At 37.6% G+C, this 58,036-nt stretch overlaps 2 protein-coding genes across 5 annotated transcripts; both read right to left on the bottom strand.

Moving 5' to 3' along the window:
* Positions 1 to 10,445: 10,445 nt before the first annotated feature.
* LOC148848112 (uncharacterized) lies at positions 10,446 to 36,938 on the bottom strand. 4 transcript variants are annotated; one of them, XR_016100392.1, is made up of 4 exons: positions 36,692 to 36,938; positions 12,287 to 12,551; positions 11,318 to 11,493; positions 10,446 to 11,135 (listed from the first exon to the last, which is right to left on the bottom strand). XR_016100392.1 is itself a non-coding variant. In XM_088948549.1 (4 exons), the coding sequence occupies exons 1-4, from the start codon at positions 36,771 to 36,773 to the stop codon at positions 10,889 to 10,891; spliced, it is 492 nt and encodes a 163-aa protein (XP_088804675.1). In that variant the 5' UTR covers positions 36,774 to 36,912; the 3' UTR covers positions 10,769 to 10,888. The 4 variants fall into 4 exon arrangements, 1 of the variants encoding a protein (XP_088804675.1); XR_016100394.1 differs by having other exon boundaries at positions 10,446 to 10,895; positions 11,318 to 11,463; positions 36,692 to 36,892; XM_088948549.1 differs by having other exon boundaries at positions 10,769 to 10,895; positions 11,318 to 11,455; positions 36,692 to 36,912.
* A 4,371-nt stretch (positions 36,939 to 41,309) lies between these two features.
* LOC148848111 (FCS-Like Zinc finger 8-like) lies at positions 41,310 to 44,323 on the bottom strand. Its single transcript, XM_088950904.1, has 3 exons — positions 43,248 to 44,323; positions 42,245 to 43,145; positions 41,310 to 41,838 (listed from the first exon to the last, which is right to left on the bottom strand). The coding sequence occupies exons 2-3, from the start codon at positions 43,102 to 43,104 to the stop codon at positions 41,733 to 41,735; spliced, it is 966 nt and encodes a 321-aa protein (XP_088807030.1). The 5' UTR covers positions 43,105 to 43,145; positions 43,248 to 44,323; the 3' UTR covers positions 41,310 to 41,732.
* Positions 44,324 to 58,036: the final 13,713 nt, after the last annotated feature.

Here is a 58,036-nt window from a genome sequence, read left to right as displayed (position 1 = left end):
AAGGAGTACAAATACAAATTTATAGAGTGCAAAACCTTGTACTTTATATTATTTTGTATGTATTTTACACAGTACATATTTGTATTTATAGTTTTAGTCATGCAAGTTTCTACCTGAAAGCTTTTAATTAGCTAGGTTGATCAATACAAATTGTCATACAACTGTTATTTGAGGCTGTTTATAGTTAAAGTAGGAATAAGACTGATCAATATTGATGTCTATAATTCTTCAAATGCATGTCTCTGTTGCTAAAGGGGTGGTGCAATTTAATCATTCTAGCTAGAGTGATTCTTATATGTTATGTGACAATAATACATTTCTCTCACCAAGTTTTATCCGTCAACCTAAAAGAATTGTACATACCAAACACAACTTAGGCTTTAGTTTGGAAGGAGTACAAATACAAGTATGTAGAGTGCAAAACCTTATATTTTTTATTATTTTGTATGTATTTACATTGTACATATTTGCATTTCTACTCTTTTCAAACTAAGCCTTAATGTCCCAATTATTTTTGAAATTCTAGTAGTAGCTATTCAGGAAATTCTGGGTAATAGTAGGTTCCTTTATTTTACAAATGGTAATTCCTATAATCTAATACAAATTTGGAGAACTAACTTGGTTCCACAGTTATAACTAATATCCTCCGATTAATGCTTACTAGAAAATAATTTTTAAGAAATTTGTTTTATATAATATTAGATTTTTTTGTCAAAATAATATTGGATTTTAGAATGCATTAACATGCAAATATGTATTATATGCATAATGCATGCATATAGATATATTACATTAAACTACTTTAGTGTTTTTTTTTTCTCTTGAAAATTGGAATGATAAAAAAAGTATAGAGAAAAACTCTGCTACACACAATTTTGTTTTCCTGTTCAAGAGGAGAAAGAAAGAACAAGATCCTTTTCTACATTGCATTCCCATTAAGGTCACCATCAAGTTTTCTATCATTGCTTAACAAAGAAAAACCTAACTTCAAGTATATTCATGTTTCATCTGGTTCATGAACACAACCAGTGCTCTATATGATTCCAAAACCAGAAAAATGAGTTTTTTTTTCTCTTTTTCTTTGGAAGGAATACAAATACAAATATGTACATTATAAATCCATACAAAATATTAGGTTTTGTGCTCTACATATTTGTATTTGAATTCGTTCCAAATGGAGCCTTAACAATCTTACTTTCTCAATCAAGAAACATGGTTTGCTCATATAAGCATAACATAACAGTTTATGTGATGTATTTCATACCAATTTGTAGGCTACAGTCATAAATATTGTTTAGAGTGGGATCATTTAAAGCCATTGAGTTACTTGATTTCAGTCTATTCAAATAAATGGTGATATCTCAACATCAATTAATGACCTTAAAATTCTGGTGTCAAAGATCAGATCATTGTTTTATTTCGAAGAACAGCATACTTGGCTGATTTGATTTTTATGTGCTGCTGCATTATTGCAAATTAATATAATTCTGAAATGCATAAGACACGAGTATTTAAGTCTCCATGGAAGGTCACTATTGCTCTCAGAAAGTAGGTCTAACATGGAAATCCACATTGCTCCCCATCCTCAATGTTGTTATCATCCTCATTATATGTATTGTTTAGAGTATTTCATTATGCATCCAAAATTTCAGCCATGCATCAATACTTCTGTTTTCTAATTTGCTTTTTCACTTTGATATAATTCAAACATGGACATATAATCTATAGATATATTTGTCTTGGGTTTTGTGCAGGTTATAAAAATTAAATTCAAATATACATGGTTAATACTTGCGCACATGCATAACATGTATCAATACTTATCTATGTGCATGTGAGCATATATAATTAATAAAATGAATATTAATGTTTAAACCTATTAAAAGGACCTAAATTCCACAATATTTGGCATACCGATGTGTACATATAATATGTATCAATGTTTCAAACATTGATTATATATATATATATATATATATATATATGTGTGTGTGTGTATGTATGTATATATGCATATATGTATACGTTCTTTGTTAATTATATATAAGTGAATAAAGAACTTCAAGCCTTTGAGTCAGAAATACAGACAACCAGAAATCAGAAAGACAGAAAAAGAAATGTGAGCACAAGAAAAAACATGCAAGCACAAAACGTCCCTTTTACTTTCACTTTTTGTTATTTTCTTGACATAAGGAAATATGAAACTGACCTTGCTGCCTTCTCTTCTGTCTTTTGGTAGTTTGCTTTTACATTTCCCCACTACCTATGATCATCAGGGTAGATTGATATCGACAAATGTTGCATTCTGATCAGTCATTCCAAATATAAAATTATAAATGCAAATATTATTTTATAATCAAAAGAAAATTTCATCAACAGCTCTTTCCTCGTTAAGAAAATAATTATATCGTTATTATATCTGTAGAAGGTTGTATTAATAGATAATATTCTTGGTACAGTAGCATTTGCATATATATAATCTGGAAAGATGTATTTTGTAGTAAATTTTGTTTATAAACACCCAAATGTACGTCATATGTACCTGAGATTTGATTTGTTTTCAGAGATGAGTCTTAAAACTAAGTAATCAATATGGTTGGATTTGGAGTGCCCCTAGCTAGACCTAGAGAGTGTTGATGCGCTTGTTTTGTATGTACACACACGTACGGCATGTTTTAAAATATAATTGGTTTTGTTTTTGAAAATAAAAATAATTTTTATGTCAAAAAAAGTATATAATCTTTACTGATGTTGCAGTTGTTTTTATTTTTAAAAACAAAATCATCACCTTAGTGTAATTGTAAAATCTTAGTTTGACAAGCATGAAAATGCATATTCAAATTTGAAAACGACCACTTTATTATCTTAGTTTATATCTAATCTATCCCTCCCAAGATTTCATATGACTAGGACCAATTTTGAGTAATGACTTTTTTTTTAATGGATTGACCCGCATTAAATGTAATTAGATGGATCATATTTCTGTTTAAGAAGTGATTGTAATTATCTCACTAAGGCTGAGTTTGGAACTTGGAAGGAATACAAATGTAAATATGTAGAGTACAAAACCTCGTATTGTTTTGTATGTATTTATGCTGTACATATTTGTCTTTGTACTGCTTCCAAATTGAGCCTAAGAAAAACTTAAAATTAAACTGTGGACAGTAGCCAATCCATAAGGTGATCATGTGGATAGGGCTAAAATTCCAAGAATTCCAGATGGAAGGGTGAATAAGTAAAGAAATGTCCAATATTAAGTTAAAAAATTGCAGCTGTAAGTAATATTTTTAAGTATAATAAAGCTAATTAAGCAATCGTAAGGAATAAAGAGTAACAACAGATGGCCATAATCAGAACATGCTGAGAAGCAATCTAAATGCAGGATAGCAGCATGGATGAGAATATATATATATATATATATATATATTCTGATTTCTGATATTAGATTATCAGTTGTGCATGTATGATTTTACGCATGCATAGATCATGGAATTACTTCATAATAAGAAAATATTATTAAAAATTCATTTTATTAACAATTTAATTTTCTGATTACTTTCTTATTTACTATACCATACTACATTTGATTTTTTGAGTTAATATCTCAACCATTTTCCCCCTTTCAATAATTTTCTCAGGAAACAAATCCAAATCTATAGAATGAATCCAATGGATAAGATTCAATTAAATAAGTTTGGCATATAGGTACACCAATCAGCTTATAGAATTAAATGCAGTTTTCCCAAACATTTAATGCCATGTAATTTCATTGGTCATAACCATTCAATCAATCACATTCACATTGATCACAATCCATAAAATCATTAATAGTGAACCCCTTTGATTGGTTTAAGTTTTGATTCAGAAGATCTCCCAGGCAGCTCAATCAGATCACAACACCCGCCCTCCTTTAAAGCTTTGCTATTGAAGTGTCTGGCTGTGGCTCACTGTAGTAGCTGAGATATCAGAGATGGGCTATCTGCCATGCCAATATGTTTAATTTCATTTTTTCTAACAAAATTAACTGCAATTTAGCAAACCATTCCAATACTTTGAGCTTGGTTCAAAGTATTGATAACAAATCGTGTATCGTGAGCAGTTGATTTTTTTTTCCAGTTTGATATGGATTTGATATTGATTTTCATTTTTTTTTTGGTGTTTGGTGATACACCCGAATCCCGGATAGGGGTTGTTTGAGTGGCAACAATCCCCATCTCTACCAGATTTGATGATAGAGGGACTCCAATCCCCATCTCTACCAGAACAAATCAATTTTGTTTTTTTTTTCCTTTGTGGGGGATGAAGTTAAACAAGAAAATGAGATAGGAAAGAGAAGTAGGGTTTGAAAAAAAATGAACTGAGAAGGTTTGGACTTATTAGAGATTTTTTTTGGGGAGTTGGAGGAGCCTCAAAGAATGATCCTTTACAATTTTAATTCAAATTTTAGGGGTCAAGAACACATTTTATTATGTTTTTAACCCAACCTCCACTAAATAACCATGATTTTAACTTTTTTTTCTTTTTCTTTTTTTTTTTTTTTTGGGGTGGGAGCATCACCAGGAGATGTTCTCAATACAGGGCGGAGATCTCCCCACCAATATATTTGGCTTGACCTATGAAAACAGCTAACATACCAACTAAGCCACCCCTCACTTGGCTACGTATATTATTATTATTATTATTATTATTATTATTATTATTATTATGAGAATGAATTATAACTAGAGAAACCTCTTTCTATTGACATGCGTAGGGTCTCACTTCATGACCTCAGCTCTCATGAATGAGAGGCCAAGGTGTTTTTATACTTCATGATTCTCACATGGTGGTATATAATTATATAATTATTTTTTCTTAGGCATATTTATCCATCAGTTGGCCCAAGGTTCAAAATGTTGATATGGCCGATATATTGATAGGGGCGTACTGAAGTTCTTTTTTTTAAAACCTAATTCGGAGGGATTGGTTTAAGGCCTATCTACCCTTGAACTGAGTTAAACCCTGAAACACCCTCTGTAGGGATGTATCGGGAAGCCCCCGATATGATTATCAGCCAATAAGGCCCAATATGCATAGAAATTTCAAACCTTGAGCTGGCCTATTCCCCTACATGGACCCACCAAGTCATTGCTTTTCATGTGAGTCCTAGTATGTGTTTAGAACCATAGGCATTTTTTTATTAAAGGATTGTATTTTATTTATTTGCAAAACCAAGGAAAGTAATAATTACAATCGTTTATGACAATTAGGACCAACTACACAACATCAGCATAACAGTGAAAAAACACTTAATCATTGGAAGTAAACATGCACATAAATGGAAACCACCTTTTATGATTTTTTATACATTCAGAAAAACATGAAAAATGACACATATATGACGGAAAAATGCTCACTCTTCCAAACACACGCCTGATCTCGTATCACTTTCGTCCCCAAGGGAGGTCATCGTCATTCACTTTAGGGCTCACAGACATACGAGTGGCATAGCACGTGGAGCTCCTCCATTTGCTGCAACAACGTCTCTGTACATATCATTCACTCGGGCCACTTGTTATCTTATGCATTGTTTGTGCGTCCCTACATGTAGACTTTTGTTTGGAAGGTGGACGGCACAAATAATTGCTTTGAAGTTGGAGGGTATGGCAAAATGGAATACAAACCATTGTCTTGCCACGTGGACTACAATGCAAATGTGGCAAGAGAAGGATAACGGTGAAGCTGTCTCTTTACAAAATTTCAGACCTTCGAAGCAATATTGTGCCATGATTAATTGCCCTTATAAAGATAACCCTTTTTCGACTTTTCGTTTTGTTTTTAAATCAGCCTCCTCATAAATAAACTAAAAGCTCTGCATATAATTAAGGATGATTTTTTAAATTCAGAAAATGCCCGAAATAGATTACCTTTGACTACAAATCCATGTTTCTTCATCACCATTTTCCAATTCCACCCAAATGCTTGATACACATGTAGTTGTTTGCTAATGCATTCTGTCTATCACATTATTGCTTTTCAAATTTTGTTTAGGCTATGTTTGGTTTGATATAGAGAGATGAGGAAAAGTCACTAAATTTTGTGAAATTTCTTAAAACTTTATCTCAAATTTATGTTTTTCCTTTATTTTCTATCAAACCAAAGACGGCCTTATGTTGTGTTTGTTTTAATGTAAAAATGTCAGAATTTAAAAATAAAATTCTCAGTTAAGAAATATTTGAGAATGAAAAATTTGATGCTGTTTATGTTGAAAGAACTAGAGCTTCAATGCATTTAAATAACCAATTAATGGTGGCTCAGTTGGTAAGTTTTAAATGGTTGTAAGGGAGATTTGGATCAAATCATGCTGTCACCAGGGTCGGAGAGGTTATGGGTATGGGAATAGGCTGTCCCCATTGTGTAACCACACGAAGCAATGCAACCAAAAGCTGATTATGTAATTTGATTTTAAGGGGAAAAGCTTTTCTTCTTGGGTTATTAGTATTTTTGTTCTTGACCAGGAGGTGGAGAGTGGGATATAAGGGGGGGATTGGATCCCTAGTTAGTAGGAACTACATCAATTAAGGCAGTGATTGGAACTGGTGCTGTTTCTCCAGTGCCGTTTTTTGAGAATATGGTGCTGCATAAGTATGTTATTTTCTTAGAAAAATGGGTTTTTTTGGGACCATAACTGCCACATATGCATTCTTCAATGCAAATTGGTATACTGTTGTTAGAAACAGTAGAAAAATGCAAAAACGTCAAAAAGGGAGTTTCTCGGACCACGCCTTTCCTGATTTCTAAGGCGCGATCTGAGAAAATATTTTTAGAAAAAACATCTAACCAAACAATGAACACTTGGCACTAATATGACACTGTTTTCAAAAAAATGACATTGATACCAAACACCAACTAAATTTACCAATGAAGCGAGTTGTCACCTTATATAGAGATGGCTTGAGTTGATTACATGACCAATCCATCCTTTTTTTTAGTAAAAAGATTATTTCAAGAAAAGAAATTCGTTTGCCATGTGATGAATGACCCACATGAGGAAGACTAATGTGTGGGCATGTGAATTCTTTTTGGCCAATAGCTAAGCTGCCACTTGGAGCTTGGAGGAGTCATTTATAGTGATGGCATTCTTCTATTTCCCATTAAGGTGACATTTATTGCCACTTGTTATGAATATCTTTTTCCTTTTTGTCCATTTGGTTACACATCTTATGGGCCCACTTACATCTCAAATTTTTATATCATTACTCAGTAATGGAATCACCACTTATCACTTACTAGTTGTGCAAATAAATGCTTCCTGTACTATTTTAATATTTTGCTATTTTCAGATCTACAAATCTACATGATCAATCAGATTTTAGAAATATATATTTCAACCATAAAATCAAGTTATTGTCTTAATAATGTTTAGGTGGTGTGTGATAATAAAAGAAGATAGCTAAAAAGTAGAAAAGCTTTTCTTACAAATATGATATTTGGAAACAATAAATTTGTTTTTTATTTTTTTAGAGCCTCTATAGTATTAAAAAACAAGGGCACTTTAGTCATTATGAACCATATGAAACATACTGGAAACATTATTCATGTGGATTACTTCTTACCAAATCTGACCTATTATCACTTTTCAAAGATATGGTTTATATGTTGATACAAATGAGACCTAATCTCTAAAAAACAAGTTTTCTTTTTTTTTTTTTTCAAATATCAGGCCCCGTTAAAGCATTATCAAACACCACCTTAATCAGAATTCACATTTCCAAATTCCACTTCTGCAATAGCTTGGGAAGCAATCAAAGCTAGAAAAATGATTGGTCATACCTAGATTAGATTGGAAAGAGATGCAAAGTTGACTGTGGAGTGCTTACAAAGTCAAGGTGAAATCCATTAAATGATAAGAACAATCATAGAGGATTCGTGGATGATTGCCATCTTAACTCTTAGGCTATGATTGGTTTGAAGGAAAAGGTAGGGAAAGGAAGAGAAAGGTGGGGAAACCTATACATGGTTTGTAAAAGTATTTTCCACCTTTCCTTTCCTTTCCCTACTTTTTTTCCTTCAAACCAAACATATCCTTAAGGCTCAGTTTGGAAGGAGTACAAATGCAAATTTATAGAGTACAAAACCTTGTATTTTGTATTATTCTGTATGTATTTACACTGTACATATTTGTATTTGTACTCATTCCAAACTGATCCTAAGTAACAGTGGGGAGGATTGCAAACAAAAGTAGGTTGACCAAAGATGAATAAAAGGAGAAAAGTCCTTTTTAATTACCATGCCAAGCACGGCCTTAATGGGGGATGAAGTCAAGTTTAGAGGCATCACATTTGAACATTTCTAGGGTCCAATTATCCCCATCTTGTGTGATTTCTTCTCTCATTATCACCAAAATAAAAAGACAAAAGCACCCATTAATATTGATCATTATCATTATAAAAGGGGTTTTTCTTTTTCTCTTCTTAGGGATAAAAAAGGGAAAATAATCAATGTTGGTTGCAGCTATCGGGGAGTATTGTAAGGGTTGAACTGGATATGAACATAACCTTCAGTATTTTCTTGCACAAAGTTGCTGCCCAAAACCTGTATTCTCATGTTTGTAAGCTTGACAATATTTTGCATTGCACCAAACAATGGGCCCTAGGCATAGGGTGTATGTATATATATATATATATATATATGAATGTGTCCATATCTCTCTCCTAAAAAAGTTTTAAATTAAAAATTTCAAGCCAATGAATAATGAACACCAGCTTTTCATCTTGACAACCCTATGAATTTAACTTTTTATCAAGGTTTTAGAAACCAGATTGGACTATATACCCGCTGCCCAGACCAAGCTTCTGAATGGATCATTCATCATTTCAAAACTCAACGGGTCAACCCGGAACTCAACCTAGTCGAATGGCTTTGGTGCAATTTCTCGAGTCATTGACTCAGAAAACTCAATAAACTCGGATGAGTGATGAGTCAACTCAACTCAACTCAACGGACTTCTGAACTGAATCTTGAGTTTCGATTTTAAATCGCTGGATGGGACTGGTCTTGGTCTCCGAAAACACGTTACAATCAACTTGTATCATTTAATTGACCAGTTGAAAGGATCCACCCGAGTGATTGAAGCCATGAAAAGGAGGTGCTAAGGTCTAATTTTCATTTCTGAATCTTATGCTGTGGAAAACCCATTTTGCAAGCTTAATCCATTCCTCTGAGTTGAACTGGCCCGGATTTTCAAAGTCCAAATTTGCATTCGTCTTGGGTTGAGTTTGGTTTGATAGAATATAAGAGAGAAACAGAAAATTGAGGGAAACCAGTCATAGGCTTAAGAGTCGACCAAATTGAGAAGGTTGTTATCACACTTGACATGGAATCAAGCTCCACTGCTCTAGACTTGGCTCCATACACTTGAGCCAGACCTCCAAAATGAAGCTTGAGCCAAGGCTTTGTAAAAGTAAATAAAAGCACTGTAAAAAGAATCTAAAATGCCCAAGTGGTTAACTTACCTGATTTCTGTCTTGCACTATTTTGTCTTGGTTAGAGTTCTTTAAGTAGCTAGCTATGTCTTGTTCTCTAAGAAATTTTATTTTATGTTCACTTGGATCATCATTGGTCCATGGTTTTAGATCTATATCCTTTGTTCAGAGTTCAATGATTTCTCACATGGGTTCTTGTTGTTTTCTGCCATCTTCAGATCAAGATAAGTGAATTTTATAGGGAGGAATATGCACTTGATGCCCTTCACATGCAAATTCACATGCCACCCTCTCCCTTCTTGATCTCAGCTCCCAACATGGATTCTCTATCCCATTTGACAAAGTTCAATCAATCATTTGTTCTTAGTTAACAGCTCTGCTATTGTTTTCTCTTCTTATCATATAAGGTTATCAAAATTTGCTCATACTTCATATTGGTTCAATTTATGTAATCCTATTTATCACCCAAGTCCATTAGCTTTCATGCTTCATGATTCTGCAATCTTACTGACCATGCTGCTGATGTGGCAGGGATGAATCAGCTAAACACATTTGAACCACCCAGGTTTTGGATAAAGGAAGCTTCAACCAGACCCTTTCAGATCTATTTTCAGTCAAAATTTTCAAGAGTTCTAAGATCTACACCAAAGAGTCTGATACATGAAGATGACTTGAAATTAGAAACATCCATATAGTCGGTGCAGAAGGTTTCTTATGAAATGGATATGTGGTGATGGGCTTCATCCAGCCCTCTAATGCTGGTATGTCTAAACAGAACGCTTTCGCATTTATTTTAGGACTAGATATGTTATAGGATTGACATTATTGAACAGAAAAATCTGTCCATCTTTTTGTTAATCCCATTGGGGCCCATAGACTTATTAAATCCATTCAACAAATTAGGGATTTTGTCAATTTCCAATGTCAATCAAGTCCGTTTTGAATGTTTTGAAGTGGCAACTGTCAGCTCTTAACCCACACTTACTAGAACAGTTAGATTTTTGCATGTATTACTAGATGATGAAATTAAACTAATACAGAAATGAAGCACCTAAATTATTTCGGGTCAAATAATTGAGAAGAATATGAACAGCTTTATAAGAGTACAACATCCAGAGATGAGGATATGGGCATCTTGAAAATATGAACTAGAGCCATGAGAATCCTCAAATGAGAAACTTAACCTTAGATTCGCGGGGGCTCTCATATGCTTGTTGATGTTCCCTGGGCCCCTCAAGTCGCACAAATGTTGGCTGGGACCCACTTAGAGCCCATAGACTTGGTCAGGATCAATGACAGCACATGTGAACATTCGTGGGGCCCTCCATGTGGGTTTAACAGTCAGCATGCCACGTGATGGTCTGTGTATGTACGTGCGTGTCCCCTTCTGATGCATCCACACAATTCTCCAGCTGAGCCCCAGGTCATCGTCTGGAGAAATATCCCATGTAATATATCCATGCTGAAATAAATGCAAGCAGTTTGCGCATCTAACCAGATGGTGGCTGGAATTGAGACAACCCTCCATGGCTCCATGGCCTCCATCTCCGTTGTCTATTTTTGTGGATAAACAAAATGGATGGTGGAGAAAGGCACTTTTCTTGGATAGGATAGCCATGCAATCTCTTTTGCAATGAAGATCGGTCCCCATTCCAGTAAGGGTGAATGGCTCTTTTGCCCGCCCGATCAGTATAAAATAGATTTATGCCGGATGATAATAGAAAGCAGGACCCATCAATCACCGCTCAACAATAAAGAAGATGCTGATGTATTCTGAAATAATTCATAGGTCTACTATTGTTCTACCAAATCCTAATTTCATCAATAATTCAGGGTAAGTGATTCAGAAATACCTGCACACATGAGATGCATTGATGGATCCTTTTGTGAGAAAGCAATTATTTTTTCCTTCTTTCTTTCTATACCCAGTTTCAGGATAGTCAGCAGCCATGGCCCCAAAAAAAGTGGTGAGATGAAAAGTTTTCATGTAACTGAAGAACTGAGCCCAACTCAATTAATCGAAACAAGCCTAGTTGAATTAAGTTAAATCAAATTGCAATTCTGCAGACTTGTCCATGACATTTATGAAAGAGAGAAATTCATAACAATAAAAGGTTAGGTATGGATGCTTAATAGACTTGCATAAAAAAAATTTGAAGGGACATGCAGTTCTGAGCCAGTGACATTGTCCTCTCACAGGCCCCCCACAAGGTTAAAAACTTACACGCCACACCTCCCCCCCACCAAAAAAAAAAAAAATGCCACCCCAAGATGCTTATATTTAGACTGGATCAGCAATACACAGGTTCCCTCACTAACAGTCAAACAGGAGCTTCTTACTACAATTTAAGGCTGAATAAAATCTGAAACCATCTTTTCAAGAACCAAGTGAATCCAGTGAGTTATGTCTGTCTCACATCAAGGTGCATAAGTGAATCAAAATCCTGGGCCACATCAGAAGGTGGACAAAGATATACAGAATGCTGGGCAATGGCCTCCACCCTGCAGTGATTCAAACTAACACCCATAGACAATGAACCTGGCAGAAAAATGCATGCACCAAGGTACCCTCTTCTCCAGAAAAACCAAAGCCGAAGAAAATTACTCAGATCACTTTGTCTAAAATCAAAGCAAACGGGGAAGGAACCCTCCAATTGTCCTTTAAACAGGCCTGTTACATTTAAAGCAATTACTTTCACCTTTCCCCTTTTGTCTCCACATAAAAATGAGCTATACGTCTCCTTTTCCCTTTAAATACATTGCCGAGCATGTTAATCAAATCTATTTAACTTAACTGGACTTCATCTGAGCAATCCACATACCTCTTTGACATGGCAATCAGATTGTCTCTGGGAACAAGACCAAGAACTATCAAGTATCTGATGTTGTACAGAACCATCAATATCAACATCGCCAAGTTGTCAAAGTTATCCCTTGTGACACCAAAGAGTTGCATCAATCCAGAACATATCAGTCCACCAATGGAACTATCTCCATTTGAAATGGACATTGGGATGGCAAACAAAGTTGCCTCCACGCCCCTTGACATATTCTTGCTGCTAAGACAAGTACAGGGATGAAGGACGCCTGCAAAGTTCTGTAACCTTTAGCATTTCCTCCACTTGCCTTAATTTTTCAAAAAAGGAAATGCGTTTAGAAGTGGAAAAAGAAAAGTTGTCAGTTGTAAGCAGCCTAGATATCATCTTAGTATTTGCTTAGTTTTTTTTTTATATATTTTATCAGCAATATAATGAAGTTAACGTTGAAGTTAATGGAAGCCTTGTCAAAATATGAAGATGACTTCAGACAAAGTCTAGTTGATCTAACCTAGTTTCAGAACAGACTAGATAAGACAATGTCAATCCCTTGAAATTTGATAACCACATTCAGTTGATGAAAAAAGCTATTAATATATTTTTCACGTCCTATCCTAGTTCAAACGTTGCATCTGAAACCATTGCAACTTCCAAAGCTTTATTACAGACATGCAATAACATTCTGAAACCAGATTCTGTACTCAAGATGGAAATCTTTTGATAGGTACATGTAAAAGATTGTATTATATTATAAAAGAAAGAAAGGATTTCCTCCCCATACGCAGCATTAGTGGCCCGCCTATATGTATGAGTAGATGTACAAGGATTAGCAAAAAAGATAAAACAAAAGAGGGACCATACATTATGGATGAATGGTAGTAAATAAGTTTTATTTCAATTGATGAAAGAAAGCTATCAGAGGAATGCTAGTAACCAAGTTTACACAACTCTTGGTTTTCTCCACCCTACAGACAAGGTGGGACCCATAAAAGACATGTCCTACTTTGTCTTGTAGTGTGTCTTTTCATGGGTTCCATTATCTATGCAGAGAATAAGAATATAAAACCTCCATAAACTAGTTCACTAGAATTCCTCTTTATTATGTTCAGTCATTCATCTCTAAACCAAAATCATTGATTCTCAAGTGGTTCATTGATGTAGCAGTCACTGGTCTCAAGTGGTCCATTCATAAATCGGCCATAGTGAAGCCCGTGAAAAAAAAATTGGCAAAAATTAAGGCCCAAATGACTCCAGTAGGGCTTATAGGGCTTATGACCCTAATAACTTCAAGAGAAGGCAAGATTATTAGGGCCAGCTGTCTTAGCTCCCTACATTCATACCAATTTTGGAGTTTGTGCCTCTTCCCCTACATCCTATTATAGAGTGGCATATCTAAGTACCGAAATTTTCTATTTTCTGTTTAACTTTTTCATTATTTTTTTGTTGATTTTAATTCATTTGCTTTTAGTAGGTTTCAAGGAACCATTCAACCATTCAACCTAAATGTTTTATTCTCTGACGCACACACACCCCTGATGTGAAATCCCATCAGGCTTGAAGCATGGACAAGCAAAGGCCGAACCATACCTTGTGCTGAAATTTAATTACTTATAACGGGGACAACGAGGATTGAACACTAAACCACATAGTAAAACAGACTATAATACCATGCCAAAGAACCGTTCAACCTAAAAGCTTAAGCTGTTAGGTGAGGTCCCTGAATAGGTTTTATTCTCTAACAGTAGGAATAGTAATGGTTGTAGTAGTTATATACTAAGACTTGATGTTTAAGCGCCCTAGTAGGAGCCACATGGTTTTTTCTTATTGTTCTGAGTAACTAACAGTTTTATTTAAATTTCTTAATGTTATCTTGGAAATCCTCAAAGGTCTACCCAACCCTGCTGGATAGGTTATAATACAAATGTTATTGTTTACACCAAATTCTGGCCAATGTCAACTAGGCACTAGCTAGAGAGGGTACACCTCACCTTTTTCTGAGTGTGTCAGTCACTTGGGGTTCTGATATTTCAATGTACTAGAATTGCCCTCATTTCACTAACGAAATGAACAAAGAAACTGTAATCTACTGTTTCACTTTTCTTCCTCTCCCAAGCATTCTTCTCTTCCATTGGCTCTTTACCTTTTGCATGCTGTAATCTAACCACCTATTACTTGAAATGTTAACCAATAATAAGGTATTTTGGCCAATTTTCTTCTATAATGGCATTCTCAATTATTGATCAAAGAAATATTCAAGGTAATCATTCAACTTGCCTCTTTTACATTTTTTTTTGTCTTTTCACTTCATTTTCTTTCATTCTAGTAATTAACCGAATCAATAGTGCACTATATTTTCCCTTATTCTTTTTGTTTATTTCATTTTACTCATTTTATTTATGGATTCAACATAAATTTAGAAGCAAGTATAGTTCTTTAGTTGGTTTGCAGAAAAAATAGGTAAAGGAAAAACAATAATAGCTTAAAATGGTGGGTCCAATAGTTGGAGAAATTAAGTAGCCATCGTATTTGTATTTATACCTACTATCAAATGCATATATAAACTTTAGACTAAACACAACATTAAAAATTAAAGCAAGTTGTCATGAGTAGGATATGGGTTTTGGACTTTGTTTTCATATCTTGTTATACTTGAGGGATTATGTTAGATGGATCTTACCTAAAAAATGCCTGATGCTAAAAATAAACACGGTTAACTTTTGAACCATTTACTCCATAATTTACTTTATGAAAACTTGACGGATTGCATGGTCCAAATTTATGCATCAAAACTGTGAAGTTGCACCATGCTATGCATCAAAACTGTGAAGTTGCATCATGCCATGATCTGATTTTATTTTAATCTAAAAGAGGTGAGAAGTACCTTAAGATGGATTAGATCATGTGAATATGGAATATATATGACACATTTGACAAGATGCATCGTTTTGAAAAAATAGGTGACATTTGGCATGCTTAGAAAGACAGGAATAGTTTGGTCATTGAGAAGGAACCAATTTGTAGCTTCTGAGAACTAGACAGCTTTTATGTTCTTATTAATGAGATGAGAGCAATTCTGGTATTTCAGAAACATCAGAACCAAAAGTGACTGACACTTAGAAAAAGGTAGGACGCTTCCCATTTTTCAAAATTGGGATGTGCCCAAATCACCCCTTAATGGCAAATTTATAATTTTTGGGTGTTTTGAATGCTACTATTTTGGTTGGAGTTTTTTTTTTTATAATTTGTTTTCTAATTTTTAGGTGTCTCAGGAATAGGGCTAAGTTTCAGTCTTCTACACATTAACTATTTTTAGCAGAAATCAAATGTATTATTTATGGTAATTTTTGAAATTACTACTTATAGTAATTTCATAATTATTATTTATAGAAAATGTGATATACTATTTTTAGTCATTTCTGCTTTCTCTATCTACATTAAGTTAGTTTTAGTATGATTAGTAATGAGTAATTAAAGTTATTTTAGGAGTTAAATCCTTATCTAAGTTTCCCCATGGGTTATCTTTTGGGTTGCCTTCGGCCTAAAGTGGTTAGAATTTGTTTTGAGTCTTGGAAATTTGGTAATTGGATCAATAAAGAGACTTGAGTTCTTATATTAGTTTATGAATAAAGACATTGTATTTGAATCTGAAGAGTGATATTAATGAAACGAAAGGTTTCTTTTGGAGTTACCAATTAGTCATAATGTGTTATCTTATTCTTTCTCTCTCTCCTCTCAATATTTCTTCTAAAGGTGAAATCTTTTTTCTCCTTCTCCATCTCAGATCTGAATCTCTTCATCATATAATTCAGATCTTTTATTGTCCCTCTTCATCCCACCATGCTCACCATGGTAGGATTTTCTCCTTCTTGTCCAGTCGTCCTACATAGCCTCTTTCATCCATCCAAGTGTAAATTTGGTAGCTTCTAAGACCCCTTAAAAGACACATAGAACATTTTTTTTTGAAAGGTAAGGTAAAGATTTCATTGAAGGAAGAGGAAAAAGACACAGGATATTAGACACTAGAATTGCATCAGACCACCCATTAGGATCCATGTAGCAAGTTTCATCATGGGATGAGAAATAAAAAAGCAATTAACCTGAATTTTAATCAGAAATTTATGATTGGAAGTGTAGAAGTAAGATTCAGAGCAAGAGGAGAAGAGAATAGACAAGAGATAGAAAAAAGGGTTATGGTAGTCAAAGGATCGTGAAATCTCATAGCCCCCTCATCAAACTTTATTAGTTGTAATTACTAAAAAGGAAATCACATGAATACCTTTAATAGGGTGGCTGCACAACTAAAGAAATAAATGAACCAAGCAATGGTAGGCCCGTTATGAATAAGGCCCATGAGCACAAAATAAAAGGAAGAAATATCAGGCCAGCCCAATATCCCAGCACTCCCCCTTAAGCTAAGCATAGATGTTAATCACGCCCAGCTTGCTTACATACTATTGTAGCTTGTGCTTTGGAACCCTTTTTGTTAGGACATCAGCCAATTGTAACTCAGACACAATGAATGGTAGACAAACTTCTCCAGATGCAACTCTCTCCCCTATGAAATGTCTATCTACCTCAATATGTTTTGTTCTATCGTGTTGAATGAGATTATAGGCTATGTTGGTAGTCACTTGATTATCATAGTACAACATCATTGACTTATCATAGACAACACCCAGCTTGTCCAAGACAGATCAATCATAGCAGCTCAAATACACCATGTTTTGTTCTGCTTCAGTTGAAGACCAGGCCACTACTGATTGTTTCTTACTCTAAGAAATTAGAGATTTCTAACAACTAAAGTACAATGCCTAGATGTAGACCTTTTATCATTAATACTGTTTTCTCTATTGCTACAGTAGTCCGAACCAGTAGAAGAGGAGAAGAAGAAGAAGAAGAAGAAGAAGATGATGAAAGAACAGTCAAACATAATAGGTTAAACCCTATTAGCCGACCCTTAATATTGATTAGGCTCTAATTAGTAGTATAAAGGCTAAACTGCCCCCACTTAAGTATGGGACAGGAAGTCTCTGTAAAGACTACCACATAAGCACATAACTTAACAGAAGTCAATTGACTAATCTACCCTTATTCGGCTAGCTCTAACACTCTCCCTAAGCTTAAGCCTTTTGTAAACAAATCTACCCACCGATCACCTGAGCCCACATGTTTTGTGCTTTTCTCTCCAATAAGGACCTTCTCCCTCACAAAGTGGCAATCAATCTCTATGTGTTTTGTTCTCTCATGAACAAAAGGGTTGGATGAAATGTGGAGTGCCCGATTTCTTGTAGGAGATTCCTCAACCATACTAATTCACATATAGTGTGTGCCATGGCTCTGTACTCGGCTTCAGCACTGCTTCTAGCCACAACCGTCTGCTTCTTACTCTTCCATGTCACAAGATTTCCTCCAAGAAATGTGCAATAACTTGTAGTAGATCTTCTATCAGACATAGAGCCTGCCCAATCTGCATCTATATACCCAATTACTTCAAGTTTTCCTCCTGGTTTGTACAAAAATCCACGGCCCAGAGCTCCCTTCAGGTACCTTACAATTCTAAGAACTGCATCCCAGTAAGGTATACGAGGGTTCTGCATAAATTGGCTCACCACACTAACTGCAAAGGAGATGTCTGGTCTCGTGATAGTCAAATAGTTCAGCTTCCCCACTAGCCGTCTATACCTTCTAGGATCATCAAATATTTCCCTTGTATCACTGCTCAACTTAACATTTGGTTCCATAGGAGTTTCAGCCGGTTTTGCACCTAACAGTCATGTTTCATCCAGTAGATCAAGAACGTATTTTCTTTGGCACAAGTTTACACCTTGTTTTGATCTAGCAACTTCTATACCCAAGAAATACTTTAATGTCCCAAGGTCTTTTGTTTGAAAATGATTTTGCAGAAAGACCTTTAGTTTATTGATCCCCAATTTGTCACTACCAGTTATGACAATATCATTCACGTAGACCACTAATAAAATCTTTCCGACTTCTGAATCATAGTTGAACACTGAGTGGTCAACCTGGCATTGTTTCATTCCAAAATTCTTCACCACTTCACTAAACTTCCCAAACCAAGCACGAGGCGATTGTTTCAACCCATAAATTGCCCTTTTCAGTCTGCACACCTTACCATCTTCCCCATGAGCAACAAACCCAGGTGGTTGCTCCATATATACTTCCTCCATAAGGTCACCATGAAGGAAGGCATTTTTAATGTTAAGTTGAAACAAGGGCCAATCATGCATAACTGCCAGGGAAATTAACACACGGACAAAGCCAATCTTAGCCACTAGAGAGAAGGTCTCCACATAGTCTACTCCATACAACTTTGAATAACCTTTAGCAACAAGTCTGGCCTTCAGACGCTCCACGCTACCATCTGGCAAGTATTTAACAGTATACACCCATTTACAACCCACAACATGCTTACCAGGTGGAAGAGTAGTGAGCTCCCATGTGTGAGTATGCTGAAGGGCAGAGAGTTCCTCCTCCGTTGCCTGTCGCCACCCAGGTGAGCTAAGAGACTCTTGGACATTCTTAGGTATAGAAATAGATGACAAATAGTGAAACAAACTGGCGATGTGAGGCGGAAAGGCGAGATACTGAAACAAAATTGGAAATGAGATGGAGGGTACAACTACGTTTACCTTTTCGTAAAGCAATGGGTAAATCAAGTCCTGAGGGTTCACGGACAGGAGCAACAACAGGATCCGTAGACAAGGTAGAAGCTGGAGGAGGAGCCAGTGTTTGTCGATGACTATACAAGTGCCGGATCGGTGGTCGTTCAGTAGGGATCTGCACGGGAGGAGGTGAAAGGTCAATCCCAACAGAAACACTCGGAACGGGATCATGGACTGGAAGAGGAAGAGGAAGCAAAGGTGGAGACACAGATACTTCAGGTCCCGAGAAGAAGGGGACAGACTCAAAAAATGTGACATCAGGACAGACATAGCACTTCCGAGTAATGGGATTGTAACACTTGTACCCTTTTTTAGTCCGAGAGTAGCCAAGAAAGACACACTTAATGGAGTGTGCATCCAGCTTGTCTATTCCAGGACTCAGATTGTGAACAAAGCACACATAGTCAAAGATACGAGGTGTTAATGGAAAGAGAGACAATGTGAGGAACAAGATAGAGAAGGGAGACCGACCATGAAGAATGAAGGATGGCATCCGATTAATGAGGAAATACGTAGTAAGTACAACATCACTCCAAAACCGTTTAGGAACACTCATATGATGAAGAATAGACCGAACAGTTTCAAGGAGATGGCGGTTCTTTTGTTTAGCCACCTCATTTTGTTGAGGAGTGGATGCACATGAAGTTTGATGAATGATGCCACGCTGTTCTAAATACTGTTGAAAGGAAGTAAGAAAGTATTCACGACCATTATCTGAACGAAGAACTTTGATTGGAATACCAAATTGTGTACGTATTTCAGCATGAAATTTTTGAAAAATGGAAAATAATTCACTCATTTCTTTCATTAAGTAAATCCATGTCATCATTGAACAATCATCAATAAAAGTGACAAAATACTTGTAACCATTATAAGACTCTATTTTGATCGGGCCCCAAACATCTGAATGAACCAAAGCAAAAGGACTCAACATACGACTTTCAACTCTAGGACTGAAGGGAACACGACGATGTTTCTCATACTAACACGACTCACTGTAACGACGACAAATGACTCAAAGACGGAACCAGTATCTTGAGTGCCTTGAGAGATGGATGTCCCAGTCGACAATGCCACTGTAGAGGAGTGAGAGAAGTCTGAAGCACAACTGACGATCCACCACCGCCAAGGTAATACAATCCACCAGCCTCATGCCCCCCACCAATCTTCTTCCCCGTCTTGAGATCCTGAAAAACACAAAAGGAAGGGAAAAATGTAATAGATTAAGAGTCTTGGTTAATTTACTAACAGACATAAGATTGAATGAAAATTTGGGGACATATAGAACAGATGATAAAGAAAGAAAAGCCATGTCAACATTACCAACACCACAAATGGGAGAAGAGGAACCATTGGCAAGGGTAACAGTTTGAGATGTGGAAGTTTCAGAGAGGGACGAGAACACACTTGGAGTCCCGGTCATGTGATCAGAGGCTCCAGAGTCAATAATCCAAGGAGAGGGTTTGGATGACAGACAAGCTATACCTGAGTGGGCAAGGGTGGCAGTAGTATGTTGTGAAGTAGTCTGGAGGAACCGCTCATACTCATCACGCGGTACACTCACCATCTCCTTCCCGGAAACAGATGTAGATGTGGAAGGAGTTAGATCTGCCTGTTGGTTATCACTGACATCAACCCCACCAACTACAGCATGATTGGCCCATGTAGAATGAGGGCCATGGAGATCATAACAGTAATTTACCGAATGTCCGTCCCTGCCACAATGGGTACACTTCCTTGTAGAGTTACTTTTTCCTTTGCCACAACCTCCCCCTGAGTCATGACCACCACCACGGCCAAATACGGAACCACCACGACCTCCTCGGGAGGCATGTCCTCCCCCTTTAGTACCATGTCCACCTCCTCTGGCTATCACAAATGCTGATCTGTCAGACTGTGTGGGATTCTCTGTAGGTCCCAAAGAAATCCTACGAAGTCGTGCAAACACTTCCTCAAGTGTAGGAAGAGTAGAGCCCCCTAATATTTGGGCCCTAACTGGTTCATATTCTGATTTCAACCCCACTAAGAACCTAGTAACATCTAGTTGTTCCCTCTGTTGTTGCTGAACCTTAACATCTGGAGTGAGGGGATGATAGACATTGAGTTCATTTCTGAGGTTCTTCATACTGGCATAGTACTCTTCTAGGGTTTTATTCCCTTGCTGCAGATCAAAATACTCCTGATAGAGCTGATATACATTTGTAGTATTATCTTGCCCAGAATATAGCTTCTTGGCATGTTCCCATATGTCCTTATCTGTATCTAAGAACATAAAATTGGCACTTATTTTGGGTTCCATATTATTCCATAACCATGTCTTAATTTGGGCATCTTCCTGTTCCCAATCATCAAACCCTGAAGAGTCAGCTGGTGGTTTATCTTCCTTCACATGCTTCACTTTCCTCTTTGCCTTGAGAAAAACTTCTACCGACTTAATTGAATTCATCTGTACACCCAGATAGTCAGAGGGAAACACCACACTAGGTTTCTGATCACTACAGCCATTTCCAGTAGCTGCCATGATGCTTTTCCAATGCTGCTTCTAATCTGAATTCCCAGTCACCAACTAAGTACTGCTGTTAGGAGTTTGATGTTCCAGAAACTACAGCAGTCCCCAAACACAATGATAGGTACACAAGCTTTTGTTCTTGTTCACACCACTACTGATTTCACAAAACCATGAATCATACTGACATTAATTCAGCATTTACTGACCACATACAAGCCCTCTTACGGCTACTCAACAGAGATTGTGCATCACAAGCACCACCACACAGCCATAGCTGTCACACATGGTGCAGATCTGTCTAACCTTTTTCAGAGAGCACTACAAGTCCAAAGAAAACTCAACTAGTGCCACTGTAGTACCCCTTACACCATTCGGCCACCTGCAGTAACCCTTTTTCCAAGAACCAAGGCAACAAACAACCTAGTTCTCTAGGTTCTGATCAGTCCTCACAGATTTTTTTAAGACTTTCAACCCAGAAATATCAACAGCACTAAAAAAGGAGGTAACCAACCTTCTTTTGAGAGCTTCGGTCAACCATTCACTGCTGAAGTTGTTCTCTTGAAAAAAAAAAAAAAACAGGTTCTGCGCAGAGAAAGAGGAACTGAGGTGTTCTCAAACCTAGGCCGAACCTGTGTTCTCCATTGTCAGCCCAGAAAGAAGAAAAAGAAGAGGCCACAAATAGAAAGGAGCAGGTCACAAATCTGTGAGGAGATTAGAGGGCAACGTCCTGCTCTGATACCATGTTTTCTCTGTTGGTACAGTAGTCCGAACCAGTAGAAGAGGAAAAGAAGAAGAAGAAGAAGAAGAAGAAGAAGAAGAAGAAGATGAAAGAACAGTCGAACATAATAGGTTAAACCCTATTAGCCGACCCTTAATATTGATTAGGCTCTAATTAGTAGTATTAAGACTAAACTGCCCCACTTAAGTATGGGACAGGAAGTCTCTATAAAGACTGCCACATAAGCACATAACTTAACAGAAGTCAATTGACTAATCTATCCTTATTCGGCTAGCTCTAACAAATACAAATTGCCCAATCAACATTTGGAAGCTTTTAATCTCAAATGCCCATGATTGGCAAATAGAATCCCTTTCCTTGGTGACCTCTTCAAGTAGCATAAGACTCACTTTGCGGCAACCAAACGAGTGTCTCTAGCTACATGAATAAGCTAGCTACTCACACTTACTACATAGGAAATATCAGGCCTTGTCATGCAAAGGTATTGCAACTTCCCTACAAGTTTCTGAAACACTCCCCTATCATTTAACAATTCACCTTCAGTAGTAGAGAGCTTATAGTTCAAGTCTATATAAGCAGAGACAAGCTTAACACCAAGTTTCCCAGTTTCCACTAGCAAATCAAACACATATTTCCTATGGGAATTGTTGAGTTGGGCCTAGTTGTTTTTATTCTTATTTTAAGTTATTTAGTTAAGAAGTTGTTGGGCTTTAGGCCCATTAGTTTATGTTTTTAAGTTGTGACTGTTCAGCTACATTAGTAGTCACCCTACTAACGGCATTCTTGTAATATCTCATCCTTCAAGTTAAGTATAAATTATAATGAGGGGTTGGCGGCTAGGGTTAGTCTAAGAATCCTGGTTGACTTCCTCCTCTTTTCTTCTCTACTGCTGAAATCTTCATCTTCCTCCTCTTTTCCTTCACAAGGAATTCAACTAAATCTGCAATCAGTGATTTCTACTTGGTCTCAGAGCAGGCCGAAGGTTCCTTGAGTTGTTTTCTCATGCAGCCCTAGATCGGCTGACTGCATGGTGATTTAAGAGGATGATCAATGATCTCAGCCCAGTTTTTGGATTTTTTGGTGGATCTGTTTGCCCTGTTGCTGGTCTAGGGTTTTTCATCAAAATCAGGAAAAACCGGAGAAAGGGAAAAAGTCATGTTTCTGTTGGACTCTTCAATTTTGACCTAGGAAGTGGCGCCCTAATTGTTTAGGGTTCCTTAGAGCTTTTTGTAAGGGGCAGTTCAAGTCCTACCTGATTTGGAGGCTTCTAGAGAGAGTGGCTGCCTCTTCTCTCTTTTCTCCCGTCCCGCAAAAAAGGAATCTTTTGTGGGAAGACAGTCTAGGACACCAGAAATGTGTTGTTGGTTCCAGAAGTGTTTCGTTTGATCTTCTTGCATATTTCAGTTATTTTCTTTACACTTTTTGAGAAGCATGGAGTTGAAAATAAGCCCGGGAGTGAAATGGGACCAATGGAAGGAAGTGTTGGAGACCTCTTCGGAACTGGGACCATTACTACAGTTAGGTTGGATGGTGCAAATTACTTAGAATGGTCACAATCTGCAAAGATGGTCATTGGTGCTCGTGGGAAATTAGGGTATATCACTGGTGAAGAAGTGAAACCCGAAACTAGCAACTCTCGGTGTGTACAGGAGAATTATATGGTGATGACTTGGTTGTGTAATTCCAAGTTGCCCCATATAAGTAAAATTTTTTTATGGGAAAATACAACTAAGGAAATATGGGATGGGGTTGCAGAAACCTATTCACAGAGGGAGAATGTTGTTAGGGCTTATCAGTTGAAAAATCAGATTATTTCTACAAGGTAGGGAGATAGACCTATTGCAGCCTAATTTTCAGCCCTTAAAACCCTGTGGCAGGAGATTGACCATTTAGAGACATTTGCTTGGGAAACCAACAAGGATGCAGCTACCTATCAAAAACATTTAGAGAAGTATAGGGTGTTTGAGTTTCTTGCAAGCCTTAATCCTGAGTATGATATTGCAAGACAACATCTTCTTTCCAGGGACAGTGTTACCCTCTCCCAGGCATATGGCTTTGTGTCAGGGGAGGAGAGCAGGAGAGATGTGATGATGAAAAATCTTGTTTTTGATTAGTCTGCCATGGTGAGTACTGTGAAACCTAAACAAAGTGGAGATCGGGGTGGCAGTGAAATCAAGAAGGAAGATAAAAGAGATTTGATCTATGACTACTATAAGAAACCTAAACACACAAGAGATACTTGCTGGAAGCTTCACCCACATCTTGTGCCAACTAGACTGAAAAATAAGAAGGGAAATGCTCACATGGCAGTTACTGGTGACATTCTGGCCCCTCTTACTGCAGTTGCTCTGGAGTCTGTTGCAGTTGTTGCAGTAAGGGCCAAACTTGAGAGGTATGGGCAACTTCTGAACTAGCAGGATACAGCCAGTTCCAGTTCAGCAACAAGCGGAAAGCAAGGTACAGGTGGTACTGGTGGAGTCCACTCTACTTCCTTTGCTCACACAGGTAGTTCACACGTCACTGCAAATTATGTTTCTACTTCAAATAAGGAGGGACCTCCTTGGATTATAGATTCTGGAGTCTCAGAGCACATGACCCATAGTTTTACTATTTTTTCCTCTTACCAGCACTGTTCTGGCAGAGATAGGGTCTCCACAGCTAATGGATCCCATGTTCCCATTGCTGAGAAGGGATCTGTCAAGATTAGCGATTCTATTTCCCTTCCCTTTGTCCTTCATGTTCCCAGATTGAGCACTAATTTGTTATCTGTTAATAGTTTGATTAAGAACCTGAACTACTCAGTAATTTTTTCTCCTGGACATTGTATTTTGCAAGATCTAGATTCAAAGAGGACGATTGGGAGTGGTCGTGAAGTGAATGGGATCTACCTCCTAGATGTGCTTCCTCCTCATCAGAGTCATCATGTTAGCAGGGATAGTGAGTCAGGGTCTGTGGGTCAAATTATGCTTTGGCATAATCGTTTGGGCCATTTACCTTTTTCTTCTTTGAGTCTTTTGTTTCCAAAACTTTTTGAGTCTGTTAGTTTGTCGTCTGGAGTGTGAAGGTTGTCAACTTGGAAAGCATTGTAGACATTCATTTAAACCTAGTAATAAAAGGTGTTCTTCTTTTGATGTTATTCATTCTGATGTGTAGGGACCTTACCATGTTCCTTCTATGGGAGGCTATCGATATTTTCTCTTATTTGTGGATGATTTCTCACGATACTCTTGGATTTACCTGATTAGATCCCACGACGAAATACCATCCTTGGTGAGGCAATTTCATCAGATGGTGCTAACACAATTCGGAACAAGAACAAAGGTGTTCAAATCAGACAATGCCAGGGAATATTTTGAAAAACACCTTGCCTCATATCTGTTAGAATATGGTGTTGTCCATCAGAGCAGTTGTCCCTATGGTCCACAGCAGAATGGTGTTGCATAAAGGAAGAACAGACACATTGTTGAGATTGCAAGAAGCATGATGATCACATCTACAGTTCCAGTTCGGTTTTGGGGTGATGCAGTTCTCACAGCAGTATATCTAATTAACAGGGTGCCCTCTCGTATACTTGGATTCAGCACCCCATTTAGTCTCCTTTTTCCTGAGGGGGAGATGTTTCATATTCCTCTCAGGGTGTTTGGGTGTGTTTGCTTTGCACATATCCTTGGTCCTCACTACTCGAAGCTTGATCCCAAGGCAAAGAAGTGTGTCTTCCTTGGATATGTAGAAAATCAGAAAGGGTACTGCTGCTATGATCTAGTCTCTGGGAGCCGGTATGTTACCATGGATGCCACATTTTTTGAATCCACATACTTCTTCTCAAAGAATCCTTCTCAGGGGGAGTGTTTTGGGGAAGTGAGTCAGTAGTCTATTCCTCTCCCAGTTCTAGTCCCTGTGTCTACTCCTGTGCTTGACCCTCCTGTGTCACTTACCTTACCACCTCCTTTGCGTCCTGCTTCTCAGCATTATTTACAACAGAGACTTCACAAGGAGGTTGATTCCACTACAGCAGAACTCACATCACTTCCTGTTGGTTCCTTGGAGACTCCAGATTCAGCTGACATGGATTCAGGTATTCCTCTTGGTCCCATTACTATTTCAGTTCCCATTGATTCTACTAACCCTGTTACAGATAACCTCGATCTTCCTATTGCTCTCAAAAAAGGGAAGAGAAAGTGTACTATTCATTGTATTTCACAGTACTTATCCTACAGTAGACTTTCTCCTTCCTACCGTGCTTTTCTTTCCTCTCTTGACTCTGTGTCTATACCCAAGGGTGTTAGCGAGGCCCTCTCCAAACCTGAGTGGAAGACAACTATGCAGGAAGAGATGGAAGCTTTGATTAAAAATCAGACATGGGACATTGTGAATCTACCAGAGGGCAAGGAGACAGTTGGATGCAGATGGGTTTACACAATAAAATATAAGGTAGATGAAAGTATAGAAAGGTACAAGGCAAGACTTGTTGCAAAAGGGTACACACAGACCTATGGCATTGATTACTTAGAGACCTTTGCACCAGTTGCAAAGATGACCTCTGTTCGGATATTTCTTTCTCTTGCTGCCTCATACTCTTGGCCCTTGTTTCAACTTGATGTGAAGAATGCTTTCCTAAATGGGGATTTGCAAGAGGAAGTGTATATGGATCTTCCTGCTGGCTTCTACAGTGATGTTGAAAAGGAAAAGGTATGCAGGCTTAAGAAGTCACTTTATGGCTTGAAACAATCTCCCAGAGCATGGTTTGACAGATTCAGAACGGCCTTGATTCCTTTTGGCTACACTCAGACTCAATCCAATCATACCTTGTTTGTGAAGCGAAGGAGATCTTTGGTGTCGGTCCTAATTGTTTATGTGGATGATATTGTTGTCACGGGGAATGACCTAAGTGAGATTGATTGTCTGAAAAAGGAATCTACATAAAGAATTTGAAATTAAGAATCTTGGAGAACTAAGATACTTCTTAGACATTGAAGTTGCAAGATCAAAATATGAAATTTTTATCTCTCAAAGGAAGTATGTCTTGGATCTTCTTCAAGAGACAGGGAAGCTTGGAACGAAGGCAATCAGTACCCCTATTGATCAGAACCATAGAATCAACGCATCAGAAGGTGAGCCAGTAAAGGACATTGGGAGATATCAGAGACTTGTGGGTCAGCTGCTATACTTGTGTATGACAAGACCAGACATTTCCTATGCAGTAAGTGTGGTAAGTCAATACATGCATGCTCCACGAGTCTAGCATTGGGAGGCAGTTGACAGGATTCTTGCTTATCTGAAGGGACACCCAGGCATGAGGCATATTGTTTACTGATCATGGACAGTTGAAACTAGAGGCTTATATAGATGCAAATTGGGCAAGATGCCTTGATGACAAGAGATCAACTTCAAGAGTGTGCACCCTTGTTGGGGGTAACCTTGTCTCATGGAAGAGTAAGAAACAAACAGTGGTGGCAAGATCAAATGCTGGCTGAATACAAGGCCATGGCACATGGAGTTTCAGAACTTCTCTGGATCCGTTCCCTATTAGAAGAAATTGGTGTACAGGTAGAAGAACCTATGATGTTGTACTGTGATAACCAAGCAGCAATTAACATTGCCCATAACCCAGTCCAACATGACCGAACTAAGCACATTGAAGTGGATAGACATTTTATCAGAGAAAGAGTGACTTCTGGAGAAGTTTGTCTTCCATACATTGCTTCTGATCTGCAGCTTGCTGATGTTCTCACAAAAGGTGTTGCAAAGAACAGGCTGGAGCATGATCTACGCAAGTTGGGAATGTGTGACATTTACTCCCAACTTGAGGGGGAATGTTGAGTTGGGCCTAGTTGTTTTTATTCTTATTTTAAGTTAGTTAGGAAGTTGTTAGGCTTTAGGCCCAATAGTTTATGTTTATAAGTTGTGACTGTTCAGCTACATTAGTAGCCACCCTACTAAGGGCATCCTTGTAATATCTCATCCTTTAAGTTAAGTAGGGGTTGGCGGCTAGGGTTAATCTAAGAATCCCGGTTGACTTCCTACTCTTTTCTCCTCTTTTCTTCTCTACTGCTGAAATCTTCATCTTCCTCCTCTTTCCCTTCACAAGGAATTCAACTAAATCTGCAATTAGTGATTTCTACTGGAATAAAGATAACATCCTTAGAGCAAGCAACCTCAATTCCCAACAGATACCACAATTTACCCAAGTTCTTTATTCCAAATTTTGTGCTAAGAAAGTGTTTTAAGTTAGTCAATTTCTTATGCATCATCACCAATAACTACAATATGATCAACATAAACTACAAGTATAGTCACCAAAGTATCTCTCCTCTTCACAAAGAGGATATGATCTAACTAGGTCTAAGGACTAAAACATAACCAAATTTCACCATGGCATTATGGAATCTCTTAAGCCAAGCTTAAGGTGACTGTTTGAGCCAATAGAAAGATTTCTTCAACTTGTGGTCACATCATTGAACAGATTGTCTACGGACCCTGTTGGTGCTGGACAAACCTTGGATTCCATGTACTACTTCAAATCAACTCCAGATTGTTCCATTGATCCCAGGACAAGACAGAAATACTGCTGTAAACAATAATTGTCAATACCGGCTTCAAACTCTTGACATATAGTTAAGAAATCAACTCAAAGCTAAGGTTTCACCAACCCTGCAACCTGGGAGAAACCTAAAAACACCTAGCCACTCCAACTAGCTTCAATACAAGGTATTCCAATGCAAGTTGATCTCTAAAGTGATTCAAAAGAAATCCAAAAAAGGTAGAGTGCCAGCCCCAATCAGCCCCTTTGGTGTGTAACTCAAAACAGGCCCGATCTCTCCAGTTCATCTTGATCTTGGGCAGCAACTTAAACAACAGGTTCTAAGCCTTGAAAGCCCATACACCTTACTGGTCCTAGAGATATATGGTTCCTTTTAGGGAGAAAATAAGAGAGTTCTTTCTCTAATACCAAGATGAGAAATAAAACAGCAATAAACCTGAACTTTAATCAAGAAAATTATGGTTGGAAGTGTAGAGGTAAGATTCAGAGAAAGCGGGAAGAGAGAGAAAAAGGGTTATGGGAGTCAAAGGATCGTGACATCTCCCAGCCCCCTAATTGAACTTTATTAGTTGTAAAAGAACCAAGCAATAGTAGGAGTAGGCCCATTATGAACAAGGCCCATAAACATAAAATAAAAGGAAGCAATATCAGGTCGACCCAACAGCTCAACAATTTAAAATGTTGGCATATTTCTTAATATTTTCATGACATATTTCCACTTTCAATAGGTACTACTAACATGAAATATTTCTGGAATTGGAATGTTCCCCAGTGCCTTCACACTTTTATATCATTTTCAATAGATTCTACTTTGTTAATGAATATCAATTTAAAGTTTTCAATTTACACGTTGTTAAGTCCTTAAATTTGCTGGACTGGGAGCAGGTTATTAAGATACTCCCAGTCACAGCTTAAAAAAATAATAATAAAGAAGAGAAAAGGGCTTTCTTATAAGCCCAATCAATCCTATTGGTGGGCTGAAACATTTTAATAAAGAAAGGGGCCTGCAGTCTAGTTTAGTGAACAACAGGCCCCAAGTTATTTGGGCTTATTTATAATGCAATAAGCATTTAATGGGCTTGCAGTAGAGCCCATTTAGTGGAACAGCAGGCCCTAAAAGAATATGTCCATTTTATTTAATTTCTTGTGAGGTGTCCCACTTATTTATGAGGGGATGCCACTTGTCCTATTCTAACAAGAGGAATATTTTCCCTCCTTTAACCACTTGAAGTGGGGGGACACATGTCACCCTAGGGGAGAGAGTTATTTTCCCTCCTCTAACCACTTTAAGTGGGGGGACACATGTCACCCCAGGAAGAAGGATTTGTCTTCCCTCCTATAACCACTTGAAGTGGGGGAGGACACATGTCACCCTAGGAAGAAGGAGTTATTTTTCCTCCTCTAACCACTTGAAATGGGGGGACACTTGTCACCTTAGGAAGGAAAAGTTTTCTTTTCCCTCCTTAACCCATTTTAAGTGGGCTGACACTTAGCACCCCAAGAAAAGAGGAGTGGGGAGTTACTTAACCACCTCCCTCCTCTATATCAACCCCTCTCCTACAAGGAGAAGAAGCTAATGCCTTTTTTGTTGGCTATTACTAATTGATTTGCAGGATTTCTAGCATTAAGAAACAAGTGCGAAGAGAAAAGAGAAGAAGATTGGTGTGGAGAGCATAAAAGAAAAAGGAAGAAGAAGGTAGGGAATCTTGTGTTCTTCCTACACTTCTTCAATATGATACTCCTTGTGCTTCTCACATGAGATGGAAGCCCATATTCTATCAATTCCTCTTCACCCCTTTCTTTCTTCATTTTATTTTTTCTTTTCTTCCTTGTTTCATATTGAAATACATGTAAGGAGACAACCATCTACAGCCTTGTCCATGAAACTTGGCTGATTATGGTTCCTTACAACCTACTAACCTATGTGTAAGGGGAAAAACCATGTACAGCCTTGTTCATGAAACTTGGCTGATTATGGTTCCTCACAGCATGATAGTGCACACAACCATAATTTAAAGGCCATTTGTAGCCTTATTGATGAAATATGCTTTTTATGATACCTATTTACTTGTTATGCATACAATGTTTGCTTCTTCATATGCTGGTTTTCCCTCAAATAAAGAGGGAATATATACCAGAATTTTCAAAGGAAAATTCTGTAGAAAATTCATACTTAGTTTAGTCTCTATTCATTGGTACTTCTGAATCAGAATCAGAAGGTTTTCTCTGCCCCTAGCAGAGACATAATTAAGGGAATATCTATGTGATTTCCCGAATGGGGATTACCCAAATAACAAAAAACCCAGTTATTAGTCTAATTGGGTGAATTATGCTATGTGAGAAATTATACTAAAAAAAATTTCCACTAACACATGTACATAAATATTATCAAAATAATTTAATTTAATATGATCCTTTACTCTTCAAAGTTCAAACCCATTCCTTAGTCATTATGAATTCAGCCAAGTCCTCTGGGCCCACCTTTTTAGCATCTTCGGAGCACTAGAGTATTCCCCTTGTCCACTAGTGAGTCATTTCTTGGTTTGCAGATTAAGGGCTTTAGTTAGAGGGGAAAGATGCTGTGGGGACTTTTTCCGTTTTGTGGTTTTCTAGATAGACTGAAGTTAAAGGAACGGTCAAATTTTTTATAACCATCCATTGACCTCATAGGTGGTGCTCCACAAGGCAATTGGCATTTCTTATTCTTGGATCAGTTTACAAAAAGTTCATGGATGTACCTTACTCTAAATATTTTGTTTATGACTCATTGTATGTGCAACATAGATATATGATATGTTGATGGCTGAACATTTAATTGCCAATTATATAGCACCCGATTGTTCACAGGTCAAAGACTTGTATATCTTTACACTCATACATATGTCATATACAAGATACTTTTCATTCTAAATTTTTACATAAAAAAAAAAAGTGAAGCATTTATTAGTCACATATAGCTCATTACAGAGTACTTTGGCTATATGTTGATTTTTTTTTTTCTTTTGAATGACTACACAACAGGGGCAGCCCATCCCCCAACCCAGGTGCAGGCAGGAATCAATCCCAAGTCTCTACTATGACCAGCAGGAGGCCTTACCAACCCGCTGGTTGGCCATATGTTGACTTTGCTTGGCTTGTTTGCTAAACACTCATGGGGGGGGAGGGGATACGATGTTCATGGATAATGGCTTCAAGCACAATGAAATAAGCTTTGTACACACCAAGTACTTGATTGTGAGACAAATTTCTGCTGAGAACCAAGATCTAGATGTATAAACATGGATATAAATATTCTGTGGGAGGGACCTTGTTGTTTGGGGGGAGATTTCAATGTCATAAGATATACAAATGAAACAAATAACCCAAACCATACCATAATCACTAGTATGAGGAGGTTTAATGCCCTGGTAGAGTCTCTAGAGCTAAAAGAACCCCACCTTTTGCAAGCCTCTTTTACCTGGTCCAACCTTCAGGAAAACCAAGTTTGTCCGAAGCTGGATAGATTTCTGTTCTCTGTAGAGTGGGAGGAACTTTGGGGAAACCTAGTCTTGAAAGCACTTCCTAGGGTAACCTCCGATCACTGTCCTCTAAGCCTTAGCCAAGAGCACTCTTTTGGGGGTCCCACTCCTTTTAGATTTGAAAACATGTGATTGGAAGTCCCAAAGTTCATTGAAAAAATAAAGGAGTGGTGGATGGAAGATAGGATCAATGCCAACAACAGAGGGGTGAGATTCATGAAAAAATTAAAGAGGTTGAAAGAAAGGATTAATAAGGAAGAATTGAAGAAAAAAAGGAATTAATTGCTAAAAGGATAGAGGAGTTAGATTGTAAGGAAGCCCAGAGAGCGTGTAATGAGGAGGAAAGATCGGAAAGATGGCGCCTAAAGGTGGAATTAGAGGAGATTTTGAGAAAGGAGGAAATTTCCTGGAGCCAAAAATCGAGATGTAAATGGCTTTTGGAGAGTGATGGGAAGAAAACATTTTTTTTACTCAGTGGCAAATGGAAGAAGAAAGAAAAATCAAATTTCTAGCATTGAATCTGAAGGCCAGATGTTAACTTTAGAGGAAAAAATTACAAAGACCTTTGTGGATCATTTTAAATCACTGTTTTCCACTGTAGGTGAAAGAATCATGGAGTTAGAGGATCTGAATTGGTCTAGAGTGCCAGAAGCCCTCCTAGAAAGGCACTTCAGTGTGGAAGAGGTTCATGAGGCAATTTTCTCAATGGAGAGATCCAAAGCCCTTGGACCTGATGGTTTCTCAATGGATTTTTTTCAGGATTGTTTAGAAATAATAAAATTTGATTCGATGGAAGTCTTCACTGAGTTCCACATCAAAGGGAAGATTTCACCAGGAGCAAATGCAACCTTCATAGCCCTAGTGCCCAACGAAAAAGGTGCCAAATCTCCAAAGGATTATAGACCAATAAGCCTAGTGGGTAGCTTGTACAAAATCATTGCTAAAGCCCTAGCGGGATGTTTTAAGAGCATCTTGCCCTAGGTAATCTCTCAAAATCAGGGAGCCTTTGTAGAAGGGAGACAAATAATTAATCAGATTCTTGTGGCAAATGAATGTGTAGCAGAAAGGAAAAAACAAGGAGGCAAAGGCTTAATTTGTAATTAGATCTAGAGAAAGCCTATGATATGGTGGATTCGTCCTTTCTCCTAGGTTTACTAGAAAAGGTTGGGTTGGTAGAAGATGGAAAAATGGATCAAAGGTTGTATTAGTTCAGCTCATTTCTCAATTCTAGTCAATGGTGTGGCAAAAGATTTCTTCCCGGCAAAAAGAGGGCTAAGGCAAGGAGATCCCATTTCCCCCTTCCTTTTCACCCTAGTTGTGGAGGTGCTAAGTAGGCTGATTATAAATGCTGACCTAGAAAACCAGTTTAGAGAGTGGAGACTAGGAAGAAATCAGGTTGTGGTAACCCACTTGCAGTTTGCAGATGACATAATCATATTTTGTGAGGACTACTCAGAATCCAACTTAAGAAACTTGAAGGTCCTAATAGAACATTTTCAGAGAGTCTCGGGGGGGACCCGAGAGCAGACAACTTTTGGAAACCCATAATAGAAAGGTTTTCTAGGAAGCTAGCCATGTGGAAGAGGAACTACATTTCCATGGGGGAAGAATCACTTTGATTAGATCCACTCTAGCCAACCTACCCACCTATTACCTATCCACCTTTAGAATCTCGATAAAAATTGCAAAGCAATTGGAAAAAATAGTGAGAGATTTCTTGTGGGAGCCGGGAGATGAAAAGAAAGGCCATCGGGTAAAATGGGAACAGGTATGTAAAGGCAAGGACCAAGGAGGATATATATATATACATACATATTTGTATATATAACATTTGTATAGATATTTTGCATACATATTTACATACATACATACATAAATATATGTATATATATTTGCATAAATACATTTATATATGTATAATTTTAGAGTGGGTTCATTGAAACATGAACAATAATAACCCCGCCTATTTCCCATCTCCCTCCTTCCCCACCCAGATTTCTGGCTTTTAGCCTTCCGTTAAGTCATTCTCCCCCCCCCCCAGCTGTCTCCCTTCATACAAGCCACTTATCCTGACTTTGGCCAGTTGTACCTCCCTATTGTAAGGAACTTCCACCTCATCTTCTCCTCTTTCCAATTGACCATTCGACTCCTCTTCATGTCTGCCTCCTCCTCTACTCTACAACCAGACAACCCTCCAACTTCCCCTGCCCCAACTCCGTCTTCCTTTGTCTCCTCTTCTTCATTGAATCTTCTATCCATCACATCCCTTTCCTCCACCTTCCAAAACGACCCATTGGCACCTTCAACAATTATTCTCAATTCAAAGAGTTCCACTACAAGTTCAAGTTCTAATCTATTTGGAATTGTAGTGGAATCCTTAACTTCGACCAATATCCTCGCCATGTCAAGCTTCTCCCAGGTCCTATTCCTGTCATCAAATTTCAAGAATCTACCACAACATCTAGAAATTTCTCCAAAAGTCAAAATACTCTAAGCATGCAATGGGAATGTGGGATGCCTACCACTCCAATCCACACTGCCATATTCCTTCTGTCTACAACTATTTCTCCAACTGCTAGGAACTACTAGTCCAACCTTAAATCAAAACCTCTTTCTTTTGTTTTCTCTATTTCCAACACCCACTTTACATACTGCCTAGTGCTTGCTATGAAACATGAACAATAATAACCCCGCATTCAATTTTCTCCCCCCCATCACTTTCTTTCTTCCCCATTCTAACACCACCCAAGCTTCCATTTTTTCCATCTCATAATCCTTTGCCACCACTTTTCCTACAAGACTCGCATGTAAAATTCTCATTCACTCCATCTTTCCTGCCTTCCTAATATCCACAAGAAGTTTTGTAGTGTGACCAATCAAAAAAGCTAGTTCATAGTGTGTTAATGTAAGGAGGAAAAGCCACCAATCAAAAAAAAATGGAAGGAGATCACCTTCAAGCTGTTAGTAGGAAATTTGAAAACTCACCACTCTTTGTATCTCTTAGTATGGTCCTTTTCTCTTCTTTTGACTTAGATTATCATATTCAAATCCGAAGTTTTGGTGGATATTTTTGCATCAGATATTTATTTCAAGTTCTGAAAAGGTTGCCCTCCATTTCTCTCTACCCAGCCAAGAAGATATGGATTCTATATGTCCTGTGACTCCTGTCTATGATGTGTGCTCCCATGTGGGTAGCATCAAAAGGAAGGTGAACAGGTGTGATGTTTTCCAACAAAGAAGTCACTGCTTCAAATATGCATTGCCAAGAACCTGTCCGTTTCTATGGAAGTAATCCATTAACCACACATTGCATTGCCTAATCACTGAGATTGTCCAATATGTTCTCCTAATCCCTTTTAGAGTAAACATGGAGACTCATAGTGATGATCATTCTTTGTGGGCTGTGGGCGGAAAGAAGTAGCCACACTTGCCAAGGGAGAGTATTATATAATCCATCTAGTACGGAGAGGATAATCTCCTATCTCACCTTGTGGTTTTAAACACAGAAGAATTCAGGGGCATTAATTAAACAATACATGGTGGATCTAACAAGCTATTGCTATTTATCTATTTATGCACCCCCAGATGCATTTATAACGTTGGGATTCATTGGTACTTTCATTTCTCAATATGATATCCTTCTTGCATGATTATGTAATGCTTACTCACTAAAAGTTGAAGTAATGGCTTTACTGCCAGGTCTGGATTGCAAAGACTAGAGGTTTAGTCAGGGGCGGAGCCAAGGGGGACCCAGAGTAGCCATGGCCCCCCTATGACCCAGAAAACTCCACAATTCCATGTATATTTTTCCCTTCTCCCCACTCCCCATCCAATGGTTGCCCCCCCCCCCCCCTCCCCCAATTCACTTAGGTTTTGGCCCCCCATAAAAATTTCTAGCTCTGCCCTTGGGTTTAGTCCAATGGTGATGGGAGGTGATTCGAGCAACGCAACTATTTAGATGGACAAGGGGAGAAGTCGTGGGGTCACGGAAGCTTGCCGAGCGTCAGTCTATATGGAGTGGCCGATAGCCTAGCTAAATTGGAGAGCGGTGAAGCCCAGCTCTATTCCATAGTAAAACTCCTTTTAGGGGCCTGGTTTTGCTCACAGGTCCTGCTTTTCAGAAATCATGTAAAGGCTAATAGTCATCCTTCATTTTAATACATTTTATTAACAAAATGTTACAGTATGCACATAAAACTGCATTTGCATGAGCAATTAGAGTTGCCCATTTAACTTAGTTAACAATTTGGGTCGTTATTTGTTTCACCCAACTGTTCTGTTGCATCAAATGATGAGTATGAACATTAAATTTTAATCAAATTCCATGTTAACATTTTAACAAGCAGGAGAAGAGCTAAATAATGGAATACCCGAATTAAATTAACTGAAAATTCGTAAAATGCAGAAAAAGTGAAACTCACGAGTTCTAGAATCGGGATAAGGTTCATCATCTTCATTCTCTCGCTGGATAGACGGGGCTAGAGCGGAAACAATGATTGACATGTCTTTGTCTGACCGTTGACATCGTAATTTCCGGTGAGTTCGTTTAGAGGAACTGGAGAACTGGATTCATGTATCTGGTCCTCAGCTGCTCAGCAGGCTTGCGACAACGGGAGAAGAGAGAAAGGGCGGGTAGGGGTTCGAGTTGGACTACATAACTGCATGTACAATTAGATCGTTTTTTGGTACTTTCCATTTTCACACCCCCAAACGGATCGGATCTCGTCAGATACGTCGTACAGCAAACGTAGGGGTGACATTTGATCTGATCCAACCCGAATCCGATCTGAGCTTTTGTACGGGTTGGGCCCGAATTTTCGAGCTTTGGGCTGGGCCACAAAATCTTAGGCCTGACTCAACCTGAATCCGTCCGAAGAAATACATACATGTATTTATTGTTAATTCATTCTACTTCTAAATTGGGATTAAAGCTCGGTGAAAGATGATTGTATAAAAAGATAAGCATAAAATCTTTTAAACCCAACCAACCTACCTAGTCCGATCCAATCCAATATAAATCCAGGCTTGACCTCGAGTTGAGCCAGGACCAAGTTGCATCTTAAGCTGTGTTTGGTTGCAGTGCAAATTTATTTGTATTAATACAAATGTATGGGAGTGCAAATGTAAAAAATGCAAATTCTTATTTAATTTTGTTTTGGATTTTACTTTATTCTGTCTCATGTCTTGATTTATTTTATTTGTATTGCAGTCAAACAAAATAAGTTAAAATTTGAAACAAAAGTATATCATTTGCACTATCATAGTTTTGCATCAGTACAAATTTATTTGCATTGCAACCAAACACAGTCCTAAGGCTATATGCCTAGGTTGACCTCCAACCCAATCCACCCAAATTGCACCCCCTACCCAAAGTCCTCTAATGGATCGGATCAAATCAAATACATCAAGATTGAAATTTTATTTCTTGACATATGGGATATTGAACAACATCAATAAATTTATATAAAAATTAAAAACAACACAAAAAACATGAACTATAATGGAAAATGGGAAAAGAAAGTTTCTCTAAATCACAAATTTAACAAAATTCTGAACAATTTTAATATTAAAAAAAATGTTTTATATATGAAAAGTCAAAATTTCGTTATGTATTGACAGTATCGATGGGTCATTGATACACTAAATAAAAATGCTTTAGGGGTTTGACTTATTTCAAGGAGTAGACAGGCCTAAGACCTATATTGGGGTGTATTGATACTTATAACATTTTTTTATCATATACATCCAAATTGAATCCTATCAATAAATGGATCATATTTTCATAAATAAACAAATATCCAACTATTTACATTCCAACCTAGGTTGATAAAGGGTCATCGAAGTGGTTTCATTGAATTAGTGTCACAGACCCATAGCATATGGACCTGCCATGACGTGTGCATGAGCCATGCAACGGTTCACTCACCATCTTACAGGTTCCCTATTGAAGTAGGAGAGTGTTTTGAATTGGTCTTATTTACGTAGTACTTACATATATAGGATTTTTATGCTTCATATATAGTCAGTTGTTATTTTTTCGCTCTGGAAGTTTATCTTCGTTATTTGTTATATCTTTTCCTATTTTAAGGAACCCTACCGTTGTAATAAACCAACTATAAAAAGGTTGGTCATTATCGGTAAAGTATGAAGATTTTATTTTATCCGGATTAATTATCTTGGAGGAAAGGGTTGCCTCTCGAACAAACCCAGGAGTTTACTCTATCTCTTTCAAAACAGGGAAGAAGAAACTTTCTTTCTCTTCTCCGGTGACCGGATCCCGGCAAGCCCTCCTGATCGGACGTCCTATTACTCGTTCGGTCACCCGTGCCCGTGACAATTAGCCATTGAAGTGATGTACCAAATTTTTAATTAATCTAGGTTGTCGGTTGTCCAAACATGCAATGCAGCTATTAATAAAAGTGGAATGTACCTAGATTTCAACTAATATTGGCCATTTAAGGAATCTAGGCTATGGTACTAAAAAGATTTTACACAATGTTTTCAATCAACCGACGATGAAGCATCCATCTAGACAGTTCAGTCATTCAAATCATCACCTGATCCTGTTTGTGGGTTTGATTTTTCAAAATTTGAAAATTTATAACAATGGCGAATTGGTAACAGCTGAAGTGGCTAAACTGAATGACTTATTGTTTTGTTATTTAGTGGATTTAATTTAACTAGTTTTAAAGTGTTAGAAACAAAGCCTTTCCAAGGAACCTAGGGAGCTAGGAATAACTGTAATGGGTGGTAAAAATAAAATGAGAGAAGTAAACAAATGTCATTGACAATACTCTCACGTTGAAAATTGAAAGGAGTAATGGGGTTAGGGGCAGACCAAAAAGAGCATGGGTTGAAGTAGTAAGAAATGATTTAAATGCTCATAATTAGATATGACATTAAACAAAATGGAATGGTCAAACAGGATTCGTCATTTATATAACCAACCCTATATGATTGGGATAAGGCTTAGATGATGATAATGAATCAGCTCCAAATAATACATCCAACCAAGAAACCAACTACACATGGGGTGATCCTTATCTACTTAAGAATCAGGTCCACATTCGGTAATTCATATTTAGTATACATACATAAAAATGGGTCAGACCATTCTTGGAGGCCCAGTAGATTTAAAGCCCGCATCCTTATTAGTAGTTACTACTCCAAGTCTAACCAGATCTAGATCCAAAGCCAACACAAAACCCAACTAGGTGGTTCATTGCAACCCGTCACAAATCCAATCCCCATCTCAAGTCAAGCTTATCTTAAAATGCAATGAACATGGATCATATTTTGGACCGAACCAACTTCACTTCAGACTCCCAACAGTAGCTTCCTTTAACTCGATCCACTGTTCTTGGAAGTCATTTGGAGTCAATATAGTTGTCCTTGTTGAAGCTCATCTTGCTTCATGGACAGAAGTAATTAAAACGTAAAACCCAGAACCAGAAAAAACGTTGCCTACAACAGCATCCATGTTCACTAGCTTTCAGTATCAGTTAAGAAATAGAAACAATGCTCACGTAAGTCCAGAACAATATAAGCAATTAAATAGATGAAGTAAGAGGAACTTAAGACAAACCAAGAAAAGGACTGAAAGTTTTAAATTATGTTAATTGTTTTTTTAAAGCTAGTAGTTGGGATTCATAATTCATTCTCCTAACTATCCTCTGAACACAATAATGATGACAATAAAGGAGACACCTCTGGCATACATGAGTCTGTGCATTACCCATTAGCCCATCTACATAGCTTTCCTTGCATTCAAAGATACTATTGTGTGAGGGGTAGATTCCAGTTTATCCATTAATTTTATTAGATATTATAATTGGAGGAAGAATCAAGAAACAAGATTAAAAGGACTAAAATACTAGAATACAGACCTAGATCAACTCCTTGTTTTTTTTATACAGAAAGAAGGCGACACTTTATACTTAGCTGTCAATGCTAATCAATCCAAGGAGTTGGAGCTAAGAGCCATCTCTTGAATTTTGATAGGTTACATCTCACATAATGCCCATCGGAAGTCGCACCAACCAGCTGATGGGTTCTTAATTATTCTGTACCAATTGGTTATTATGAAATTAAAAGAAGAAACTATAGATCCCATTAATTCCTTCATTAGGGAAAACGATCGAACGATTAGAATGCAGATAATCAATTTAAAGGGAAAGAGACACCCAGGATTTGTGTTCAAGCAAGTTGGCCGTGACTTAACAAACTAGGGACAGGACAAGAAGATTAAAGAAAGGCCATTGTTCTCTACAAGCAATTGAATGACGAAAACCCATTACAAGACATAAGTGATCAGAATTTATGCTTAACCTGATTTCAACTTTCATCTTTTGATGTTTCGCTTAAGCTAGTACAAGTGTATAACTGTATGAGAGAAACCCCAGCATACAGTAACAGGAACTGAGCTGAGAAAACTTGAACCAGTTCAAAAGATAATAGTCTGGAAATTTTCACTTAAGCCCTGTTTCAGAGAAGCTCATCCACTAAACCAAGAAAAAACTCGTGAAGAAAGCTATAGAGATGAAGGGTTTATAAGAAATCATCCACGGAGGCCTGCAGCAATGGATCTGTTGGACCATCTGATATCTGCCTCCCCATGTTTGAAGGAACAGGGGGCAATCAGTTTAATAACGCTGGCAAAGGCCTGAACTTTTTTTTTTTTTTAAAAAAACCACATTGAGATCAGCCATCTTAATCAAAGTCATACAAGGTGGAACCAAAGAGTTGATTGTTCTTCAGATTCTACAAGCTCAATTACGTCCAAAGCCCTGAGATTGAATTTCCAAGAAAGTCCATGTTACAAGATCAAATAAATTAAAGGATCACAATCTGGATATGGCTCAACGCTCAAGGTTGGCTTTGCTCTCTTAATATAGTAACCAATGTTACATCAGACTGAGGTATAAAGAAATGCAACTAAGCAAACATTTGCTCAAGTAATTTGGTCCATCAAGACAAACAAAATGGGAATGAGCCCAAAGAAAAGGATGCACAAAGAAGGGAAAAAGGAAGAAGAGAATCTAAAGGAATGGAGTAATTTGTCCTATTTTACATGTTGACAATTATATAAGGATTAGTATAGAATAAACAAAGGTAATACAGTTTCAGTCATACATTATCACCCTTGGAAGCCAAAAACTGTGGACAAAACCCAACAGCAATCTCCTTATCTAACCAAAATCAACAGCCTTCTCAGCCTCTCTGTCTGAGACTGAAAGAGGGAATAATAAGCCAAGACAAGAAAAAGGAATAATAAGCAAGCTACCCCAGTATACCCAGGCGCCATGTTGATTAATCCGTATTCAAATTTAAGCAGTCTAGTCCTCTTTCATTGGTTGATAGAGGTATACTGAAAAATCGAGAATTTACAGAATTTCCTCCTCAACTGCTGAAAGTATTTCTACAATCTAGTGAATTGGGAGATAGATCAAAATCTGGATAGGATCAGGAACAGACCCTAAGAGCACCATCTAACTCAGATTTCTCCATTCCTTCGTCGAACAGCATCTCTTGGTAGCGGCATTCGCGGCTGCAGAACGCCTTCTCACCCCTGAAATATGAGGAAAAAAAAATTGTTAATTTGGAACTCGTTGTTGATTCAACAACATAGCAGGAGAAAAAGAAAAGATCACAACTAGATTAACAGTAATCACAGTTCAGTCCTCGTAAAACCATAATCAAAATCATAACCAGAATTAGAACCGAAAAGTATGTTAAAAACTCAACCAGTTGGGATCAATCAATATGAGAATTAATAGTCCACTCTGAACTAAAGATCATTACCATAATGGATAAACTCAAATTAGGTTTGTCTGCATCAACTTAAGTTTCTCTGAGATTTCATAATACCTATAACTCGAGACACTATAAGTCTAACCAAAGCCCATTTATAGCAGGATCATTCTGGATCTGATTAAAGCAAAATTTATATGCAGCAAAAGCATATCTGAACAAACCTGTAAATGTAAATGTCTTTCCCCTGTCCAAGATCCTTCTTGCAAGTGTAACAGAAGCTGAGGAAATTCACTGAGGGATAATTTGATCGGTCAGAGGAAAAACAGTTCTCCTTCCTTGATGCAGACAAACCAACAACACCACAGCAACTCTCCACAATGCAGTTATCAAAGATGTGAGTCGTTCTTGGATTAGGCCCATGGGTGATGACACAAGTATAATCCTCTGAAAGCTCCATCTCGCTTGCAGAAAGACAACCTGTGAATATCTTAGGAGAGGCGGGTGCGTCCAGGCCAGAATTTGCTGACCCAAATGCAGATTTCTTTGCCGAAGGAGATACTCCCGGGGAGAAAGGACCCAACTGAGAACTTCGGGTTTTGATACCGAAGTCAGCAGGAGATTTGGGGGATTCGGTGGGAGAAAGTACAGAAGGTGGGAGAGGAGGTATTTGAATCTTCAGCTGTGATCCGAACAGAACCATTCGGCTTTCAGGTTTGGAAAAACTGTTCGTGCTTCTTTCATCACTAAGAGCATCAACAATACCGAGACCAATGCCTCTTGAGTCTAATTTCTCCCACGGGTGTCTGTTCTCCGGACAAGGTTCTGGGGATTTAGCAGTTAATCTATCAGACCAAATAGGGTTACCAAAACCAGAGAATGGTTTAGTGTCAAGTATAGAAGTCGGGCTCATCACAGCTTCGGTTTCAGAAAAACCCTTTCCAGATAAAGCGGTGAAGAGCCTTGGAGAACTGAAGAAGGGCGAAGTCGGCCTTATGTATTTGTCCTTGGGAGATGGAAGAGAACCATGATCAGCCATAAGAGTTTGCTTACTGGTCATGGCCCTCGATCTCTTCCTTAGCATAACTTCCTCTATCAGAGTCTCGGAAGCCTTAACTTCCTCCTCTGCAGAGCAGAAAAGCACGAAAAAACAAATTAGATTGTTTTTCCTTCCAATAAGAAAGATTCATACAGTGAAAACAACATAATATGAACTTCCGAACTAACCTGAGATAATTTGGGAGCGCACACAGAAGCAAGAACTGAACTTAAAATGTCACCATGGATTAAAGGTGTTGTTTTGCAGACCACATCAAAATGCAGAGGACTGAAGGGAGTAAAATGGATTTTAAAGGCCTTTACTAGATGGCAGAACCATCACCCATCAAATAACCAAAAACAAGAATGGCCCAGGTCTGCTCCATGAGAATTTCTTCTCTACTTCTATAACCTCTTTCAAACAATGTAATAGAACAAGAAAAAAGCTCCCCTGTTGCCCTATATTCTTGATTTTCTCTCTGAATTAGTTCAAGTATTTTCTTCCCCAGTTTTAACGACAAGAATCACTCTCCATGGGAACCCACATAGAAACAAGCTTCACGATCGAAAGATGTGAAGAACATCGACAAGCAGACAGAAAAAGCTTGTATTTTTATGCTTTCTTTTCTTCTTTCCTTTGCCTTTTATCTCTCCTTCGTTCTTTCCCCAGTATATCAGCAAAAACAGTTCTTAGCTCTACTTTCTACTACTGCTACACAGAAAAAGATTCAAAACCCAGGTGAAGACAAGACCCATAAACAAAAATAGGAACAGAAACGAAAAACCAACATTAAAACAAAAAGCTGAGTGGCACTGCTCCTCCCTCCCCTCTCACTCTTCTTTTCCCCAGTGGATTTTCTTTTCTTCCTCCTCTCTTTCCATCTTTTTCAGCTTTATTTCTTCTCTTTCAGTATCAGTACTGCAGAATCGCCATGGACTTGCAGGGAAAGAAAGACCATCAAACCATACGAAGAAGTGAGAGCTCGTGGTAAAAAGGGTGGCGGACGGACTCAAAGATATAAGGACGCGTGTGCATAGGAATCAGTGGTTTTGGTAAAAACCGCCACTGCTCTCAAAATGGCAGTTTTACCTTGGCGGTTTTAGACAGAAACAGAAGTCTGATGGCTGCGAGCTTTCTTCCCTTCCCTTTCTCTCTCTGGACTGCTTTCGCTTTCTCACCTCTCTCTCTCTCTCTCTCTCTGATGCTATTCCTTTTCCTCTTCCTCTGTTTTCTTTTTTCCCGTTTTTCGCCCTCTCCATTCTCCAGTCACTGAATACGAATATAAACACAACAGACTCGTAGGCTGACGACACGCTACGTCCATTTCGCCGGCCGTACGTCGCCTCTTTAACCTCATATACGAGTTTAACTTTTAACCTCGGTTAAACTGTAGATTCCGAAAGCAAAAACCGACAAAAATACAGCCGTCTAGGTCTATACAACGGCTCCGCTCAGCTGGGCCTTTCTTGATCGGCTCGTACTGTCTTTTGTTCTATTTCTTATTCTATTCTATCTGACCAATTGAATTATCTCTTTTCTTTTATACTTATTCAAAAAATAATAAAATATAAAATACTTGGCTATAAGGTCCAAAAACCAACCGGGTAACGGCCGTTACAGCAGTTAAAATGGCAGTTAGGTATGGCTACTGTTTGACGGGGACCCATCAATCTTCAGTTTATTTCCTTGACTCGATGGAATCAAAGTGGTAGAAACCGGAGAGTTCAAACTTTTCTAGAAGGTTTTCTGTTTGATGTGAAAAGGGGTAGATGATCAGAATTAATGGTTTATCGGGAGACAATTGGACGCAAATGGGTCTAAATTAAACCAGCAACTCTCCGACTACAGTGTAGTTGTTCCGTACACGTTTTCTTGATTTCCCGCTGGGTTTGAAGATTGTCTTAATTCTTGCAAGTTTTGGGTTGCGTTTGGATTATTAGAATTTTGATAATCTAAAATACATGATAACGGAAGGACTTTGACTAATCAAACCCCCCACGAATTTTCATAAATACTAACAATAAAAACCATTCATAAAGTATGATTCTATTAATGCTTGTTTGACCAAATCATATATATGATTAAATGTCGCCCTAATTATAATTGATTATCACCTTTATGACATTGGTTCATTGATTACAATTTTTCGGGTGCTAATTATAATTGATTATCACCTTTACGACATTGGTTCATTGATTACAAGGTTTTCGGGTATCATGTCTTTTCCATTTGAACCCTAATTAATATTCAAGGATATTAATTTTTGAATTACTTAGCTTAAATCGTTGATTGGGCTTGTAAAGCAAATTTTTGCACTAAAGTCAATAAACATCATTAATGGCCTTATCAGTGGTTGGAAGTTGTAACTTGATTCCACATATCTGTTGACTGGCAGTTATTCTTATTTTTAAAAACAAAGTGGGTGTTTTGCATAAAAAAACGGTGTCATATAAGCACCACATCAGAAAAAGCGGTGCTTCAGATCATACCTTGGAAATTTGGAAAGTGTAGTCTGAAAAAACGTCAAATTTGATGTTTTCTCGAAAAACAGCTCATTGTTGCCAACGGTGCAATGATATGGTATCATTTTGGACGTTTGATAATATGACAAATGCTAAAAACGATTCTACAACACTGGCACCAAACACAATCAGTGTTGTTTTTCCAGAAAACAACATATGTGACAGCACCGCTTTCAAACAAAAAAAGAAAACGGTGCTTACAACTCACACATGCCCATCAACATTTTTATGAAAAAACGTTGTGGTGTTCCTAGCACCGATGCCAAACACCTACAAAATCAATCATGTTCTGAAACATCCACCAACTTTTTCATACTAAAAAGGCATTTTGTTGGATAAATTAAACTTGAAATGACCATACAAATTGAAGAATGATGTATTTAGGGGCATGCCCTTAATCTAGGTGGCACCTATGTGTTTAAAACTATAATAAAATATTCTTCTATGGAAATATCTCACTTTCTCAAGTCTCCATGTGATAATTTAATATGGTATTTGGTATGGTTCTGTTTCTTTGATAAATGGTGCCAGTTCATTGCCATGTAGGTGTTTGTACCAAAATATTATTTGGTAAGCCTATTTATCCAATAAACATTTATATCGGTTTGTGTGCAAATCAACCATTGGGAGAAGATTCATTTTAATGTTTCCCCTAATACTAAGGTGCTTATTTACTATTCTGCATATGTGACACCTAATGGCGTCTAACTATAAATAAACAATAGAAAAACATTTACCAACCACTTTTCATCAGTTGTAAAGACAAATCAAATACAAATGTTTTTTTTTAAATAAACTAAAGCCATACCAAACATCCCCTAGATTAAAATGTTGATACCTAAAACACCATGGTACCAAAAACTAATATGAACTTCCACTATAGCAAATTGTCTAACAAGGTGGCAACTGGTCATATGGACCTAACCTAGACCATGTTCAAAAATAAATTTTGCAATGTAGACCATAGTTAGTGGATAAGCGTAGAAAGTTGAGTGTGGTATAGAAAAGTTCAAGAATAAAAAACACAATACAAGTTAAGATTCGACTATGATGTCAGAAAAAATTTATTATAAATCAACTGATAACATAAAAGTGGTAATTATTAACTAATCAGGTGGTATTCATCAAAATTGAAAGGGATTGATTGGTTAAAGCTCTTTTAATTGGCTTCATAGATTTATCCTAAAAATTAAGCTAAATAAACATGGTATAATAAGATTAATTAAAAATGAATACATGTTTAATAATTAATATTTTAAGATATAGAATAAAAAGGTTTGGTACATTTTACATATGTACAATCTATTAAAAATATGCTTATTTACAAGATAATCATATATTATAAAGGCATATTAAAGTATTCTCATTTTTCTCGTATTTTAAAAATCAATATCATTCTAAATCATTGTGATGTTTGGTCAAAAATTAAAAAATGGTTATGACAATGTACGATATTTACTATTATCGGGGCACGATTGTTAGGATGTTGGTCCTCATGGAGTGATTTCAATTTTAGTGCTTTTTGGGAATGAAATCACTTATTGTGAGTTCCTTGGCATAAACTATCTCATTTTTAAGTGGGCCCCATATGTCCAAAAAAGGGAGAATGACTGATCAGCCCAGGGTCAGAATTTGTAGGTCCAAAGTACAGTTGGGGTGGATGCCAGCTCATTATTGATACCAATTCACATGTGGGCATTGGTGTGTAGAATGGAGGTTTTGACCTTTTGAATGTTTATAGATTTGCGGTGGAAATTAGAAATTTGCATTGGGTCTGTCCGTACTTTTCCATTCAAAAAAAGGGTAAGCTTTTCTCTTTTTTCGATAAATTAAAAAGGGGGAAGTATAAGAGAGGGAAATTCATTCTTTAGTTTCAAAAACATCCCCATCTTCAGAGTCAAGGAAATATTCTGCATTGAAAACGGGATTATTTCATTTGATTCTAAGGCTCGGTTTGGAAGGAGTATAAATACAAATATGTACAATGCAAATACATACAAAATACAAGGTTTTGCACTCTACAAAATTGTATTTGTACTCCTTCCAAACTGAGCTTAAAAACCATTTGCTGGTTCAACACAAAAAACATGTTATTAGTTGTGTATTTATTTTCTGTTTCAAAACTGAAACCAAAAATATGTTCTTGAATCTAATTTCAAAAACATGTTTTCATTTGATTGTTCAACTTCATACTCCAAAAAATCATATAATTTCTATACTAAAAATTGTTTTTGCTTTAAAAACCAATATTTTGTTGGTTTCAAAAATATATATTGATTTTTGAAACAAAACAAACTTATTTTTCCTTTAGAAAACAAAAACAGAATTCAAAAACGTGTCTTTATTTTCTTGATGATGTGACAATTTCAAAAACAAATGAAAACAAAAACAGAATTCAAAGCGTGTCTTTATTTTTTTGATGATGTGACAATTTCAAAAACAAATGAAAACAAAAACATTCATGTTATAGAACGCCCCCTAAATAACCAATTTTTATTAGTTGATTTTTTAAGATAGTAAGGTAAGAGGAATTGATTCTTCAAACTCATTTTCTCAAGCATCATTGATATATAGGGATTCACCAATTACTCCAAGGCCCCGTTCACTTTTCGGTAAATTACTTATTCGGGTAAGTTCATTTGCCGATGTTATTTTATTTCCTAGGTAAATAAGGCAATGGCCATTTTAACCAAAGAAATTCATTATTAAAAGGGGCATTTTTGTCCCATTCAAGTGTTGGTAATTTTTTCCTTATGTGGGAAAGCTATTTACCCACCTAGAAGATGGGTATCACTTTCCTGGGTAAATGATACCCAGAAAAATAAACTTTCCTTAGTCCCCACATAAAACTGAAAAAAGAAACGGGATTCTTGGTCAATGAGAACCAAAATCCCATTGACCAACTTTCCCTCCTCTGAAAATCCAAATAAAGAACACCCCCAAAGATTATTTGGAATGAAAATAAGGAGGGTGATCATTTTCATTCTGACCCCCCAAAAACCCAGATGCTCATCAACATCCCTTAAAAAGTGGAGGTGGGATCAAATCCTCATAATTGTAGGCCCTCTGTGGGGTATCACATCAGTGCCCCACACAACACGCCCCACATATACATCTCAGTGTACATTGGGAACGGAACATCTCCCTTGTCGTTGGGAGATGCTCCCATTACACGGTTGGGATGTGCTGAGGTGCTGATGTGAACTTCCTCTATGGTGAATTGGTGATCTTGGATGTACTGTGCAGAAATGTTGTGTGTACACCTTAAGCATTACACTACAGTTGCACATTTGGAACATATTCAGGTTGGGTTGAGTTTTTAGGTTAGGTTCACGTCAGTTGGGTTGACCTGACTTCTCTACTTTTGTCAAATATTTTAGAAATTATTTCTTTTAAACTTTATTTTTTACAATATAATATACATGTATACATGTTTAAATAGATAAATACATATATACATACATACAACTTACAACAAAAAAAACATATATATTCAAGTCAGGGCCTCAACCCTAAAGTTATGTTTGGTTTGAAGGAAAAGATAGGAAAAAGAAGGGAAAGACAAGAAAACCTATATAAGATTTGTAAAAGTCTCCATACCTTTTCCTACTTTTTCCTTCAAACCAAACACAGCCTAAACCAACTCCAAATTAAGTCAAGTAGATTTGAATTAGGTTTCAGCTAACCCAATCCTAAGTTGCAGGCCTATTCCCCATAAATGACAACATACAAGTTTGGAAGTTCTCGCTTTACAGTTATAGTATCCTATGCATGGTGCATATACATCATCTGCACTCCTTTGTGATAAGCCAGCGGATCTCGTGTGCACCCTAATCTATCCACACCCCTTAATCTCCCTTTAATGTATCTCATGTTAATAAAAAGTGTACACAATTTTATACACCATCAATATCTTCTTGTTTTTGCATAAGCAGACATCTTGTAGATATGATTCTCAATTTCTTCTGGTTATGCTTAAATTTATGATGTCGGAATGGTGCCACTTTTTTTATACCCGTTGATTAGAGGTGTCCATAGCCCGGCACAGCCCAATGAATTTGGATTGGTCCAGTACGATTATGTGAGTCATGTTAGGCCTGGAGTTTTAAATTTACGGACTAATACAGTACAATATAAGCCAGTCCGCAGCCTAATCCAATACAGTCTGGTATCGCCTATATATATTATTTATATATTTATATATTTATATTTACACCTCTACCATTGATTGGTTTTAAGTTTTTCCGGTGGCAAGTCGATCCTCACAGACTTTTCCTCAACAATTTTATGAAATTCGACTTTTGTTTCTCTTTTATTTTCTATCTAACCAAACACACATCCTAATTAATAATCAATACGTGAGTATAAGGACATAAATCAGAAATCAGAATCATTCATGTTTGACGGACAAACTCACAATAATTGCTACTGGCCACTGCTAGGCTTAGCCGACGAGCGTCGGTCGGAGTCGGAGGCTCAGAGCCTCAGACTCTCAGAGAAGTGAGAACCGCGTTGCGTCGAAAACTTCTAGGAAGATTAAGTTAGTTGGTGGTGGGGATCCACCAACGAACGGTGGGAAGTTCACGGACTCTCTCCTGTAGAACACGTACACGTCATTATCAAAACCCACAATACCCCATCGCCTACGTTAAGTGGGTCCCACTTTAAACTGCAGTTCTGGACCGACGATTCAGGCGCATCAGTCATGGGGCCCATAGCCCTCCCCACTCCTACTCCTACGTACTAAGCTTCTTGTTCTTTCGTCACAACCTACAGCTACTCTTTCGGTCTTTCCTTTTTCTTATCATATATATATACATCATTTCCCACCCCATTTTTTACTGTATCATTTTGACACCAATCGGACGGATATCACGGTTCCACGATCTAAGAAACTATTTCTGACAAATGAGGAATACTGCATGATAACAAGGCCATTAGAACAGAAGCTATTGTTGGTCCTATCCTTTTATCTCGGTCTCGTGTTATTTTTTTTTTCCCGATCCCGAAACCGCTTTCACCTTTTTTAACCTTTTCACTGCACGCGCGTGCTATCGTATTCGCAGGCATTACACGTGTTGCATAGTTTCTACGGCCAAGATTCGAAATTCTCGATCTCCGCCCGGCCCAGAACACGAGTCTGATCTTCGCCGTACACGTGGGTGACATTTGAGCGTATTAAATTCCTCCCCCGTAAGACCGTCAAATCAGAGGGCCCACCCGCATGGATTTTTTTCATTGAAGTTCGAAATAAAGAAAGGACCAAAATGGGAATAAAATAAGGACTGTGTTCAAAAGACGAGAACTGTTACCCGTCTCGGAGACAGAGATTAAAGAGCCTTTAATTTATTTTATTTATTTAATTAACGATTTATTTATTTCTTAATAATTATTTACCCTTTTTTCTTCAATAATTGCCTATAAAAGAACAAAAGGGTAATGATGCCTCTAATTTGCTTATCAGGGGTTGGGTCCATATTGTCATTAAAAGGGGTTTAATTACCAAAGAAAATATATGATTACGCTTTTAATTGTTTTCCATAGGTCCCCTAAACCCTAGTTATAGTCATTACCCCCCCCCCCACCCACCACCACAAAAAGAGAAACCCTAATTAGAGTCAAACCCCCCACCCAAAAAAAAAAAGAAAAGAATAAAATCCTTGATTGGAGGAGTATTATACAAACAAACAAAAAAGAAAAAAGAAGAAAAAACCCTAGTGGTAGAAAGATGAAATTGATGACATGATCGTCTAGAACCCAAATGAGATTAACCCTAGTTTTGCACAATAATCCACCCAATTAAACTAGGGTTAGGTTTTATTTAATTTGCACTTTACAGGAGGCTATGCGATTACAACTTACAAGCAAGCTCCAATTGGAAGAACTGATACATCCTACGTGTCATGCCTTGTTAAGTTGTGCCAGCATCTCTCATCTTAGTTGCTTAAGATCTTTTAAATCTTGATGAAGATGTATAAGTAGTTAATTTAATAAGTCCATGGCAAAAGCAGATGGTATCATTTACGGTAGGTCTTCATTGCTTCTTTTTTACTTTATTTCTATTAAAAAAATAAGGGATAATAGTTTATAAGGTCAATTTTTGGGGTTTAATATCAATAAAAATAATATTTAAAAAAAATAAAAAATAGGTTAATTTTTTAAAATAATATCAATAAAAGATAAAAAAAATACTGTTCATCATCTTCTTCTTGCCATTTGTTCATCAGCGCCATCATCCGTTGCTGCTTGCCACCACCATTCGCTACCACCTGCCTCTGCCTCTGGCAACGTTGCCAGAGGTAGCGATGGCGGCGTTGGTGGTCATTTCTCTGCCCAATGCCTAAGCCTCTGGCAATGTTGCTGAAGGTGGGTGGAGACAGAGGTGGCGATGGTGGCACTGGGCAGAGGAATGATCACTACGCTGCCACCACCACCACCACCGCCACTGCCACCTTTGCCTTCGGCTGCCTCCGTCAATGAGGCAGAGATGGGCAAAGGCAGCGACGAATGGCGGTAGCGGGTGGTGGCTAGACCTGTTCATGGGTCGGGTGTCCCAACGGGCTGGCCCGGCCCAGCCCGACCCCCGGACAGGCTTGAATAGGCTTTTTGGCCCGCAGGCTTAACCTCGAGCCAAAAAGCCCGGCTCGCATAAAATTCGAGCCGGGCTTGGGCTTTGCTAAAATAGCTCGCCCCGAGCCCGGCCCGACCTATAGTTAAACCTGAGTAAAAACCCTATGTGATGTCCATTTGAATAAATTTTTTGATTTGAGAAGGTTGTTGATTCACTTGTAGGCCCATTGTTCATTTAAATAGGGGAAAAAACACCTGAATTAAAATAGATAATGTCTATTTTAATAGGGAAATTTTTTATTTTCTTTTATTAGGTCGGGCTTCGGGCTCAGGCTCGGCCTTTGGGCTTTTTATCAGGGCCGGGCTCGGGCCCAAGTTCTATGCCTGTTGGTTGGGCCGGGCTCGGGCTCGGGCCTATTATTTTTTTGTTAATGAACATTAAAAGCCCAGCCCGACTCATGAACAGGTCTAGTGGTGGCGGGCGACGGCAGGCGGCAGTGTTGATGAACAAATGGCAAGAAGAAGATGATGATCGATGCTTTTGCCCATTATTAACATTATTTTTAAAAAGTTAACCTATTTTTTATTTTTTTTTTAATATTACTTTTATTGATATTAAACCCCAAAAGTTGCCCTTATATACTATTACCCCAAATAATAATCTTTATAAGTTGATTACTTGATTATCATTAGCTTAGTTTAAACTTTAGAGGGGGGAGAGAGAGAGAAACATGAGATAGTGGACTAGCGGGCTGTGGGGTTGGGTACTCCCATCCAAATCATGCTATGCTAGTACAGTACTGCATTAGGCTATATTAGATCAAATTCTCTATTTTACCCTCTTTGGTCTGAGTAATTTGGTGGGACCCATCTGATGAAATCACGAGCACATTTGGTTGGATGTTTGGATACATAGAGAAGATCAGGCGACATGGGAAAGGGAATGCCATTTGAAGAGAAGAAAAACCTGAATAGGGAAAAATGGGAAATGGTGGACTAAGTCTAAACTCTTTATTTTTCGAGTTTCTTTTCCATGCATTGTCCTCCCAAGTTTCACACCCAATCCCCTGGTTTTTCTCTTGTTTTCCTTGTTTGTTTCCCATTTTGGATTATAATCTCTATATATTGTACTTGTACACATGAACTTCATTGGTAATTCTTAGCAAAAGATAATTGGCAATTAAGATAGACTAATTGAACCTAATGATTTTGATTTTTTATGGCTATCTTCATTTATGCCTCGTAATCTGTACTTGGTGAAGACTGAAAACTCGAGGGTTTCTGGGTTCATGATTCTTTGTCCACATGAAGCCGATTTCCCTGAAATACTTCAAACAGCAACATATTTTAGAAATGCAATTTGAGGGGATATTCTTGGTCAGCATGGTGAATGGACTGATTGTAGAAGACAAAATAGATCATCTACAAACTACATCATCCCTGAGTGGGGCTTCCTAGAATTATTTGCCAAACAAGAAATGGAGGCACCCAAACAAATTAACAAACCCATTTGAAGGTGGAGTAAGTGGTGTGACAGTTAACACTACCAAGGCAAAACCCTAACTAGAGAACAGGGCCTGAATGGTTGAAATTTGGAGTAAATGTGGACAAGTTTCTAATATTTAATAATGTGCTTCCTGAAACCCTAAGCCTAGTTGGAGTAAGTGGGGGGGTTCTGGACTTTTCACGGGTGATGTAACCCTGGTTTTAGAGCCACACAGTCATGTATATTTCTTTTCTCAATGTATTGAACTTTATATTATAACAAAATGAACTAAGATAGGGAAGAAGACCCATTTCCAGTGCCGTTTGTGGGAGGTGGGGTCTCCTTATTTGGGCCCATTTCCCTTTCTTGTGGTTCATTTCATTGGTGATGCTACTTGTCCCCTGGAGAAGACTTGGAAAATGAACGTGAAGAATTGTAAACCAGTTTCAAACCGATGTGTAATTATTCAAACTATGGCCCCAACATGGGGCCTACATCTGATCTATCCCTTGTTGCTGCCACGTCATTACCAACTAGGATGACCCCATGATAGGACTTTGTTATAGCGAGTCCATGGAAAGATTTTGATGAGACTGGGAACTAGACACTATCCCCACCAGAAGCACTTTTGAAGATTAACTCGTTACCACAAACCCTACTTTGGGTTAAAGTGTTAGATTACATCCTTCCTTAATTACCATGGATTCCAAGAGTGGAATTGGAACCCAAATCCCCCTCTTTTCAATTTCCACATATTTCACATGTTACCACTTTATGGGTTTTAGATAATGCCAAGATCAGAGGTTTTGTACTTGTATATTTTCTGCAAGTTTCTCATTTTCACAAGGCATCATTCTTAGAGATTTGATTGAAAAGAAAAATGAGAGAGAGGTAAAAAGAAAAAGAACAAAGAAAAGAATTATCTTTATTTGAGAGAATGTGGGCCAATTTTACTTTTACTCTCTACGGTTATATTCTACTTTCTCTGCTTTTTAGGGAGAAAATAGAAGAGATCAAAAAGAAAATTTACCCTCTTATTTTGTCTCAACTTTCTTTTCACTTTTGGTTTCCCTTGTCATCTCTTTGTATTTTCTTTCTCTTTATTTATTTTCTTTTTTGCAACCAAAAGTTACAGAATTGTGATGCAAAATTCCAGACCACTCTGTTTCTTTCTCCAGTTTCATGGTTTTAGGTTGTGTTTGGATTTGGGGAAATGAAAGTGGAAGTGATTCCACCCTTCAATGGACCAAGTGAAAAATGGATGACTAGCCCCCCATAATATGGCACTAGTATCAAGATTCCACTCGGCCCTACTTCCTACAATTCTACCCAAAACAACAAATCCTGAAAACTGTAGAAATGTATAAATCTTTTCACACTGTTTTATGTTTCTACCCTAGTCTAAACACAGCCCAAAGGATTTTGATTCATTGATGTTCCCTTTAATCCATCAACTTGGCATGCACTCAACACCCAAATCGAATCTTACTAATCTTGTTTCCACCCTTAGCCTAATACTTCAGCCTAAGTTGCTTTTGGACCATTTACATTGATTTGGATTTGATTCATTTGAATTTAATTGAGCCCAGATTATTTGAAATTTAAGTGACAAATCCCCTGGTCATTTGGAAATCTGCTAAGACAAATACAGAGCTTTAAAGCTAGACTTTCATGTTTTGCCAAATTCCACCAGCACTGAAATGGACCCAAAACACAGAAAATTTACAAAGTTGAGAATTTCAATTCCTACCATCAATTTCAATCCATATCCAGTCCACCCTTCCCATGACTCCTCCAAATAGCTGAAACCAGCATTAGATAATGGCCTTTACTAAACGATGGATCCCTCACAAGGGGCTTCTTTAATATGTCATATCGACATCCACTGAACACCCATACCAATCCCAGCATTGGAAATTACATTGTCTAACACCAATCCAGAGGTTGAGACTTGAAAGTGGCAATTCAGTGCAAGGACTTGTTGAATTGTGATTCTAGTTTTAAGTGTGATAGAAAGCTACATTACAAATTTATGATATGGTTAAATGGTCCTTTTTAGCCTTAAATTCGAGTTTTTCACTGTCAAAGCAATTTTGCAGATGGTGTTTGTAATGACTGCAATTTTTTTAGGGGTGTCGCTGTTTCGCTTCAATTAGAACGCAATAAAAAAATCTCCACTCGACAAGCCTGGAGAATGCAGGTTCAAGTCTGAGAGTGGCCACTTTGTATAAGAGAAAAAATGTCAAAGATCCTAAATTGCTGAGACCAACATTGAGGAATGACTTTCTATTTTGTCACACGGTGCAACGACTCCAGATTTTCTGCTCACGAGAACTATGCCCACTTCTACCCACAATACATTACCCTCCCATGAATTGAGAACATTTCCCTATTCATAATATTATGCAGAGGATGAGATGTTTTCCATGTATGACTGCGATAAACATAGACAGAATTTGTGTGGATAAAAGATTGGTTGGGAAAATGTTGATGAGGTGTTCAAACTGTTTTGCTTTTGTTGTTGAAAAACATTGCTGGGATCAGAAAAGTGTTCAGATATTTCACTTTTCAATGTGCCACATCACTGATTGTGGAAATGTCAAAATATCGTTTACATAACAACACAAAAAGATCAAAGGGCCTTGTTGTGTTTGACTGCTTATGCAGCAATGTGGCAACTTAAAAAGAAAGAATGACCAGAAAACTGAAAAAGCACAGCCATTCCAAACACTACCCTAGTTATTCATTACGTCATTGTTCCTTGAGAAATTGACTCAACATTGACATCCATTGAAGGACTAATTTTCATTAATAATTATATCAAGTCTGGTACAAGACCAAGAAGAAGAAGGTTTGTAGTACCCAAATTATATCAAAAGTGATGGCCTCCACCTAACAAGGACAACCTGAATAAAAATTGCAAGAATGGAAAATCCAGGATTAATCATCGATTGCCAAAATTGTAGCTTTCACCAAAAACCTAATAAATTGTACCTTATTTAATCTCGATTCATGGAGTCTCTGTTCCTTCTTTGCTGTTCAGTTGATACCTAATCAATCTCAAATTCTCAATTGTAAAAAAGCTTTTATACAATGAATGACCTTTTGCATTCATCCCTGCCACCACAAACACAGATAATTGAATCTAGTGTTGGGGGGATGCCATATGCTAGACCCAATTAGAGTTTAGGGTTTAGAGAGATATTAAAAACTAAACCCATAGTATCAACACCAAACCCAATTAGGAGGGTCAATGGTAGCAGGGATGCTCTGTTGATTGATTGACATTCAATATGCTCCTACCATAGTCATAGTCGGATGAAAGCATCCAACCATCTCTTTGATTTTTTTTTGTTATCTAAACCCTAAAAGCTAAATTCCTATACTCTAATACTAAATTATAACATCTAAATTCTAAACTCAAGCCCTAAACTTTAAATTTTTAAACCCTTAAATCCTAAAGTTAGTGTACAAAATGGCTTTGATTGAGAATGTGTCTTTCAAGACCATGTTCATATGGTTCGCAGAGTCCTTTGCTGCCTTGCATTGAAAATATCTCCCAATCAAAGAAAATATATATATATATATATATATATATATAAGTACAGAAACATTCCCAATACATGACCATAAAAGACTGTAAAAACAGTGTTAGCACGGTCTTGTGAGAATCGAATCCGATCTCGTCTTTCAACTGTATAGGAGCCGAGTATTTTCCTGAGAACCTATTCTTCAACAGGTTTAAACGTGTGCTTCCTTACAGAAAAATGGTATGATGTCCATGGTGGTTGTAGGGGAAGAGTGATTTCTTCTGCTGCTCTCCCCCTCCTTCATTATTTGCATCCATCTCTGAGAAGATTATGGCTGTTGTAGTTGCCCAAGTTGGTTGGACTTTTCAATTACGTATTCTATTTCATTGGGACCCATTGGAGTTGAAAATCACATCCTCGCATAACTGACCTCATCACATTTCATTCCCCCTATCCAACTTTAATAAACAAAGTGACCGTTGTTATGATGCATTGAAAAAGAGGAAATTTTATTACTCTCCTGACTCCTTAGTGTTGAATATTACTTTAGCAGATAAACAACTTATTTTGTTGTGTAGCTCAGATTGAATTAGAAATTAAAGGAGGAACAAGCTAAAGTTTTTTGTTCTTATTTTATTATTTTTTAACATTCCATTAGACCTTCCATCCTCCAATTCATCAGAATGCCGAATGCTAAATTTGCATGTTATACGCAATTGAAATGGGGAGTTTCTATTGAAAGGGAAATGGAATAAACAAGTAATTATATGGCTTTTGAAAAATTATATATTGTAATTCTATATTTATACTTATACCCATCCTTACTTTTATACATATGTATGGATTTGTTCATCATGATGATAACCACA

The sequence above is a fragment of the Nelumbo lutea genome, chromosome 6 (assembly GCF_056320005.1).
Source record: "Nelumbo lutea isolate HS-2025 chromosome 6, American lotus-T2T, whole genome shotgun sequence".
Lineage (NCBI taxonomy): Eukaryota > Viridiplantae > Streptophyta > Magnoliopsida > Proteales > Nelumbonaceae > Nelumbo > Nelumbo lutea.
Note: the sequence above shows the minus strand (reverse complement) of the source record. Positions and strands in the feature narration are given on the sequence as shown.

What these genes read in the sequence shown, in the direction of transcription:
- LOC148848111 (XM_088950904.1), bottom strand. Translation starts at nt 43,104, where the DNA reads ATGCTAAGGAAGAGATCGAGGGCCATGACCAGTAAGCAAACTCTTATG. An exon ending in AAAGACATTTACATTTACAG is followed by an intron (nt 41,839 to 42,244) that starts GTTTGTTCAGAT and finishes CTCATATTTCAG; the next exon opens with GGGTGAGAAGGCGTTCTGCA.
- LOC148848112 (XM_088948549.1), bottom strand. Translation starts at nt 36,773, where the DNA reads ATGTCAATCATTGTTTCCGCTCTAGCCCCGTCTATCCAGCGAGAGAAT. An exon ending in TTATCCCGATTCTAGAACTC is followed by an intron (nt 12,552 to 36,691) that starts GTGAGTTTCACT and finishes AGAACTTTGCAG; the next exon opens with GCGTCCTTCATCCCTGTACT. An exon ending in CTGATTGCCATGTCAAAGAG is followed by an intron (nt 11,456 to 12,286) that starts GTATGTGGATTG and finishes TCAGTTCTTCAG; the next exon opens with TTACATGAAAACTTTTCATC.